Raw genomic sequence first — 60,948 nt, forward strand, 5'->3', positions numbered from 1 at the left:
CTTAATAAAGGGCAGGCATAGGGATTTAGGAATTTGGGATTGAAAAGAAACACAGAAGGCACATCTCAAGCATTAAAGATTGATGCTTTCACACGAATCCATCATTTAACAGTTTCAAGAATTTCAAAAGGGCTTATTCCCGTGTGTGATTATGTGACACTAATCATGGAGTGGGATGCAGGGATTCAGAAAAAAAATAATAATAATAGATATACCTTTGGAAGGAATGAAGGTAATCACAACACTCTGCTTCTTCTTCCCACTGTAATATCAAATTATGGAATCAACAATTATGGAGGTTTTGTTTTCGTATTCAATAGAATGGGAAGAAATTACCTTCACGGAAGAGATGAAAAAAAACTGCTCAAGGGTTATGGGACGACAGATGCAAAAAGATGAAAACGTGGGGAAGGAGTATATAGAACAATTTGATCGGTTTGTTGGAGAGATTTTTGGGTTTGGAGATATTGATGAAGAGAAGAAAACGTGTAGAAAAGATTTGGAGAAGAGATTTATGTTGACTGCGGTAATTTAATAAGAATTAGGAATAAATGGCTATATAAAAATAGCCTAATTGAATAAGGATAAAGAGCTAGAAAAGAATAAAAATAGATAAAAGTGATAGGAACAAAAATATATGAAATTTAGTGCTTGGATTTAATTGTGGTGTTTTATTATTTTAGTACTTTGGTGTTATTCCAAGTACTTAGACGAATGCCCAACTTTTCGATCGACAATTCTCACAATAAACTCGCTGAAAACTTTCACCACTCGATTAACCAACAACGATCAAGCATTCACTAATTCCATTCACAGTCAATCGAAACAAAGAAAGTGTTTTAATCAAGGTCTATCACTTGCTCGTTCTCAAAACAAAACTAATCGAAAAAGGTACTAAAAAGACGGGTGTTACAATAATCCATGCCTATGAAATTAATCGAATCATTTATTTCTCTATGGTTATGGGTAGTAGCAATGGATTTGTCTATAATCCTATTTGATTATGATGGTTTTCCAATAACCCTCAACAATTGAACCAGCCTTTCAAGTAGAAGGCTAAATTTGACCGAGCATGAGTTTTAAGAAATGAAGTTAAAAATGGATGGAAAATGTTGGTGGTAGGTGGGTTTTACTTTTGCATATTAGTTTTATAATGAAATAAAGTTAGTAGAATATGAGGTTTATTACCAAAAGCATTATGAAAACAAATGACATATTTATTAGTGGATGAATGAAAATGGCAAAATGGAACAATTATATAGGAGTATATAGTTACGTTAATTTGGTCTCAAATAAAAAGAAATTGAACTGAGGACATGAGTTGTTGTATGTTATACAGGATTCAAATTTCAATACTTGTCGACGAGGACACAATTATGAGTAAATAAGTCATATAAAATTGATATTGTCTTACAAAAAGTAAATTGAAAAATAAAAATGTAATAAATTCATGGCAAGCCTGATTTAGCTTAAGAGTAGAAATGGATTATATGCAATGAATCATAATTGTCACGCTCAAAGGGACTTGGTACCAGCAGCACTTTTAATGTATGTATTATATGCAAGATCATGATACCACTTTTTAAATATAACAGCCTTTGAGCAAATAAAAGTAGAAATGCACAGATTTGAGCTTCTCATAACCAATCTTCAATTTTAGTTTAGTTTATGTTGAATGTTAGATTTGCGTGAAACTCCCCATTGAGCTATTAATGCATATAGGTTATTGATTTCCATGAAATAAAATATAGTACTCCCTCTTGTTCCCAGTAGATATTTTATATTTGACCAGTTTGAATTTTAAAATATTGTTTCTCTTATAAGTTTTTATCTCTTAAGAGGTGGCCTCTATCTCCACTAAACCTCTTCAATCACTTTTTTTTTCTACATCTCTTCTAGTTTACTAGTTTCATATTAAAACTCGTGACTCCTCTAAAGTCCCATTTCTGTTAGGACGGAGGGAGAATAAAAATGTAAATAAAGAAATACTCCTATAAGATATTTAATGGGGATTGGCAGGAGTACAAGTTAGTCTATTTATCATACAGCAAATATCAAGACTCGGTTCGCAAATTAGTACACAAATTGTATCTTTTTCACATCAAGGTAATAACATGATCGAACATAAACAAAAGCAATACATAAACACAGATAAGCGAAGACTGAAAAATCAGCCCGATCCCGTCCGAATCATACCGACGACAGACAGTGCCATCGCCCCGATCTGGAAAGCGTCTGCATTCTGCTTTGTGAGAGGCGAAACGACGCCGTCACCATCTGTAAAACTGTCCTCGCAGGTGGTGGCGGCGTCCATGACGGAGCTTAGCTGGACGTTGGCGTCGTCGAAGCGCCTCTCGTTGTAGGACCTCATGGCCTGCTTGACGGTGGGGATGGCGTCCGAGTAGAGGTCGAAGCAGTCGCCGAGGCACTTCCTCACGTAGGCGTCCCAGCTCCGCCTCTTCAGTAGCTGCTTGATGAAGCAGCGCGTGTCGGTCACGTTGTATCGCAGGGCGCGGATGGCGATGGTGGCCAGCCCCCGCGTCGACGCGCAGCTGCTGGCCGGGGCTGCCTGCAGGGATGTCGCGCAGAAGCCGTACTTGATGTTGGGGCTGTCGGCGGCCATGGATTCACAGGTGGTGTTGATGAGGAGGCTCGAGGAGGAGGAGAGGTGGATGGTGGTGGATATGTAGAATATGAAGATGATTGAAAAAGAGGGGTTCATCATTTTCATTTTTTTCTTCCTTGTTTAATTATTGTAGAAGGTGTTATATTCGTGAGGAATGGTGTTTATATATGGGGAGTTGGTTGAAATGGGTCGCCTAATATGGCTAGTTTTGTTATTTTTGGGGTTTACTTTTAATTAAGATCTGAGTTATTACGTGTTTAATTAGTAGTGATGATGAAATTTCAAGTTTGTTGAAAAATACATCAATCGTCACAGAATTATGTATTTGAATGCCTTTAATCCGATGAATTATAGTATGTGCAAGTGCGACGCCGTTTTCGTGCGGTTGAGAGTATCTGTCCAAATTTGAATGCATGCTTTATCGTTAAACATCGTATTGCTTCTGATGCTGACTACTCATTCTACCAATATAGTTACAGATTACCATTTCTTTCATTCAGTGGTTTTCATATTACACCATTCCAGTGGTAATACCCAAATTCAAACAAGTTGTACTAAAATCCCATTAATCATGTGGGATAATCGCAATGATCCAACAAAAAATCAGAGACAGAGCTCCACATAATCGTACGAGATCATGATCAGTTACAGAGTTCATGTTTGGTGTAAGTACCATCAAAATCTGATCTTATTCTGATCGTGACACTCAATAATAGGGTGGTATATACTGATCATAACATAAAATAATATATCACACACACAGTCAGGGAATTGTTAGGAATCAATATGTTATTTTAAGGGAATTTGGTGAGTCAAAATGGGCTTGTTCGTGGATGATGAGACAGTTGAGATAAACCTTAAATAGAGTTATAGTAACATTGATGTTCATAGGCTTTGGAGAGATGGATTTCGAGGTTCGGGTTCAGAACACAACGATCTCTCATAGTGTCTCGTCGATACAATGATTCATTGACAAGGGACGGAGGAGTTTATCCTCAAACTCCAAAAGAAAGCAATGTCGATTTTGATAATATTGTTGATCAAAATCAATTTAGAAGATTCCATCAGTTGCTTAAGTTAGAATTGAGAGTTCGAGTTGCCACAACTATGAGAATATCTATGAGGAAATACTGCTATTAATCTTCTTTATTTGTTAAACAAAAACTTGCATCACTCATTAACAAATTTCTTGCTTATACGCATCATCATCATCATTGGTCAAAAATCTACTAAGCCCTATGCTTCTCCATACCTTAAGTTATGGGGACTTGGCTCGACTTACGTCAAGAAATCATGGGAGTTTTATTAATATTGCACACAAAAACTTTTACCCATTTACACATAAATTCACTAAACCCAAATAATAGCGTCATGTTCTTTTGAGAACTAACCTCTAAACTTCACTTGTGCTTTTCCCATTGCTCAAAGACAGTGCTTAGTGCAAGTGAACAACAGTTGATAGTCGCCCGCTTCTCTTTAAATACGTAGGCAAGCTGATTCTGCTTTTTCTTTACGGCGATAGACAAACTATAGGATTTAAATCGGAGTCTAATTGGTATACTCTTTTCGCTCTAATCAACCAAATCCTCCTCACCATCGCTACTGTCTCCAAACATTGCAGCCATTTTCATGGCCAGCTTCGCAGCCATCTCCCTCCTCTGGAAGTCAGGCATCAACCTCAAGCCATTGCGAACGTTACCAATTTCAGCCATTAGAGTTTCCAAATCTTCGATTTCATAAGTCTTCTCATTATCGAGCTCTGACATTGGGTTTGTTTCGAAGGCCATAGATGTCTTTTCATGGTCAAGCTCTTTGCACAACTGAGAGGCTGATGTTGATGGCTGATTCTCTTCTCTGCTGGATTTCGCTTCACTCTCTCTACCTGAAGTATCAAGATCCTTTTCCATAGGCCTCCCACTTCCTGAGGTAGAAACAGGACCATCTGCAGACATCCATCCTACATCATCCCATTGTTCTGCTGAAGCAGGAGATAATATTTCATATTCAGGTTCATAGTCAGATTCTTCTTCTTCGGACAACTCTGCAGAAAGATGGAAAACATTTAGTATAGTCATAGTCACATTCACATAAAAAAAATGATCAGGACTTTAACTTAACAAATAATCATGTCAACCTTCTTGCTCAGGCAATGAAGGCTCGTTTATCCTATCACCAGATTTCAACAACATTCCTGGCCACATATGAGCAGAGAGAGCACCATAAAGTCTATCAATACCCTGTGAATCACCATCGACAGAGAGACCTGTAATGCAATGAAACTATACAATAAAGTACTAGAATCTCCATGCAAACTTTAAACATGATGGGATCAGTAGACAACTTTTCACTTCAAGCACATCACACTTCATATAAGAATAATCTTTTAATAATGTCATCGATAGCCAATAGGTGAAGTAACCACAACATTTTGCTATTAAAAGGGGAAAAAAAAGAGAATTGGATTAAGTTGACCAAAAACCAAGCAAACATGATAACAATATATATCTCGAAATATGGAACATGCTTACAAAAGGCTCTTACATTGGTCAAAATCAGCATTTGATGCACAAGCTTCAACATATTCAATATTGTGTTCGAGACACCACTCTATGCAAGATCTCTTAAATCCCAAGGATGGCTCTTCGTTCCCCAATAAACTACTTCCTTCAGTCTCAGATATACCATAATCAGAGAAGTCCACATTAGAACTGACAGAGGATTCACCAAGCTTCATCAAGCGTCTCTTGTATTCCACGTGCGATGGATGATCAGGAAGAAGATCCACCTTGTTACCAATGCAGAGTAGTATATCAAACTTCTGGATGTCAGTGCGCGAAACCCATTCTTTGAGAGCAACTAGTGTTGGGAGCTACAAATGACAACATGAAGAATTTCTCCATCATATGGCATGATGAGATTTACAAGGACGGAATGATAGCCATGGAAAATGGACAGTCCATTCTAAAGCCACATAAACAAACAAAGGATTGTGCATAACAGAACTCAGCAAATAGAATATAGGCTTACGTCACTGGTGTCAAACACCATAACCAAGGCAACTATCCGGTTCACATCAGGAAAGCTTGCAATGGATAGCTCATTAGAAAGATTAGCCGTCCAAACTGCAACATCTGCTGTATAATACTTTGTGTTGATTGTCCACCTGATAATGAAATCACATTCAGGTTTATACCTAAATACTTTTAAACTATAACACACACACACAGGGGCACATCATAATTGGGAATTGGCCTCTCGAACTTACCCATTGACAGATAACTCAGGTAACGTATCAGAGGCATCGCCAAAATCCACCTTAAGTAGTCCTAAATTCAATAACAACAATTTAGTTTCCTTTTATAATCTGTCAATAATAGCAGAAACTTATAATTATACAACAGAAATACTGCACCAAATTTGCAGGAAAATACTTATAATAAGCAGGAATCTGAATAAGAGCCATCCTTCACTAAGTATTGCATTGTTGGATGAGGAAGCGATCGTAATAAATAATAATCGAACTCTTTTCGACAAACGACGAAATAGAGTGGGAGTAATCCAAACATCATGCTCAAATAATGCCCACAGGTAGTTAGATTCTGTTATAAGCAGATGGAAACACTTCCATCTAGTTTTACCAGCTAAGTATTGAGTTAACAATTACGATATAAAGTTACCTCTTTTAGCTACACGCACTGAGAAATTAATCGATCAGCTGAACTCTTGAATCATTAAACTAATTTTCACAGCAAAACACTAAACCCCCATCATTCAAACTCCCCAATAGCTTCCGAATATCATACAAATAAATCTACGGCAACAAATTAGAATTCTTCAATTCGCATATAAAGAATCGAGACAGAGAAGGTCTTACGTGAGAGTATGGTCCGTTTACCGACGTCGGGGGATCCGACAACAAAGATCGCAGGCCGTTTCTCCAGTGATTCTCGATCCATTAATAATTGTGGTTGTTCTTGATTTTGCCGAAATGGGGTTTTACACTTGATCCATGATTCAATTTCTCTTAATTTATTTTTGTCATTCTATAATTATCGAAAATAGAGTAATTAAGTGTTCAAATCATTTTCAATATTTGCTACTACGTATTTATCACCTAAATTATACTTAGTCATGAAAAAAAAATTAACCTTTTATTTGACGTCACTATAATTATGTTTTTCGAGACTAAGCAATCGAATTGAAATCCTCATTTTTTGAAGTTTAAGCATGCACTGACGTTTAGTAGATTGATAATTTATTGAGTATAAAAAGGAGAGTAAATAAATGGAATGGAATGGAATGATATAATCTATGAATTAACTCGAATTTGTATTTTTTTACAGTCACGCACTCAAATATTTTCAAATTGCGAATGGTTAAAATACATGGCTGCCAAAAATTGACATAAAACCAAGAATGCAATATAGCTGGAAAAAACAAGAGCACGCCTGTATGTTCATATATAGAGGAACAATAGTAATAAGAATATACTAACATAAATTGGGCAGAACTATCAAATTTCATAACAGAAACATGCAAAACTACATCTTCACCATCACTTCCTCAAATAAGCAAAATTTATGACAAATCATGTTTTAGCTTTAGAACACAACAACAAAACACTGCTGAGCTTAAAGGGATTTTGAAGTAAGCAGTATCTACTCGACCACGGCCAGCAAGTCACTTGCTTTGCAGAAACAATGCCGGTCCTCTGTCCCCAAGTCAATCTGATCAAACATATACAGATGTATTAGTAGAGCTTTTGCGGTAAGATAATATAAATATAAATGTATATTAATAACGATCATAGTTTTTTCCTCCTATACAAGACATGGTAAATCCTTGGTTGGGATAAATAAGTATGCAGTTTTTATTTGATATTTCAATGCTACAATGCAGTAACAACACTATCTCATATCCCATATGTTAAAATCTCCATTACTCCACATATATATCTCTTTCAGACATATGCTCATCAATCATCTTGATGCGATTTGATCTAGAAAACAGAAGTTCACATACCTCATACGCATTTATGTCGGAGAAAAGAACCTGTAGGGAAGGAAACAATCAGCTTGGACATCCAATACAATGAATGGAAGATAGATACATTTTGACTAGCAGAATGATAATTGTGTTGTAATCAATTTTCCAAAGTGAATACGAGGAGGGGACATTTATGATGTTCTTGAAACAATAGGTTCAATAATATTCAAAGCTCTTTAGATTCACCTTCTTTCCAGTCTCCACTTCCTTGGCCTCGGTGCCAACAGAGACAACCTAAAAAGGAACAGATGAGGTATTCAAATTAGAAACTCCTCCGCCTTCTCCTCCTCCTAATGCTACTACTACACTGTACAACTTACCTCTCCTACGAGATACCGCTCAAATTTAACTGCAGACTTTGGCAGCAAAACTCCCCCGGCCGATTTCTGCACACGCAATGATCTGTTATTATCTAAAGATGGATAATGATTGCAATCATAAAGATAACAATACAACACATCCAGGCTCGTCTTAAAATTAATGAAGGCATAATGCTTATCATTTGTAAAACTACTAGCACAGCGCAATCCTTAACGAAACAGGGAAATGTATCATCAATATTTAAAAGCACAACCCTCATGTAATCTTACAATCAGCCATTCGAACTGAACACCATAAAAAATGAAGAACATAGATAATTGGATGTTAACTATTAAAATCAGTCTACAAAATCAAATTCACATTTCAAATAACGGTGAAGATATATACGAAATTAGTACCTCGGGTAGAACCTCGAGACGAATTAGAACTCTATCGGATTGTGGCACAACCTACAAACAAACAGAATCGCTCCATTTTCAATATTTGTACACAAAATAAATCAAATTCAGTGTAGTGATAAAAGGGATCAAAAACCTTAGTAGGTTCGTATTTCGTGGAAATCGCATTCAATTTCAAGGACCTCCGTTTTAGACCTACAGAAAATCCCCCAACTACACCGCCAGCCGAAGATTGAATCAGTAAACCGGAAATACTTAGAAATTTGAACATGAAAGAATTATTTACCTGATGGAGTGTGGGAGAGAGAGTGGGAATTCGGTGTGTGAGAAGCGAAGGGTCTTGATAAGGTAACGAAGCAGGACGCCATGGATAAGCAAGTGAGAGGTGTTGTACTTCAGGCTTTGGTGCTAGTGCGGTAGTTCTAACTATATTCTCAGACGGAGGGATATAGCCACGTGTGGGACGGCTGTTGGTTGATGCCACAGCATTCTAGATGCTTCTATACCCGACCCGGATGCTCGTGGCGTGCTCGAGTGTTGAAAATAATGGAAACCCAATCCAATTCGGAAATTCAAACATCTGCATCTGAAAATTCAAAAAAATAAAACACTCCTCATATACTAGTATTTTTTATTAAAAAAAAAAAAAATTTAAGAAATGAATACGAACCAACCGAATTCCTAAAAGAAAAACAAATCCGATTCAATCTAAAAAGCCAAAACATTGAACTAAGTTAATTTAGTTTGCTTTGGTTCGATCAGTGAAACTATTTCTGCTAACCTCCTACGTTTGAGAATAACGTACTACCGTTTTATATCTTGATTGATCCATTAGTACGTGGAATTAGAATTGAATCGGTATTCAATATCTTTGTTTGGTATACTAAAATAATTGGTAAGTATAAAATTGAATTTAAAAATTATGCGCACCATTCAAATACTCACTAAATACATACACAACACATAGTTATTATGTACATAGTACATACACTACACGTACATTGCGCACACATACATAACATACGCAACACACACACAAAAATATTCTAAGAACGTATTTTGATTTTGGCTTTTTATTCACAAACACTATGCTAATTTCAAATTAGAGTAACGACCAAAATTGGTCCTGAAGATATGACTATTTTACGTTTTTAGTTCTAAACATTATTTTTTGGATTTTTTGGTCCTGCACATATGAAAATTTAATCATTTTGGTCCTCCGTCAACATTTCCGTTAGAAACTAACGGTCAACGGGTTTAAAACCCGATTTTAACAAAAATTAACATTGTAATTCTGATTTTCTCCTTAACTAATCCACTAACTATTTTTAGAAATATTCTTTTAAAATTAGAAAATTAGAATTAAATATTATCACCTTCCGCGATTTCTCGCCGACGACTTCTCCAGTCGGCGCCTAGAGTCGGCGCCATCCGGCATCTCTCACCTCACTCCAGAATCGACGCTCACTTCTCTCCAATTCGAGAATATCTAGTCTCACATAGGCACCAACGCCCCTATCTATTTAAGAGCAGTGACATGTAGGAAAAATAATGGCTCATTCCAGTGAATCACAAAAACAAGCTGAGATTTACAAACATTGGTTACTGCGTAAACCAAATAAGAATAACAGACTTAGCTTAGCCGAAGGGCTATCCGACGACATTCGGCGTTAGACGGAGGGCAGCTCTGTCCCATTCGACCACTGCAGTGTTCGCAACAACAACGGCTAAGCCACGAGGGCTGCGACGGCACCCGCGCGAATTAATAGCGGCGGCGCGACGGAGAGCCGAGAACTCCTCCGTGACTTCTATGATGAGGGAGAGCTCGCAGAGAGAGAGAGAGAGAGAGCTCGACGGAGAGAGCACCGCACGGCCAATGGACAGTCGGTAAGTGAGAAATAGAGAGGAATAGGAAGAGGGCGCCGGAGGAGTTTCAGCGACCCGATTGAAGAAATGAGCGGCGAGAAATCGATGGGGGCAGTAGGGGCGCTGGTGCCTATGTGAGACTAGATATTCTCGAATTGGAGAGAAGTGAGCATTGATTCTGGAGTGAGGTAAGAGATGTCGGACGCTGCCGACTCTAGGCGCCGGCTAGAGAAGTCGTCGGCGAGAAATCGGGGAAGGAGATAATATTTAATTCTAATTTTCTAATTTTAAAAGAATATTTATAATAATAGTTAGTGAATTAATTAAGGAGAAAATCAGAATTAAAATGTTAATTTCGGTTAAAATCGGGTTTAAACCCGTTGACCGTTAGTTTCTAACGAAAATGTTGACGGAGGACCAAAATGATCAAATTTCCATATGTGCAGGACCAAAAAATAATGTTTAGGACCTAAAACGTAAAATGACCATATGTCCAGGACCAATTTTGACATTTACCCTTTTAAATTATTTTGAGAATGTTTTCCAAGTTGACACACGCCCGGTACGTGTGGGCAAGAATGAATTTAGCAAATGTATTCCACAATTGAACTAATGAATTTATGCAAGTAAGCAGTTATGCATTCACTTCTAGGAAATAATTCTTTATCTTGAATAAATAAATTAAGTAAAAAAAAATTATAAGATATAAATTTAAAATGTACTCCCTCCGTCCCGGCTAGGGCTGGGGAAAAATACCGAAAAAATGATATATCGCTCGTATCGTATTGAAAAATATCGAAAAATTATCGAAATTTTGGTATATCGTAATTATCGATACGTATCGTATCATAAGTTTCCGATACGATAACGATATGAATTTCTTTGTATCGCGATATATCGTTTTATATCGAATATATCGAAACATATTGAAATTCAATACATATTGAAGTTTAAAATTATAAATATATATAAATCCATTTAATTAATTCATATATTTAGAATATGAAACCCTAATAAGAACACTATTTATTTTATTGTGTTGAAGTTTTATTACTTTTTGTGTTATTTTTCAGTTTTGAAATTATATTTTTCGATATATAGGTATTCGATACGATAACGATATTTCGATATATCGTATCGATCTTACGATATATCGAAATATCGATACGATAACGATATTGATATTATCCATTTCGAAAGTTCGATATATCGAAACTTTCGATACGATAACGATATGAAATTTCATATCGATATTTTCGATACGAAACACGATACAACGTTTTTTATACGATATATCGTATCGACCCACCCCTAGTCCCGGCTAAGATGACACATTGCTTAGCCGGCACGGGGTTTTAGGAATTATTGGTTAAAGTGTTTAATTGGAGAGAGAAAATGTGGGTGTAAGTATTAAAGTAGAGAGATAAAGAAAGATGAATATTTTCATAGGAGTGAGAAAACGTGGTTGAGTGTATTAATTGGAAAGAGAAAATTTCTAAAAAAGGAAATTGTGTCATCTTAGTTGGGACAAACTGAAAAGGAAAACGTGTCATATTAAGCGGGACGGAGGGAGTAATAGTTATATCTATTAACAAATTTTATTAGGCTATTTATCGAGGATCTATAGTGAATTTTATAGTAGTTTGTGCAACTGCCCAAAACTAATCCCACGACCCAAGCCCATCTCTCACTTTCTCCAAGACCAAGCCCACCCAACAACTATTCCATGTGGTTAAGGTAGGAAAAAGAATAAAAGATGTTTGTCCCTTTCTTTATTTTCCATTGTTCAATGTTCTTTATGGAGGAGTAGTATATTATGTATGCTCTACTAAATGGGCGAAGAATAATAGTACTTCACAATAAAGCCCAACTAATTAGCGGGAAGAGTATAATTTTAATTGTTGTTTTCTAATGCACTCCATTTAATTAGTTTAACTATTAAATAATACTCTCTCTGTCCATATAAATATGCATTTTCCATTATCGTCTGTCCCACAGAAATATGTACATTTTTATTTATGAAAAGTTGTCCCAACTCATTACCTATATAAATCAATTTAGTTAGTAACTTAGAGCATCCACATCCGTGCGCTCTTGAGCAAGAACACGGATGTAGACCGGACCCACCTTTATTCATTTTTAAGATGAGATTGAGAGAGTTGTTTGGGTATAGCGTGATTTTTAGGGTTTATATAGGGGGTATTTATGGATGAAAATGTGAATTTTAGGATAAAAATAATGAAAAAATTAAAAGTAAAATAGATATATTTTATTGGGAATTAGAAAAAAAAATTATTTAAATTTGAATTTTCAGAATTTTCGATTTTTTTTAGAAAAAAGGAAATTCTAACCGCATAGCCGTTGGCCAACCAGAAGCCGCCACGTCGCCTGCTCGCTGGCAAGGACGGTGCTCTTTGGCAAGAGCGCAACGACAATCACGTCGCTCGTCGTGCCAACGGCACGACTCCTGCTCTTTCGCAAGAGCACCGCTGCAAATGCTCTTATACTACTATGGCTCACTGTTACAACTCATCACACACTAATAATAATATTGGTCTCACTATCCACTAATACATAGTACTCCCTCCGTCCCAAGGTATTAGACCAACTTTCCTTTTTGGGATGTCCCAACATATTAGACTCATTTCCCTTTTTAGCAAAAAGCATCTATCTTATTTTATTCTCCACCTACTTTTTTCTCTCTTCTCTCTCCTACTTTTTCCCTCTCTCATACTTTACTCTCTCCACTTTAACTATTTAAATATCCATTCCTTAAATCATGTGCCCAAAAGAAGTGTGTCTAATACTCCGGGACGGAGGGAGTACTACTTTAACTACAATTCTCATAATCTCTTTTGCCATTGCAAATGTCTATATTTTTATGGGACAGAAGAAATATTTATTATTATAATTTAAAATAAAATATGAAATATTTTATAATTTCTCAATTTTTATCCAACCTCATTTAACTTCACTAGTTTTCAATTTTCTATAAAAAAAATTAGTAGCATTATTTTTCCAGTATTCTTATATCTTATATCTAACTTATGAATTTTGGATGTTCCGATTGTGAGATGCAAATATTTGAGGTCTTACTTATAAGAGAAATTACGAGAAATTACGAGTCAATATATTGGGCGCAACATACTTTCTCCGTCCCATAAAAATTAATCCTTTTACTTTTACTAATTAAGAAAATGTCATTTTGAATATCGTTAAAAAATGACATTTGTACACAGATGGGACAATTAAGAAAAATTAAAATTTTATAATTTAATATTTTAATTTCAAAATTCGAATAAATCAGAATGTGATCAAACTTTGTGATTCATATTATAATTAACCCTTTTATTTTTACCAATCCCTGAGAAAAGGTTTTGTGATATGTTGTGAAAAATAGTTTGATGGGCGAATATTGGCTTCAGTTTTTGGCAGCATATGGGGATAAAGAAGCTCTTTTGGTCACAGATTATGGCGGAAGAAAGGCAATGTAATGTTTAAGACAAGTAAACTGATCTAACTAGTTCCACGATTACCATAATTTTTAGACCAGTTTTGGCAAAAGCTCTTGCCAAAAAACATTATGTTTTCTGTTTTCTGCTATAACAACATTCATGTTTTTCTCAAAAAAACAAGAAGAAAGTGAGTGTTGTTGCTGCTTCCTCAAGAATGTACACTGGGGAGGCATATTCTGTACACGTGTCAGAACCATTAGCACCATGAGTTTATTAGTACTACAATTGTACAAAATATGTTAAGTGCGTGTTTGTTAATAAAAATATGTTAGGACTCTTTTAGAAAAAAGGACTTGTTCTCAAAGTAAAGATATGCCATATATTGCTCTTCTTCGAAAAAGAAGTTGGATGTTAATATTAATTTATTGCTACATCTTTACCCTTGCAGTTTAATCTTAATTAGTGATAATTGACGATGACATAATACCAAATATTTACAACTAACCAATCACATGTAAGTAATTTATTGATCATACCGTTGGATATCACACACAATGACCAAACAATTAATGCAGTACTGATTATAATCACCACAAAACTAATCAGTTCAATGTATTAATTACTTGGTAGTATTTACTAATATTTGAAATGCGAATAAATCAGATAATTACTCACCACAAAAGCGGGAGACAAAATAAATAGACGATTGGAACAAAATTCCCTCTTCACATCTTTTTATTTGAAATGGAAAAACACTTCTAATTCACGTCTACCACAAGTGATAAGCATAAGTAGAACTCCTCTGTGTGGGCGAGAGAGAATAAAATACTGTGTTTTTTATTCCAAAAAGATACATTTTGTAGTGTTGTAAATCCTAAATCCTATGCACATATAAACTATATGATCGGTTAAAATAATGAGCTACATAAAAAATAATTGTGCACGAAAATGTCACTACATGAGAGAATGACAGGCTGCATTGCATAACAATATAGATCCATGTTTGTAGGGTAATATTAAATATATTAAGACAAGTTAGGGGCTGGACCACATTTTAGATGACCTAAATAAAACAAAACGAGGATTAATGTCACATGTAACTAGAAGATGGATAATGGAATGTTGAGCTTACAAAACTATTTGCGATAACAACAAATACCCTTCTTGTCCTTTTTTCTCCATTTACCAATGGAGATTGTGTTTGTTTTTTCCCCCAAAACAACACTCTGCTTTTAGGCCATTTTATACTTTTTGCCATTTTTTAATAAATATGAAAACCAAACTTTTCCAGTCTTCCACTTGTTAATTAACAAGATACGCGCTACTTCCCAACTAAAATTAATATTTGGTGTAGTTTAACTTAGTAATCAATCAAAGTCTCAAAGAACTAAGAAGGGTTAAATTCACTTAAATTCTCATTTAATCCAACGATCACAATTAAGACTTGCGTTGGGAATTTATAATTGGAAGACGAAATATTGGAATAAATATATAAAACGAAAAAAAGAATTACTTGGATCCTCCTGATTTTTCCAAAAAACCACATAATCATTTACTGATCTAGAGCGTGGCTAGTTATGTAACAAGAATTACTAAATTACCCCTAATGATCGGAAGTATTTACATTTCATACCCCGGAAAACCACCGAAACAGCTCACTGATCTCCTCTCCGACGCGGTTCGCCTCCAGATCTCCGACGCCGGCAACAGGATCGCTCCGCCTGCTGCTGCCTGAGAAGAATCTCCCCGAGCTTCTGAACGAAACTGACGCCAATCTGTCGACGTAATCCCTCAGCCAATTTCTACCGCTGGATACGTCCGCCGCGAGCGCTTCCCCCGGCGGATCCGGTATCGGAATTCCGACGGACGATTCCTTGTCCGCCGACGTGCAATCGGAAGCTCCTCTGCGATGAGTGACGGATCCTGCCGAGACCTCGTAGCCGTTATCATCCACGATGTAATCGAAGGAGCCGATTGAATACGAGCGCCGATCTCCTTCCGCCGCCTCGGGAGCGCCTCCGCCGCGGCGCCGGCTGATGCTTCCGATCTCAATCCGGAAACTGCCGCTGTTGCCGTTTCCGTCGCGAAAACTGCCGCGGTTCGGATTGGGGAGGATTTTGTCGAGCAATTCGGCGTCGGAAGCGGTTACTGGCGAGCGGCAGAGCGGGCACGTCTGATTGGAGACGATCCAGGCGTCGATGCAGTCGGCGTGGAACGCGTGGCAGCAGATAGGCAGCAGGCGGAGCTGATCGTGCGGCTCGAACTTGGAGAGGCACACGGCGCAGTCGCCACCAGTGAGGTGTCCGGTGACCGAGCGGAAAGTGAAGAGCGGGAGCGATTCGAGCAAGGCGTGGTGCGGCGCGGCGGCGTGGAATTGCGGCTGGCTAGGGTTGCGGTTGGAGGAGTCGCGGCGCAGGACGACGTCGTCGGCGGCGGAGAAGGTGCGATGGATGCGCTTCGAGAGTAGCCGGAGAAGGAGGTAAATTGAGGCGGAGATGATGACGGCGGAGGCGATGATTATTATCACTATCACTATGGAAGACGACGAGACTGCGTCGGACGAGGTGGATGCCGACGACGACGACGGAGATGACGTGTCGGTGTATGGCGGCGGGAGCTGTGGCATTTGCGTGATGAGGGAGATGGCTGTGGGCGGCGGAGGGGCGGACATTTGGGAGAAGAATCAGAATGGGGATTTTAGAGAGAGAAAAAAGGGTTTGTTTGTTGTTTTGAGAGCATTCTAGAGAGAGAAAGGAAGATGGATTGGTAAATGAGGCGGAGGTATTTATTAGATGGGGGTGGTGTCAACTGTCACCGGTAGAGTTAAAAGGAATGCGAAACTTGGTGTTTTTGTTGAGGGAGAGCTGCCACGTGAGACTCGTACGTGTGCCAATTCATATTTTGATTTGTTGAATACAACATAAATTTACTAACTCTACTACTACTTGTAAATTGTAATGGTTGTGTGTAAAGGAGCAAGTACAGAATTAAAGAGGGAGTAGATGGAATGAAATGAAAATTGTGGGCATGCAAAAACAGTAAAGAGATTGCCAGTGGTGGGTTTATTAATAGGCTTGGCCAATCAGTGGGGTCCTCTCCACACATACAGTATTAATTAGAGTAATTAAGATTGAATGGTTCAGTTCGTAGGTTTGGTTTTGATAATGATGTAAGTGGGTTCTTAGAAGAGAAATTAAGTAAAATCATACTCCTATATTATACTTTATATTTGAACGCATATGCTTGGGAATATAAACACATAAATAGAATAAGGCACCGTTTCAAAGTTTTACGGGCGAATTTATTTGGTACATTGCTCTATTCTGTTAATTGTTGGATGAAAATAGTAATTTTAATCTTTTCATTTTTTATTCGATAGTACACATAGTTTGGTTTGTCCCCCAACGGAGAAAGAATATACTCCTTCCGTCCCAGATAATTCGTCCAATTTTTCTATTTCGGTCTGTCCCAAATAATTTGTTTCACTTCACTTTTACCATTTTTGGTAGTGGACCTCATATTCCACTAACTCATTTCTACTCATATTTTATTATAAAGCTAATATATAAAGGTAGGACCCACATTCCACTAACTTTTTCAACCCACTTTTTTACAATTCTTAAAACTCGTGTCCGGTCAAAGTAACCCGAATTATCCGTGGACGGAGAGAGTAATTGCTTAAATTTAGCTAACTTATTCGATTGATAGTTTATGGGTTTATACTTTATACGTACTACAGTTAAGAAATTGTGATTATGACATTAAAGAGAATGTATCGTACTTTAATCATACTCAATGTAAATAATGTGGTCCTATATTTTTAAATAAAATTATAAAACTTCAATAAATTTCTAGCCGTGCCATGACACAGTGTAGTAATTAACATACACGAAATATAAGTTTAACTAATTTAGGGTCTCGTCATTTAATTTGGGTCCATCAAGACTCAGAGTATCCGATGGAAATTGGCTCTTTCTAATCAGTAAATCACATCGTTTTTATTTATTTATTTATTCAGCTAATCCTTTGCACATAATTTTGTCTTTATTTTCTCTATCGACATAGTAAAATTCATTTATTCAAAGTTAGTTAAATCGTAGATGAAGCATAACAGTAGAACCATAGCACAATTCCTATAAATTTTGCCGCCCCTAAATAAAGATAGAAGTTCAGTTAGATCTAGAATTGGGCGAAAAAGTACAATATTTTTTTCCTAACACAAATTGTACCGAATTAACATTAAATGATGCAACGGTTGATAAATTAGATTTCAATGTCGATAGTTTACTCTATGTTGCACCTAGGTCTGTTAAATTAGAGGGGTCAAGTCAAGTGTGGGCACAAGCTTAATCAATAACTTGAAATTACTCTAATGCCCCCAAAGTTTCTTTACTTGTGCATATTCCCTATTTTATGGAGGAGTAGTGATTTAGAGACATAATGTCTCCAAGCCATAATAACATTGTGACTAATTTACCCTAACATTAAAGTATTAAATAGATATATACCTAATTAAGGAAAATTTAACCAAATTAATTATTCTTATCTAAATGCATATATGTTAATTGGAGATAAACTTAATCATGCAACTAGAGTAATGAATTTAAAATTTTTTCAATCAAAACCATTTTTGTCGTGTAAATTTTTAAAACAATTAATTAAAAAATCAGTAATTTAGATTACCAGTATTAATTAACACACTACATAACTAAATTATTATATTTAATTATAAAATAATTTGATTACTTAAATAGCATCATATGCTTTTTCAAATAGATTTTACGTTGTGCTATTCTTTCGTAACTTATTTTTTTCCTTAAATTTTCTGAAACATTTTGTCAATATAGTAACAATGAAATCATTCATTTAATAGTATATGAAAAAATATGTAAAAAATTAAACATTTATCTTATTCAAATTGGTTTATATAATAAAATAATATACTATTTTTTCATTATCTTTTCAATTTTTTTGTTATTTTTCTTTGCTTTAACTAAATTTAATATTTTTTATTTAATTAAGCTAGGGCGTCTAATATTTTAATATAACTATTTAGTTTTAAAATATTAAATAGATGAGTTAAGAAAATACACTTAATTTTTATTCAGATTCAAATCTATCGTTTTAAATGTTAAAAATCAAAGAAATTATTAATTTAATACAAAAATAATTGGATGAATCTACTTTTCTCATTTTAGATTATTTTAATATACCACATGTCAACTACTACTAATTGATTAATAATTAAAAGTAATAAGAATCATAAACTCTGCTAATATTATAAGATAGTGCGGAGTATTATTTGTTTAGAGTTAGGAATTCTAATATTTGCAAAAAAAGAGTGAGGGGATATTAAATATGTAGCTTTAAAATGTTAAATATATAAGTTAAGAACATGCGATTATTTATTGATCACTGTTAAACATAATCTTTCAAAAATTATAAATTAAAGAAATTATAATTTTGTAAAATAAAGAATTAAACTTAAAATCATAAACACTAGACTCAATTAGCATTCGTACACCATGTATCAAATTTAATTTATTGCATGTTATAGTTAAATATTTTAATATATTTAAAATATGAAATAAATGATATAAGAACATGTGATTTTATCGAGGTTCAACTATAATGGTCCAAGATTTAAGAATTTAAAAAAAATCAAAATAAAAAAATAAAAAATTAGAACTAGAGAATTCTTAAAATCAAAACCATATACTCACTTAATTAGTAGTATTAATATATAATATAGTATTATCAAATTTTAATGTGTTGGGTGTTATATTAAAGTGAGCTAAAAAATTTATTATTTTTTAAAGATTATTGTGAATAAAAAGTGATTAAAAGAATAAGTTTATCAATATTGAAGATTATAGTATTATAATTACATTTATTTTTTGTCACATGTTATAGTAACTCTAAGTATTACAGTTCAAAAATATTAGATAACTAATTATTTATATTTTATAGCGCTAATTATTTGTTAAAAATTATTTAAATTCACATTTATAAAGACTAATTCATTAAGAAGTCTGAAATTATTTGTTTGTTGATAAATCTTATTTTATTTGTAGATAAAATGTACACTAAATATATAAAGCTAATAAAATTAATATTTAAAATTTTAAAGAAATATCTTTAAGTAAATGCATTAAAATGGGCATATATAAAAAAAGTTATCAAATCATGTTTTAAACAATTAGATGATTGCAACATGTTATTAAATGCATGCATTATCTATGCATAATCAAAATTTATATCCTTAAATAGGTGTATTTAGTAAACAAATTAATGTAGGGGTAATAAAGTACATATACAAAATATAAATTTAATTAAAAATATGATATAATATATACTTACCATTTTAAGCATTATAGCTTGGAGACATTATGTCTCCAAAACATTTTCCTTTATGGAGTATTGTATTTGGTTCTGTATTTAATTATGCTATACATGAATGTGTGAGTGTAGTTGTTTAAATGCAAAGCTTTATTTATGGCAAGCATTCACTTATGTACTTGATTGATTATTTATCCATAGAGAAGAAGGTAGATATAACTTGGATTGCTTTATAATAAACACAAATCAATGACTTTCATCAAATTTGTTCAACTGTTGTTTCTTTTATGTTTCCTTCTATTTTCTGAGCTATCCCAATTCGGGAAATTATTTAAAGTTTTAAAATCATATATAAAAAAAATAAGACAAGTTTAATTTATCGTAATATCATGAAATGCTCAGTAATTAATATTATAATCCGTATCAATCAATTCAATACAAAATTTTAGGAGTAGTAACTAATAACTTTGAAACGCCATCAAATCAATAACTCGTTAATAAAACAATCATCAATACCAAATATCACAACCATGATACGAGTATTAAATTAGAATGCACGTATAAGTGTACTATATTTTACAGTTTCAACTATATCAATCATATGTAATCAAAGGGTCTCACTTGGAGCTAAAATCCATTCGCCCAAACATATTAGAACAAGCGCGGAATATAATCGTGCTTAATGGTTGGCCAAAGCACGCCGTCGCGTGCTTACTCACTTAGCAGTTAGCTCAACACTTGCGCTATATACCCAAAGCACGCACGGCCTACGCAAACACGCGTGCAAAGGCACACATCTGTGACTTGCCACGTGGTTCACCCGATATCTATATACATAACTTTTTGTACTTTCTATCTATAAATTCAAATAAATTCCCCAACAATCATAAATGACTAATTGTGATTTTTAATTTCTATAAAATGAACTCATTCACGGTAAACGAAATGTTGTCGCTCTTTGTTTTATTGATAAATAAAAAAAATTTGAAGGTCGTATCGTGGTTGACTCAAACTTGAGACTTTTTGGCCTCATACATAATCATTCTACCATATGGCAGCTATAATATGTGTGAGTTGGCCTACGAGTCTAGTGATAAATGTCTAATATCTCGGATTAAATTTTACGCAGGTTTTATATTTCTATCTATTTGTCATAGGGTAGCTATTAGTCTCCAATCCGTTACCGCATCTTGAATTTTGTTTCGCATTTGAGGTAAATACGTCTAATACAATAATATGATTGCATGACAGTTTAATTCTAGTAGAAAATATATTCAAAGTGTATTGCCATTTGCCTAAACTGCCACAAAAATTCAACTCAATACATGAACCGACCTCATTATATATCAACGATAATCAACTCTGCTTTTTATTATCAGAGATCACTTCCAATTCCGGATACAATATTGTAGTACTTGAATAAAATATGATCTTCACTATTTAGATGTCTAAGAAAAAAACATAAGAAATAAACGTGACATAGAGGCGGACTCCAAAATTATATTAAGTGGGGAACCGGAATTTAATAAATTTGGTAGGAATTGACAGAGCGCGGCATTTAATTAGATAGATAAATAATTGTGAATCGTATAAATGAGTGCACGCCCTGCTCAAGGTAATTAACTCACATTACTATATCATAGTCCCATTCCCTTTGCTATATAGATAATATTTCACACTCTCTTTCACATTGCCTATTCAATTATGTATAAATAATTGTACTCATAATATGTAGATGGTATAATATTTATAACATAGTTCATGATAACCTATTCATTATGACTCAGGTTCATTCACATATAACCCACAAAAAACCACATAAACTTTCAACGTTTGTTTCAAAAAAAGATTTGTGCCAACTCTTTTGTTTGTTTCGTGTATGGCATACTCTAACTAGAGGTAATCATGATATATTAAATCATAAATATTAGTTGAAAATTGACATTTCTTACAAACTTAAAACTTGATCGCTAATACCATGAAGTTACACTCTGTATAAAATTTCTATGAGTTCAATTTTTCCTTAAATTAAATTTTGCGTGGAACGTCAGATTATACAATTGAATAAAGTGGTCGACGTATACATATAATCAATGACACCGCTTCTAGTTGGTATAAACGACGTTGGCTTGGTCATTACTTGACTTTTAAAATATATCCCAATTTTTGCTGAAATTCCAAATCATGAAAAATTCACTGCCATTGCATAAGTTAGAATTTTTATGATCAAATTTTAAATTTGTGGTGATACCAAAGTTCGGCCACAATATGTAATTTTATGAACTAATAGCCATAGTATTTATGTCAAGATCTATGCACTCCATAATTTTTACTGTGGTGTAGTTTCAACTTAGAAGTTAGAACCTTGAACCACGGTATAGTAAAAAAAATGAAAGCATATACGTACGTATCAGGAGTATTTTATAGTATTTGAAAAGTATATATGTATCTTGTATAACAGTGTCTCGTGTAAATGTGTAATGATTATAATAAAACAATTATATTAGCATATTTCACTAATGTACAGATTGGGAAACATAGATCAGTGGTGTAGTATATTTTTATATAGTAATGTTGTCACCAAAATCCACAAACCTAAGCACGCTGGCTGGCTATGTAATGATATTGCTTATGTGACAAACGTAAGCATGCTATGAGACCTGCACAAACGCAACACTTTTTTTTCAATGAAATTTCAAATAATACTATGCTATTTTAATTTTTGCATTCTTAAATAGGCAGACATTGAGCAGCCTCAGCTTTAAACTAAGTCTATATTGAATATAGTGCATTGAATATGAGTCAAACAACAAGCATCTAATTTTTATTGTATTTTTAGACTCATGTGGGATAGTATTCTAGTTTCATTTAAATCTATATGAGGGAAAATAAGTCTTGAATATTTTCTGGCAACATGTGGACCCCTTCATGAGACAATCATTTTAGCACATAAGTTTATTTAGTTATTATATTTCCATGACTGCAAATTTTCAGAGAATTAATAGCTCCATAAATGAAATTTAGTAGCTGAGCTCAAGACGACGGAGACTAGACATAATAAACTATATGAGCAGTATATAGAAATTGTTATATGGATAGTATATTGATATTATCATGAAATTCTATTAAGTACTAGTAGTATCTTTTAGTACACCATCTATGCCAAACTCTTATTTCTATTCTCATCTTCTTATTGCCCTCAGCTAGTTATGAATCGTATATCAGATAATGCTTGGATTGTTTTTTTTACTTATGATTTATATGTCTGTGAAATATGTTAGAAATAATGGGATGAAAATTCCCACGCCGTGTACAGGCGGTACTCTAACTATTACAATCAAAAGGAAAATAACAACTATAACTGGAATGGAAATTACAACTGAAATAAAACAAACCAACAATAAGTCGAGTCGAGGGAAGCCCTCTTTCCGCAAGACAAATTACGCTCCGGTTAGTGCTCACGGAATGACGTATTGCCCCCAAAGATAAAACGACTTCCTCCTAGCGTGTAGTAGCACCTCAAACCCGCTAGGCACCAGCGAACTTGATAGAGTTCCGAGAATCGAGCTATGCAATGCTCCTATGATGCACACTATGATATAGAGCTTGGGAGTAGATGTAATGGTTTTTTGTTTGTCTTTTTTCCATCTACAAATCCATGCCTTATATAGGCTAGAGATGGAGACATGAAAGGTCATGACATTAAGACACTACATAAAGAAATTGGTGGTTACACAAGGTGAAAGGCTAAAGGACTTAGCCATATGAAAGGCCAAAAGACTTGGAGGCTTTTCAAATATTACACGTTTTCAACAATCCCCCACATTGGTTAGAGCACTGACAGCTCAAACCAACACAAGACGTATTTGCATGCATGCAGACTCTTTGCTCAATTCTTGAGAAACAATATTGCGTTTGGAATAGTAGCTTGGGGCTTTGAACTTTCCATAGTCAACACTATCGGGCATACCGGCGGCCTGGTGGACGTGATGCCTTGAACCATTCCTCCTTGGTGTATACCGAGACAATAATATTGACACAATACTATTTACAAACTCATCAGTTCTCACGTTTGTGTCTTTTTACAGGCCATGGAACACCACTTTGGATTCATAAGTGATTCACATGTTGAAGCGGCCCACACTTCTTCACTTACATAGGTGATTCTTTTCCAGGTATCCTGTAATACCCACCTCCTCGAGGTTTCTAAGAATCATTAAAAAGTCATAGCTTAGCCTCTAAAGAATGGGTGAAGATTAGAAATCTTCCGAGTGTTACAACTAGAATCATCTAGCTTCGTTTTCCCATTGAACCAAGCCCATGGGATCTCCAATCGTATGGTTGGGTTACTACTATAATCATCTTTTAAGATGTGGTTTTCAGTCCCATTCCTTTTAGCAATTTATGCATTTGATCACGGTTTAAACTTTTCGTTAACGGATCCGCTAAGTTATCCGGTGACCTTACATAGTCAACTGCGATAACACCACTTGTGATCAATTGCCTTACGGTATTATGTCGCCGACGAATATGTCGAGACTTACCATTGTACAAGCCACTATGTGCTCTTCCTACAGCTGCTTAGCTATCACAGTGTATCACTATTGTCGGCACTAGCTTCTTCCATCATGGAATATCTTTTGGGAAGTTTCTAAGCCACTCGGCTTCTTCCCTGCTTTATCTAAAGCGATAAACTCAGATTCCATGGTGGATCTAGCTATACATGTCTGTTACGTTGACTTCCACGAAACAACTCTACCGCGCCACAGTGAACACATACCCACTCGTTGAAAACGAGTCTTTTGAATCATTGATCCAATTTGCATCACAGTACCCTTCAAGTACTTGGGGATAGTTTGTGTACAGCAGCTCAAAGTTAAGAGTATACTTCAAGTATCTCAAAACCCTACGCAGAGCTTTCCAATGTTCCTTGTTTGGGTTGCTCGTAAATCGGCTCAGCTTATTCACCGTACACACTAGATCTGGTCGGGTGCAGTTTGTGATAAACATCAAACTCCCTATGGTCCTTGCATATTCTTCTTGAGCTACAGGCTCACCCGTGTGCTTACTCAAATGCACATTGGGTTCCAATAAAGTCTTAGCTGGCTCACAGTCAAAGGAGTGAAACTTTTTAAGCACTTTCTCAATGTAATGAGATTGTGTCAGTGCAATTCCCTCATGATCCCTTTTAATCTTGATTCCGAGAATCACATCAGCTAGACCCATGTCTTAGTAGGCCGGTTATGAGCGTCGTTCACTTTAAGGTAACACGGTCAGATCTATGCAATGATTTGCAAAAGAAAAAGAAGAATTTCACAACCTAGATAGGCTTTGGCTACCTATCGTGAAAGGTTGCAATGTCAGTCCGCATATTTCTAAGCCTTACTGAAATAAGATGATATTGGTGTGGTATAGCACTGAACGGATCTAACAGCAAGACGTGTCTTTATGCTATCTACTGAAAGACTAGGTCTTGATAAAATACTATTTCTTAATCTACATATGTTAGCATTGAGCATACGATATTGATTATGCACTACTTTGACTTATCAAATGGTGCGAGTTTTTCGCAACCCAATAATCCTGATACATTGGGTAGTGGTGATTTATATCTAGCGGTTTGATAAGGCTAATTTCATGCATTGGTTAAGTGTGGAAAAGCACTGTATTTTAATGGGTCTAACACAGTTTTTAAGCCAGGTGTGTGACAGAATCGCTAGATCCAAGAGAAGCCGGAGGAAATGGACTAGACGAAGGAAATGAAGGAAAGTGAGCAGAAAAGGAGAAGAATGGCTAGAAGAAGGGAGTCAATAGCTGAGGACAACAAAGACTATCTATACCTAGCTGGGCCCCACTTCAACGCCTATAAATAAGGAGCATGCAGCACACGCCAAACATACAACTTTTGCTCTTAGCTCACACACACACACACACACTTGGAAATGGGAGTTCTAGGGTAGTTTAGGGTTCTGAGGGTCTCATCTTCAAAGAAAGTCCGTCGTAACACCGTCCGCGTGAAGGGCGAAGATACAATCTATTTACTTTCGGTTCTTTGCACTTTATTTCGTTCGAACTTCACTTTTGGAAGTCGATTTGGTTGTTGCTGTTACTAATTATCTATGCATTCCTTTAGTTTCTGTTATATTGGTGTTATCTCGTGTTGATCTACGCTGATTTAGTTTTGTCTGAAGTGTTATTGCGGTAGTTACATGTTAAACTCTGTTTTGGGTATTTCTGTGCTTGATCTGGGAATTTGGCTGTGGATCTTTGTTGTTGATTGTTGATCGGAGGTTATTTGTTGAATCTGGAAGCTATGGATTTACTTTTGGCCGGAGCTGTGTCGGATGCTTGGATCCGGAGTGGATTTAGCATCCGAGGTTGGATCTGAACAGGGGAATCGAGTTTTGCATGAATTTTTGAGTTTTTTTCTATTTCCTTTCTGTTTTACTTCGTCTAGTAGCCGTAGATCTGCTTAGTTCGTAATTGTTTTTTCGTTAAATTGCTTAAATCCAGTCTGCTCGATTTCCGATTACGCTCATACCTGTTTCTTCTGAGTTTTTATGCAAATTGGTTGGAGAAGATGATGTCGCTGTTAGTTAGTACCTTAGTTAGTTGTTTTTCCAGCTTTTCATCCGTACTCTGCTTTTTCAGTCATGGTCCCCACCGTCAGTTTATTTTCCAAGTCTAGGTAATTTAGAATAGTTTCTTAGATCTAGCGATTGTCTTGGTTCCAGTTTACATACATGATTTCTGTTTTGCCTAGATCTAGCTATTAGCGTAGCAGTTTTAAATCTCAAGTTAGTCTAATTTCCTCAACCCAAGAAAATGCGTGGCAGCAGCCAACCCAAAAATAGTCCCGAATCCTCAAGCGTGGTTTATTACGCATCCATCTCTGGGGATCGATCCCTACTTCCCTGTGCTAAATTTTAGTATACGTGGTTGAGGGTTTTTGAAGAGGTATTCTGTGTGTCCGACGACCGAGATCTTCCAACGATCCGTGAGTTCCTAGACCTTGTGATCTAGTGGATTCACTGGACCTAGGGGGCTTGTTATTTCTTACTGTGCACACAGTCTAAACACGATCGTAATATTACTTATAATTTCGGATTTGGATGGGGAGAGTTCAATATTACTTCTGTAGTGGCTGCTCGTAATATTCCAATATAAGCTTGTATTAAATTTTAGGATTTACTTTCTTTGAGTATGAATTATTTGTGTTCTAGCATGCAATTATCTGTTTAACATGTGAATTTATTAATCGCATAATCGGTCAAATAGATCCGTATCTGATTTATTTGTTTTGTACAAGTCTTCCGCTGTGCTAGGGGCTCCAAACCCCAGCAGATCTAGGCAGAGATAACAGAACATGCATAATGATGACCGAATGCGCTTGAAATTACTACTGGACGGGGTAAACGGCTTCCTAAACTAACCTAGACACAGGAAAGAACAGCATGTGGGGACCATTTCCTAAACGGCATAGTACGACAGAAAAAGCTACAGATTAACCAACTAAAGGACTAACTAACAGTGACATCATCTTCTCTAACTTTTATCACGAAATAACAGATGAAAAAAACACAAAGCAAAGCAAGGATCGAAACAGGGCAAACACAATTAAACCGGTTAACACAGTTAACTACTGAAACTAAAGCAGATCTACGATTACTAGACGAGGTAAATAAGTAAACAGAATTTAAATGTCACAACCATGCAAGCATGAACATATCTACACGCTAGATGCTTCATCCACTCCGGATCCAAGCCATCCACAACAATCCAACACAATTTCCATCTCCGATCTTCATAGATTCAACCAGATTCAACCGATCAACTACAAATCTCCATGCAATTCAAACTCCACCTCAGATCAATCAACAATATCCACCAAAAACAAACAGATAATGCAACAATTACATAACCAAAACCAAAGTAGCAAATTTCATAGCAAAATACGCAATATCCAACGAAAAAGTAATAAAACACGACCGAGCTTCGAACAACGAAGACTCGGAAAATCCAAAGCATAAACAAAAGCAAATAAAGGATTGTATCTTTGCCTCCCTTGGAGATGGTGTTACACAACGACGGATTTGAAACGTGAACCCCTAAGATGATTCCCCTGAAAGTGTGTGTGAAGAGAAACGGAAAAGCTAAACTAAGAGCCGATGATGCAAAAGGAGGCCCCCCTTCATGTTCAATGTGTGCTCTTATTTATAAGGGGCGGAGCTTCTAGACTCTTCCTAGTATTTTCCATTTTGCCCTCCTTGTGGATGCTCCTTCGTCTAGTAAACTCTTCCCTTTTTCTGCTCATTTTTCACGCCAGCGTCTTCCTCTAGGTAATCCTTTCGTTCTTCCTGGGGCTGACATTTTCTCTACACACCTGGCTTTATAAAACTTTGTTAGACCCATGAAATCACAAAATTTATCCCATAACACATGCATGAAATTAGCCTTATCAAACTGCTCACACTTAAACCATACTTGTCCTCAAGTATAAAGACATGAAAAAAGAATAAGGTGAATTTCAATGCATGGTTATTCCATGACTGACTCCTAAAGGCTCCTAGACCTAGACACCCTACTGACATACAAAAGAAAAGAAAAGAAAAACAAACACTTAAGAAAATAAAACACATAGGCATGAACTAGTTCAAACTTTTAAGCAGTCGTCCCCTCAAGTTAAAGGTCAATCAAATAGTCTACACACTCCAAATCCTCCCCTTCCATTCATCTACCTAGTCGGTTTGTCAGCTCGTCCAGATAGCCTACAACTTACTAACTGTTGGATTCGCTCGATCACTCATTCCTCACCAGGGATGTTAGGATCGATCACTCTTAGTTATTTCCTGCCACTGATTCCTCGGGTTATGAGAATTTCTCCTTCTATCCTCCTTTCCTATTTTTTTCCTTTCTTTTTCCTTGGACTTCGTCCAACTTATACCTCCTCATTTTTCCCCAATTTCGTCCAGCTTATACCTCCTCATTTTCCTAGACTTCGTCCAGCTTATACCTCCAGAATATTTTTTCTTCTCTTTTTATTTCCCTCCTTTGGACTTCGTCCAACTTATAACTCCAGATGTTTGATAATTTTTTATATTTTTTATATTTCTCCTTTCTAAATTCTTTTCCCTAAGCATCAGGTGGCAACCCCTTTTTAACATATTCGCACTCAATGTAAGGCTTATAACTAACTTAGGTAGTGGGGTTTCACAGCTCAGCTAAGGCACGTTCTATCGTTCTTGTTTCTTCCAAACCGATTTCAGCTTTCAAAAGAAAGAGGGCTCAAAGTTGTAGTGCATCATATTCTCAATTACTCTCACTAAGGTAATCTTGCCTTATTATTATCACCAGTTCATGCTAAATACATAAATCCTAAAAAAAAAACTAACTCCTAGACCTGCTGACTCTTACACATGCTGAGCACAAACTGCACTAACTCTCCTACCCCCTCCCACTTCACTCCAACTTGTCTCCAAGCTATCCTAGTGAAGAGGGGAAATAAGGGAGTTGGTGCGCACAATCAAAATAAAACACAGAAAACAACATACTCAAAAATATAAACAAACTTCTCACACTTAGACCGAGCAACGGGCTAAGTGGGAGAAGACTGATAAGGCTAATTTCATGCATTGGTTAAGGGACAAATTCTGCGATTTCCCGGGTCTAACAAAACCTTTTGAGCCAGGTATGTAGAGAAAATTGTCAACCCCAGGAAGAAGACAGAGATCACCTGGTGGAGGAAGTCGGCAAGGGAAATAAGCTGAACAAGGAAGAGCGCTAGACAAAAGAGCATCGAATCGAAGGGCAAAATGTGCATTACAAGAACAGTCTAGAAGCTCTATCCATTATAAAAAGGAGCACGCAATCAACATGAATCATCACCTTTCAGTTCCTAGCTTAGTTTTCCATTTTTTTTTCTACACACTTACTTGGGGGAAAATCTTAGGTGGTTCTCATTTCATCGAAAGTTTGGGTGCAACACCGTCTCTGCGGAGGCGAAGAAACAATTATCTTTTATTTTTCTGTCTACTTTTGGTACTCACCGAGCCCTCGCTGTTCGAGGCTCGGCCTTGTGTTGTTGCTATCGTTGGATATTTCGTATTTTGCTATGGATATCATTGCTTTTGTTTCGTTTATCGTATCGTGTTGTTTTTGAGTTTGATTTGCTGATTATTGTTGGTTGATCTGAGTTTGGAGTTGGTTTCTAAGAAATATGTTGTCGATCGGTTGAATCTACGTAGACTTGTGAGGATCGGAGATGGAAATGATGTTTGGTTGTTGTGGATGGCTTGGATTCGGAGTGGATTAAGCGCCCCGTGGTTGGATCTGCTGGTTTTTGTTTCATTCAGTTGTTTAAGTTCTGCATTCTCGTTTTACCTCGTCTAGTAGCCGTAGATCTGCTTTAGTTTTAACCGTTCTTCATTTCTATCCGTTTAATTCCGTCTACTTTGCTTTGATCTTCGTTCTTGCTCTGTTTTAACTGGTTGTTTCATGATAAATGTTGGAGAAGATGATGTCGCTGTTAGTTAGTCCTTTAGTTAGTTATTTTGCAGTTTTTCAATCGTACTCTACCTTTTCAGAAAATGGTCCCCACATTTAGTTTCTTTCCCAGGTCTGGGTTAATTCAGGAAACTGTTCGTTCGATCTAGCAATTGTCTCGCTCTATTTTGTTTAACATGCATGCTTTTATGTCTCTGCCTAGATCTAGCTGTTAGAGTAGAATATTTTAATTACCAAGTCTAGGAATTAAAGCTCAACCCTAAAAATTGCGTGGCAGCAGCCAAAAAGAAAATAGTTCCCGAGTCTTTGAACATGTTTACTTGCGCATTCATCTCTGTGGATTCGATCCCTACTTCCACATACTAGTTTTCTTAATTAAAGCGGGTTGAGGGTTTTGAAGGGGGAGTTAAGGCAGTGATTGTGTGCCCAACGACAGGTAGCTCAAGGTTCTCTAAGTTCCTAGACCCAGTGTCTAGCGGATTTCCTGGACCGAGGGTTTTCTTAATTAATTTTAGAACACTCTTTTGCTAACCATTATTGGCTCTTAATCTCCAGACTCTTCAAAGACAAAGATTCAAAACAGGAAAATAACATGCTGATAATACAGATAAACTTCTCACACTTAGACCAAGAATTGGGCTAAGTGGGAAAAAATTTTAAAAGATAAACAACATGCTTTCTTAAATAAAAACTTCTCACACTTAGACCAAGGATTGGTGAAAAGTCTGGTAAGTTGCGTACAGTGTGTTCAAAAGGAAATAACAGGTTCCCTGGGTCCAGCAAATCCACTAGATCACGCAGTCTAGGAACTCGTTGGTCGCAGGAAATCCCGGTCGTCGGACACACAGAGCACTTTTTTTCAAAAACCCTCAACCACTTTACTAAACCTAGTATAGGGAAGTAGAGATCGATCCCACAGAGAAGGATGCGTAATACTCATGTTCAAGGATTTGGGTGTGTTTTTGGTGTTGGCTGCTGCCACGTATTTTTTTGGGTTGAGGAAAACAAATTAAACTCGACTTGGGAATCTTTAAAACTCCTAAGCTAACAGCTAGACCTAGGCAAAATTATAAGAGAACGTTGCAAGGGAAATTAACTACTCAACACTTGATCTAAGAAAACTACTTCACTTACTAGACCTAGGAAACAAACTGACTGTGGGGACCATGACTGAAAAAACAGAGTTCGTACGAAAAGCTGGCAGAATAACTAACTCTAGTACTAACTAACAGCGACATCGTCTTCTACAACCTAATTGCGTAAAACTCATAAGAAATTCAACATGAACGAAATCAAAACAGAGCAAACTAATTTTAAATCAAATTAATGCATAACCAACGAAGAACTGAACAGATCTGCAGACACTAGACGAAGCAAAACAGAAAACAAGAAGAAATCATCAAATTCATCTAACAACTTTCTTTTCTCACTTCGAATCCAACCTCAGATGCTAAATCCACTCCGGATCCAAGCGTCCAACACGAACTCCAACCAACAGAAACACTTCACCACTTCAGATTCGAACAAAAACCTCCAAACAGTCAATAAACACAGATCTATCACTAAACTCCCATATCAAACACCACAATATCAAAATAAAACAGAGATTGACATAATACTTGTAAAAATAAACTTCCAACAGAGAGATCTACGTGAATCGACTTGAAATTCAACAACTAAACGCAAATCAACAAAAGCGTAAAGACAATAAGTATCATCAACAACCAGGTCGACTCCCAAAAGTGAAGTTCGACAGCAAAATGAGCAAAACAACTGAAATTCAGAGAAATTGTATCTTCGTCCACACTCGGACGGTATTGCCAACCGCGAAACTTCTAAAGAAAGTAACCCTTCGTACCCGATTACCCCAGATCTCCCATTCCCAAGTGTGTGTAATGTGTGTGAGCTAAGAAGAGAGTGAAAAAAAGTGTTTTTTTTCTGTGCGTTGCATGCTCTTCTATATATAGGCGTTGGAGTGGGGCCCAGCGAGGTATTGATAAGACTTTGTTGCCCTCAGCTATTGACTCCTCTGTCACGCCTTCTTTTCTTTTAAATCCTGCTCACTTCGTTCCTTTCCTTCGCTAGACCATCTCCTTCAGCACTTCCTCGATCTAGCGATTATTCTTCACACACCTGGCTTAGGAAACGTGTTAGACCCAACAAATTATAACATTTTTTCACATATAACCGATGCATGAAATTAGCCTTATCAATTGGGCTAAGTGGGAGAACACACATAACAACAACTACACATGCTCAGCGCAGATAAAACACAAACATATGAAAGAAAAAACAAAATAAAACGACTAAAAATAAAATTTACTTGGTCAATGGGGGAATTTCAATTCTGAGTCTGGCCCCCTTGGGAGCCAGACCTGGGTGGTACGTTGGGGCGGTTCACTTTTAACTTCTTCTTTGCCGGTGATGCCGGCGCTTCCTCCTCAGATATCACAGGGGTTTTCGACAGGGGCTTCTTTGCAGACATAGACGCAAGGGACGGTGATGGAAGTGTGGCTACCAATGGCTTAAACTGGGGCGGGAGCTGCTGGTGTGATGAGCTTCCCTGACCTGGCTGCCTGACCGCAGTGCCGGGTCTGGGAAAGCGTTTCCCCAAGCCATTCTGCCATTTTCTTCATTAGTTTGACCGCGTCAGTCATCCTCTCGGTCTGAGCCGATGATCAGTTAGCCAAGACATCCATGCTTTCCTTAATGGCCCGCAACTCTCCTCTGGCCCCGCCCAATTCTTCTCTCATCGCAGCGACCTCCTTCCTTAGCTCCTCCACATCAGCATTCGCCACCTCCTCTTCCGGCTCCTTTTTCATCTTGTCCACATTTGCCCCCACATTGTAGAAGCACAACTCCTGTCCCTCTATGTATAGGAGCCCCTTGTTGAAAAAATACTCCACGCTAAACAGCTCTGGGGCTCGCACATCGTCACGCTGCGCTCCGCCTTCCCAATTTTCATCACAAAGTTGCATTCTATGTAGGCGCCCAGGAGATGGCAAGTATACATGTGGCAGGAGGGATTGACTGTCATCTGGTGGCAAGCTTGGGCCAACCAATAGCCGAGGTAGACTTTGATGCGCTTTGACATACACCATGTAAAATAGAGCTCAGTGGTGGTGAGGCTGGAGCTGGAAGTGCCCATCAGGTTGTAGCCAATGAATTCCTGTGCAAACCGGAGGAGGTGATCAGTAATATAGATTCCTTTCGAAACACTTATCTTGAAGGTTCCACTCCTAGCGTGTGTGATAGACTCCCATGCTGTTTGCGGTGTGAATCCCTGCGTGTTCCTTGGTGGGCCATACGCTCTGTCATTCCAAATGACAGTCCCATTCTGAGGGACCACTCTCTGACACTCATTGTGTGCTCAATGTTAAAGAGGCGGAAAGAGATTGAGTGTGCGTCTAGATCGGTGGTTTGCTTGAAGCGAAAAGTGGAGAAGAACTCTCGTGCTGCATCTACTGGCACCTCCTGCTCGTTGTGTTTTAGTAGCCACTCGAAACTGATATCCCTGATGTGGTCGAGGAACTCCTCCTCCGACTCAATCTGCTTTAAAGACTCTGGGTCATATCGCTTCCCAGACTTGGCCAGCTTTCCTACTGCACTCCGGTTCTTATGTGTCTGTGCCCGCCTGGAGTCATTAAATTTAGCCATGGCCTTCAGTAATTTCTTTGTAACCCAGATCTCTTCCCGCTCGAAGTTTGGCACGTCTTCTTCTTCAGACTCTTCCTCTGACTCGCTCTCAGCATTACCAGGTCCAGAATATTTGGCCAGTGTACGAGGAGATTCCCTGACGGAGAAGGCCCTCTGTAACTTCCTGGCCTGAGGAGTGGCTACCTTCTTGCCCTTCCTTCTGCGTTCCATAGCCACTCAACGCTCCTCGGTAGCGTCTACCTCTCCTTCAGACCCATGTGTATCTCTGAAAGCTACTAGATATGTGTGTTCACGGTGCGCACAGAAGGAAATAAACAGGTTCTCTTAGTCCAGCAAATCCACTAGATCACGCGGTCTAGGAACTCGTTGGTCGCAGGAAATCCTGGTCGTCGGACACACAGAGCACTTCTTTCGAAAACCCTCAACCACTTTACTAAACCTAGTATAGGGAAGTAGGGATCGATCCCACAGAGAAGAATGCGTAATAATCATGTTCAAGGATTTGGACTTGTTTTTGGTGTTGGCTGCTGCCACGCATTTTTCTTGGGTTGAGGAAAACAAATTAAACTTGACTTGGGGATTTTTAAAACTTCTACAATAATAGCTAGACTTAGACGAAATAACAAGAGAACGTTGCAAAGAAAATTAACTGCTCAATTAACAGATCTAAGAAAACTACTCTAATTACCTAGACCTAGGAAACAAACTAACTGTGGGGACCATGACTGAAAAAGCAGAGTACGGACGAAAAGCTGGCAGAATAACTAACACGGGTACTAACTAACAGCGACATCCTCTTCTTCAACCAAATTGCGTAAAAACTTATAAGAAAAACAACATGAACGAAATCAGAGCAGAGCAAACTAAATCTAAATCAAATTGATGCATAATAACGAAGAACTAAACGGATCTATGATGCTAGACGAAGTAAAACAGGAAACAAGCAGAAAACTCAAATCCATCTAACAACTTCCCTTTCTCACTTCGAATCCAACCTCAGACGCTAAATCCACTCCAGATCCAAGCGTCCGACGCAAACTCCTCCCAACAGAAACACTTTATCACTTCAGATTTAAACAATAAGCTTCAATCAGTCAATAAACCACAGATCTATCACCAAATTCCCAAATCGAGTACCACAACATCAAAATAAAACAGAGATCGACATAAAACTTGTTAAAATAAACTCTCAGCAGCAAGATCTACGTAAATCAACTCGAAATATCACAACTAAACGCAACCAACAGAAGCGAAAAGATAACAAGTAACATTAACAGCCAAATCGACTCCCGAAAGTGAAGTTCGACCGCAAAAGTGCAAAACAACTGAAATTAAAAGAGATTGTATCTTCGTCCACACGCGGACGGTGTTGCAACTGAGACCTTCTAAAGAAATGAACCCTTCGTAACCCCGAACTACCCCAGATCTCCCATTCCCAAGTGTGTGTTATGTGTGTGAGTTAAAAGAGAGTGAAAAAAGTGATATCTTGTGTGTTGCATGCTCTTTTATATATAGGCGTTGGAGTGGGGCCCAGCGAGGTATAGATAGACTTTGTTGCCCTCAGCTACTGACTCCTTCCGTCACGCCTTCTTTTCCTTTGAATTCTGCTCACTTCACTCCATTCCTTTGCTAGACCATTTCCTTCAGCATTTCCTCGATCTAGCGATTTTTTTCACACACCTGGCTTAGGAAACGTGTTAGACCCAGCAAATTATAATATTTTTCACCATATAACCGATACATGAAATTAGCCTTATCAAACTGCTCACACTTAAACCATACTTGTCCTCAAGTATAAAGACAAGAAAAGAAAAAGAATAAGGTGAATTTAAAGCAAGGTTATCTCCTGACCGACTCCTATACCTAGACACAATTAAAAACTCAAAAAGTTTAAGAAAAACATACAAACACATAAACACATATACATGAGCTCGCTTCAACTTTTAGGCATCCGTCCCCACAAGATTAAGGTCAATTCAATAGGTTGCACTCCTCCAAATAGTCCCTTTCCCTTCCTTTACCTAGCCAATCTGTCAGCTTGTCAAGATAGCCTTTTACTTACCCGATTGTTGGATTCACTCGATCACTCATTCCTCACCAGGGATGTTAGGATCGATTCTCTCTTAAGTTAATGCTACACCACTGAAGCGTCGGGTTATGAGAGTTCCTCCTTTCCTGGGTCAGGCTATTATCATTCCTGCCTTCTAGACAACTTCCCTCTGGACTTCGTCCAGCTTATTCCTCCCTTTTTTTTCTTTTATATATATTTTTTTCTCTCTCTTTTTTTTTTCTTGGACTTCATCCAGCTTATTCCTCCATTTCTCCTCTCTTCCGGACTTCGTCCAGCTTATAACACCTTACCCTGGACTTCGTCCAGCTTATATCTTCATAACCCAATTTCCCATTTTTTTTTCCTTCACAGCTCTTCTCCCTAAGCATTCAGTGGTGGCCCTTAATCATGTGTTAGCTCGAAGTTATTTAAGGCTTATAACTCACTATTATAGTAGGGCTTCACAACTAAGTAAGTAAGTGCATCCTCCATCGTTCTCACTTCACTCAGATTGACTTGGCTTATTTAAGGAAAAAGCTTCTAAGTTGAAATGCCTCCTATCGTCAATTACTTTCACTAAGGGAATCATGCCGTATTATATTCACTGGCTCATGCGACACAACTTAGACTTACAGACTCTTAACATGCAGACAAAGTAATGCATTGACTCCTCTCCCCCTCCCATTTCACTCAAGCTTGTCCCCAAGCCATCGTCGTGAAGGGGGGAAACAGAGAGATCAATGCAAAACAACAAACAGGTTACAAAACAGAACTTCTCACACTTAGACCAAGCTTTGGGCTAAGTGGGAGAAAAACACAATAAAACAGAAAACACAAACTTCTCACACTTAGACCAAGCATTGGGCTAAGTGTGAGAAAAACACAAGAAAACAGAAAATACAAACTTCTCACACTTAGACCACGCAGTGGGTTAAGTGGGAGAAGACACAAACAATTATAAAACACACATAGGTAACAGAAATAAAAAAAAACTAAAAGAATGAAAATTAAAAGTTACTTGGTCATGGGGTGGTGATTCACTTCTGGGGCTGGCTCCCTCGAGAGGCAGACTGGGGTGGGATTCCGGGTCGGGTCATTCTTACTTTCTTCTTGGCTGGCTGCTCCAGCTCTTCCTCCTCCTGTGCTGCTTGTTCGAGTACTGGCTTCCTCACTATAGACTTTAATTTAGACGGGGCTGGAACTTGTTTGGGAACGGCCGGGGAGATCAACTGCTTGAGCGATTGCTGCGATTGCCTGACAGAGGGACTGCTCTGAATGGGATGCTTGACTTCACTGCTGGACTTAGGAGTTGCCTTCCACTGGGTCAAGGGGAGCGTCTGCTGCATCCACTTCAACATTTTCATTGAAAGCTCCACCGCTTCCGTCATTCGCTCATTTTGTTTGGTGCACTTCACCGCCAAAACTGCAATGTTGCCCCTCAGGGTCTTCACTTCCTCCCGATTCCCATTCAACTCCTTCCTGATCCCACCAAGTTCCTTTATCATTTCCCTCCTCATTGACTGCATTTCCTTCTTCACATCCTGGACTTCCTTGCGTAGCTCTTCAACCTCTTCACTTGGCATGGCTTCCTTGGCTTCCTCCGGCTCTGCTTTCACCTTATCTCCCAACGAGTAGAAGAGAGTCTTGGTGCCGTGAGTCTGCAGCAACCCCTTGTTGAAAAAATAATCAACACTAAACACTTCTGGGGGTTCGCATATGACTACCAATGGAGCGGCCTTGGCAATTTTCATTTCTATGTTTCGCTGGAGGTAGGTGCCGATGAGGTGACAGGTGTACATATGACGCGCAGGGTTGCTCGTCATTTGGTGGCATGCCTGCGCCAGCCAATATCCTAGGTGCACCTTTAGACCTTTCGCCATACACCATGTGAAGTAGAGGTCGGTAGTTGTGAGAGCTGAATTAGCGGTACCCATCAAGTTGTAACTGACAAACGTCTGAGCAAAGCGGAGAATTCGGTCTTCAATGTGGGAGGCCTTGGAGTAGCTGGACTTAAACGTCCCCGCCTTGGGGTGCGTGATAAGTTTCCATGCCGTTTGCACCTTGAAACCGGGCGTGTTCTTCGGCACTCCAACCATCCTATCATTCCATGCCCCCTCTTCATCCTCGGCTTGGGTAAACAACCCCATCCGTAGAGACCATTCCCGAATGTTCATTTCATACTCTTCATTAAAAAGCCTGAACGTTATAGAATCTGCGTCGAGATCAGTGGTGTTCTTCAAACGAAAGGTGGAGAAAAACTCCCTTGCTAGATCCACGGGCACCCTCTCCTGGCTGTGCTGTAATAACAACTCAAATCCTATCGATTGGATACAAGCGCGGAATTCCTTATCACATGCAATCACTTTAAGCTCCCTCGAGCTGTACTGCTTCCCCGACTTGGCCATCTTCCCAGTGCTACATCTTTCCTTGTACACTGCGATCCTCTTTTGGTCGTCGAACTGCCTCATCTCTTCTAACAACTCTTTAGTCAGCCAGACATCCGGACGTCCTGGAATAGGCTCCTCTTCAGCTTCTACAGAGTCATAGATGGGTTCAGGGATGGGCTCATCTTGTTCCTCGACACAGGGTTCCTCGGTTAAAGGGGAAAGGGTCTCCTCGACCTTCTTGACGGAGGGAGCTTTCCTAGACCGGGTAGATGAGGTCGCCGCCGCCTTTCCTTTCCTCGCCCTTTCCTTGGCCAAGCGGCGCTCCTCTGCCTCTGCATCATCAGGAACTAAGTCATCGACTTCATCGAGGAGGCTCCTCCTGGTGCGCCTCCTTTCTGCCCTCTCATCAATCTTAGGTTCATCTTCATCCTGGTCGCCCCCAGGTCCACAATCAATTTCAGCCCTCCCTCGGGCTCCGTTACTCCAGTCGTGAGTAGATCTACTTCTTCCAATAGCTTTTCCGGGGTTTCCCCCTCGCCATCCAACATCGGGGTTGCCCCCTCAATATAAATGGGGTTCTCCCCCCTGACATCTCCTGGGGTTGTCCCCTCTTCCACGAACTCAGGGGTCGCACCCCTGAAATCAATTGGGGTCTCATCCCCAGTTTCCAGAGGGGTTTCCCCCTCAGCAACATTCTCTAAAACAGGGGTTTCCCCCTCAATCACACTATCCACAATAGGGGTTACCCCCTCCACAACTTCATCTAAAACAAGGGTTTCCCCCTCACAAACTTCCCTACTTTCAAGATTAGGATTCACAGTTTCTTGCCTTTCTGTCTCCACCATGGTTTCGTCTTTCGTCGGTCCGTCACCCTCCGGCCGTTCGTGTACTGCCTCCTCTTCCTCCGCCTTTTGTGGAGCGGTTTCACAGTCTCCTCCTCGGGTTTTTTTAGGAATTTCTCCCTCAGACACGATTGGGGTTTCCCCCTTAGATTTCCCAGGGATTTCTCCCTCAGTACATATGGTCGGGGTTGCCCCCTCAGATTCAAACGAGGTTCCCCCCTCAATATACCGACTCAGGGTTTTCCCCTCCACATACTTCAACACAGGAGTTCCCCCCTCAACAGACATTAAAATAGGGTTCTCCCCCTCATCAGACTGTAATACAGATGTGTTACCTTCCCTCGCGATTTCATTCACAGAGTAGTCCACTGCCATCCTACCAATCTCGTCCGCAAAACCGCTGACGCTCTCCTCCTTAGGTCCGCCACCACCCTTTCCATGTTCTCCGATGTCTGGGCTCGGCCCAGTCTCTGCATGTGCCCGATCTAGGGTTTGGAATCCCTTTGAGTGTGAAATAGGCGGCTGCGCTGTCGATTCGTCAGGAATCATCTGCGGTTGTTGGCGGAACGCCGAAAAGCGGGAAAAGAGTTTTCTGGCCTCCTCTTTACTGCCAAATTTCTCCTCCAACTCCTTCAAAAACGCCTCTTCCTCAGGGTTTCCGACGGTAGGGGGTTCTGGAACGGAAGTCGGGTGCCACTTCGAGCGTATATTGAGGACTGGAAAAGTCATCAGAACCGGCGGCTACTTGGACGAATCGCCGGACGGTGGTTTTGGTGGCGGGCTTTTCCTTCCTCGCAGTAGAATCTTGTCTTTTCCATGGTTTCTTCCTGCACAACACTCGCAAAAACTAGGATAAAATTCGGGTTATGGTTTGAGAGAAATTGGGGAAAATTAGAGAGAGAGAATTGTGAGAGTAGAGAGAGAAAAGTCGGTTGAATATTTGATGTGAAAGGGAAGAGTAAAGGCGATGGGATTTTCAAGGTGGTGATACACTCAGATTTTGCACTGTTTTAAGGCCATTATTTGGTCCGTTTTTATGTCAAAGTCACTCCACACGTCCATTATTTGCATTATTTTTGTCTATTTTGGTATTTGCATAATTGAGCCGGAAAAGGGAGCCAAAACGCCATGTTTGGGAATATGGAGTCAGACGACGACCGGAGACCGCCGCGGATGTGTGCGGCGACCGCCGGCGCCGTCGGGCAGATCAATGCAGCGGTCCGCCTCGGAAAAATGTGCTTGGAAGAGAAGTCTCATCCGGCGACCGCCGGAAGATGTGTGGCGGTCCGCCGCCGAGGGAACAGACTCTCTGGACTCCAACGCGGCGACCGCCGGCCAAGGTGTGGCGGCCCGCCGGAGAAAGGCAGCGAATCCGAGAAGCCCTAGATTTGCGCCCAGTTTTACCATATTTTGGAGATTTTTTCCTTCTACAATAAGGCATGGCTTTTCCCTATAAATAAGGCCTCAAGCTTCATCAAAAGGAGAGAACTTCTAATTGCAAAATACTTTATAGAGATCAAGGCTTAGAGTACTTCACTGGTGCAAGGAGTTGGAGCAGGATTTCAAGAACATCAAGAACGACAAGGATTCAACCCACGAGTTTTATTTGCTTTAGTTTTATGTTCAAATTGTCTTCCCTACAATCTATGTTTTTAGCTTATTCAATTATGTGTAACTAAACTCATAGGATTCTAGGGATGTGTTAGTAACGACTTTGGTTATAGAAGTTCCGTTTTCTATTTAATATCCGTTTTGTTTTTACTTTGTTTCTTCCCTAAGTTAATCTTGATGCTTCATAATTGAGTGACACAATCGTGTATGATTTAATATAACTTGCTTCATAACTGTGACAGAGTTCTAGCGAGTTAGGTCCACTTAGTAGACACTACAGTTAGCTTCCTTTAAAATGGCAATGTTAATTGAGACTGAGGACTTTTCAAGGGTCTTAGGAGCTTTTTGGAGTTACGTGTTAGGATTGACAACCCTAATCTTGTAATCAACGTTTGTTTCGCATGAGCATAATCTAGGTGACTCGTTCTATCAAAATAATAACTGTGCTAGGGTATTGTAATTGGAATTTTGTATTACCATAACTGTGAATACACATCCCTGGGATTCCCTTATATCTATTGTCTTTCTCTTGATTTATTTGCTTTTAGTTGATCTATGCTCTTATTTGCTTATAGTTTTTCAAAAGTTTTCAAAACCCAAATGTTTTTCCAAATAGTAATTGAGTCTCAGTAGAGGATAGACACTTTGTGTTCGTCTTCCCCGTGTTTGATATCCGGTACTGACCTTTAGCTATACTATATATACTCTGTATACTTACAGGTTTATTTAGTGCTAATAAAAAGTGCATCAGGTGGGCAGGCGAACGGTTGCATGGTGATGTAAGAAACCGTACGCCTCCCAGAAAAGCGGATTTTAAAATTCGAATAGTAACCACCTTCCCTCCAAATTTTCACTGTGAAAATTCTTCCTCCCCCTAGCAACTCACAATGCCATAAAAAGAAAGGTGAGATACCAAATTCTCTGGTCTAGGGGTATAAGTGACAAAAAAATTTCCCTGAAGAGTTTGGTGTTTCGAAAATATTTTTGGAAACTTAAATTTGTTCTTTATTTGGATTTTTCTTATATTAGAAAGCGCTTAAACTATTTACAGTTGCAAACGAGTATTCTCAAGACTCCCTAGGTCAGTGTACAGATAAACTTTTATTCTCCATTTTACCTGACCTAGGAGTTCATTGAGAATAGTCATTTGCCTGGCCAATTAGGAAATAATAGCAGTTGCATGCATTGGCGTTTCTTCCACCACATGCAGATCCGCATTATCCCTATATACCTTCACCATGTGTCCATTGACTAGGAAAGGAACAAAATTTGGGGCGCTTCCTTGGATCTCCACTGCTCCATTTGCTCGAAGGCCAACGATCATGTATGGTCCTATCCACTTTGATTTCAACTTCCCAGGCATTAGCTTGAGCCGAGATTGAAAAAGAAGTATTTTCTGCCCTACTTGTAGTTCCTTGACCCGAAGGTTCTATCATGCCAGAGCTTTGTTCTTTCCTTATACCACATTGCTGAGTCAAATGCCTCTAGCCTTAGCTCCTCCAGTTCTTGTAGTTGCAGCTTCCGTTCTTCTTCACAGGCCGGCGCCCTCATATTCATCTCTTTTATGGCCCAGTATGCCTTGTGTTCCACTTCCACGGGCAGATGACACATTTTCCCGAACACCAACCTATAAGGTGACATCCCGATTGGTGTTTTGTAAGTGTTCCTGTATGCCCATATAGCATCATCAAGGCGCTTACTCCAATCTTTCCTCGTAGTATTCACCGTTTTTTCCAGAATGCTTTTGATTTCCCTATTCAAGACTTCAACTTGACCATTCGACTAAGGGTGATATGGTGTAGACAACCTATGATGCACACCGTATTTCCTCATCAACGCCTCTATGGTGTGGTTGCAGAAATGTGTTCCCTGGTCAGAGATAATAGCTCTGGGCACCCCATACCTGTTAAAAATGTTTGCCTTCAGAAATTTAGCTACTTCCTTCGATTCACAGGTGGGTGTAGCCTTTGCCTCTATCCATTTGGATACATAGTCCACTCCAACCAAGATGTAAGTGTTACCATGAGAAGATGAGAACGGTCCCATAAAATCCATTCCCTAGACGTCAAAAATTTCACAAACTATTATTGGCACTTGAGGCATCTCATCTCTCATTGAAATACCTCCTGTCTGTTGACATCTTTTGAAAATTTGACAGAATTTGAAAGAATCCTTGTTCAGGGTTGGCCAATAGAATCCGCTATCCAAGACCTTTCTGGCAGTTTTCCTGGGTCCAAAATGACCTCCACACGCCATGGCGTGACAATGGTTGTGCACATCCCTCTGTTCCCACTCTGGAATGCATTGTCGAATTACTTGGTCTGAGCACATCTTCCATAGATAAGGATCGTCCCAAAAATAATATCTAGTCTCACTCCTTAGCTTCATCTTCTGGGCCTGGGAAATTTCATGGAACCTGACATTTCTCCTGTGACTAAGTAATTAGCCAGGTCATCGAACCATGACTCCATATTCAACGGATGCTTCCCTTTATCTGATGTTCCTGGACCTATTACCGCCAGCACTGCTTCCCAGTTGATAGGTCTAGCAGATTTCCATAGATAATAAAGATGTTCCTCGGGGAAGGCATCAGATATAGCTTCGTCTGTGCCCCCTTGAAATATTCGACTTAAATGATCTGCAACTTTGTTCTCCGTCCCCTTTTTATCCTTTACCTCCTAGTCGAATTCTTGCAATAGTAGCACCCACCTAATCAACCTTGGTTTAGACTCTCTCTTGGCCAAGAGATACTTAATGGCTGCGTGATCAGTGTAGACTATCACCTTCGACCCTAGTAAGTACGGTTGAAATTTCTCAAATGAGTATACCACGGCCAACATCTCCTTCTCTGTGGTATCATAGTTCTTCTGAGCCTTGTTGAGGGTCTTCGAGGCATAGAAAATGACATAACTTTTCCCGTCGATCTTCTGACCCAGGACCGCTCCTACCGCAAAATCACTTGCATCGCACATTACCTCAAAAGGGTGATTCCAATCTGGTGCTCTAATTATTGGTGCAGAGACGAGTTTATCCTTCAGCATTTGAAATGCCTTCTTGCAATCTTCATTAAAAATGAACTCCACGTCATTGTGCAAGAGATGAGTGAGCGGTTGTGCAATCCTCGCGAAATCTCTGATGAATCTTCTATAGAATCCTGCATGCCCCAAGAATCCTCTAACCTTCTTCTGATTTGTGGGGTAGGGTTGCTTCGAGATCACATCCACTTTGGCCTTATCCACTTGAATACCTCTCTCAGAGACCACGTGACCTAGGACTATTCCTTCTGGCACGATGAAATGGCATTTCTCAAAATTTAGGACCAGATTCTTCTCCTGACATCTTCTCAGTACCAGATCTAAATTGGCCAAGAACGAATCAAAAGAATTTCCATACACCGTGAAATCATCCATAAAAATTTCAATACACACTTCCAGCAAATATGAGAAGATGCTCATCATACAACGCTGGAATGTGCCCGGTGCATTGCATAAACCAAACGGCATTCTTCTGTATGCATAAGTGCCGAACGGACAGGTAAAGGTTGTCTTCTCCTGGTCTTCAGGATCCACCTATTTCTGGAAGTATCCACTGTATCCGTCTAGGTAGCAAAAGTATTGCTTTCCAGCCAATATTTCCAACATCTGGTCAATGAAGGGTAAAGGAAAATGGTCCTTCCTGTTGGCTTCATTAAGCTTCCGGTAGTCAATGCACATCCTCCATCCAGTCACCAATCGAGTAGGTACCAACTCATTCTTATCGTTCTCAATCACATGTATTCCTGACTTTTTTGGTACCATGTGAACTGGGCTGACCCATTCACTATCTGGAATGGAGTAAATAATACCCAGAGACAGCAACTTCAGGACCTCCTTCAGTCCTCCCTCATATTTGGGTTCAGTTTACGTTGCGGGTCTCTATGAGCCTTTGCCCCTTCCTCCAGTCTGATGTGATGCATACAAAGGTCAAGGCTGATTCCCACCAGGTTTGAGAGAGTCCATCCTATGGCCTTCTTGTTTCTCCGAATTACTTCCAGTAGATCAATCTCCTGCTCTGCTGTCAAGTTGCTGTTGATTATCACTGGAAATGTTTCATCTTCCCCAAGGTATGCATACTTTAGGCTCTCGGGCAATTTCTTCAACTCCTTCTTTGGTGTGATGGCTTCCTGGGGCAGGGGATTTTTCTGCAGGCTCCTGGTTGCCATTTCCCCCAAGTCAGTTCCCTCGTCTGGGCTGCTCACTTGAATAGACTCCGTCGACTCGAATGACAGTGGTTGGTGGCAGAATGCCATGATCACTTCATTGATCTGCTCATCTGTCAGGTTTCGAGTCAATAGGGTTTCACACCACCCTGCTACCTCCTTGTCAACAGACTGACTCAAATCCGAATTGTTGAACTGTTCCTGCATTAATTCGGTCTCAAGGTATTCCTGGACCAGGGGGTTAATAACATCAACAACATGCAAATTTTCCACATCCAATGGTTTCTTCATGGCTTCATCAATGCTAAAGGTGTATTTCTCCCCATGGTAGTCTAGGCATATAGTCCCGTCAAACACATCAATTATAGTCTTAGCGGTGCGTAGGAATGGTCTTCCTAAAAGCACTCCGCTAGACTCAGCAGATTCGTTCTCACTCACTTTTATTACATGGAAATCAGCTGGGTACAGGAAATCATGCACTTTTACTATCACATTCTCCAGCACACCTTCGGGTTAAATGCATGTTCTATCGGCTAACTGAATTACTACTTTCGTATCAACTAGAATTACCCCTATCAACTTCTTATATATCGAAAGCGGTAAATCATTTATTGTAACGACCCGCCCCTCTAGGGTATAATAAATGCGGCGATCGTTAACTAGGCGGACTTAATTGCAACAAGGTCATAGGCTAGGGTTTCATTTAAATGAATTTTCCCAAAGTAATTAATGAACAATCTAATTAATAAGAGTAACGGCTTAATAATGAAGTCAAAAAGAAAAGGGCTTTCTCAATTAATATTCAAAACGACAAGGTCTCCAAAGTATCATGTCTCAACAATTCAACAAAATGAAATAGTTCAAACTTCAAAGGAACGATAGAAAGTTTTATGTTTTCAGCGGAAGCAACCAAGAGAAGGGTGAAGCTATGTATGAAGACACAACTACACACGGTGATTCAATATGATCATATTATTCAATTACCCTGCTCAACACCATCAACCGCTCGTCACTGCTCAACCTGCACATAGGGAAAACACATGCAGGGCTGAGTACTATAAACATACTCAGTGGACTTATGCCGAAAACAGTTTTTATCAAAATAGTAATTATCATGCCATTTTCAAGTGTCCATTGGGTTTTTATCTTTAGAAAGGCCCGATGCACCACAATATATATGTCCTTTATCAAAATCACGGTCGCGCAACCATTTTTCACATCGACGTTTACCATATCCCCATTCTACATGACAAGGAATGCGGCCGCAATCCAGGTCACTAGACCAGTGATAAGTCGTATTCTAAGCCTTGGTTACTGATCAGTATGTCGCGAAATGCATGTATTATCTGTAAAATAGTTGCTTAAGTGTGCAGGATTAATGGATCCAAGTCAGTAGGAGACGATTTAGGTGACGCAAGTCAAAAGAGCGCTAAGAGGGGTGCGATACTGACTAGGATGCATGCCAGAGAGAAGGCTCGAGATGGAGAAGAAGGATAGCTGGGATGATCATTAACAAGGGCAGAAAGGTCAAATTTGTGAAGGAAGTCTACCCTAAAAGCAAGGGCAAGCCTCCCTATAAAAGAAGCCACTTGGAGAGAGACAAACAGTTCGCCAGTTCGGTTCTCATACACACTTAGTAGAATTCTCTCTAGAAGACCAGTCCTTCAGCATTATCCAATCTCTTGTTCCTCGCCAAAACTATGGTCACTTGACGTCCAATAGTCTGCCGGAGAAATCATCGTTCCACAGTTCCAGCCAGTTTGTCGCAGTAGTATAGCAGTATCACCGCCCGGAGTGGCAAACAATCGTTATTTGCTTTTTAGTTTAATCTTTACCTGCTTTCTTCGTTGGATCTGTTGCAAATATTTATCTTGGTTGCCTTTTGAAGTACTTAGTGAAGATCCAAACGTTTAAGTTATGAAATTTCTATTCCGAATGTCTCTTTGGTTTGAGTTTGCTTCATTCTGCCTAGGAAAGTTAGATTTAGTTATCGCTTTTACCTTTTAAGTGCGTGCATGTATTTTCTTTCGAGTAAGTGAGATCTGTGGTTGTTGATCGAATTTCATAGTTGGGTTTCAGTCTGAGTTTTCGCACATGAGTCTTTCGTTCTACATTGTAATCACCGCCTTGCATGTCAGTCAGTAGAGGTAAACTGCAGTTCCGCCGTCCATCTTAAGTTTGAGCATTTTAAATCTATGGATCTTGAGTTTGAAGTCATGAATCTGAGTTTAGTTATGGTGTTTGTGTTCATATGAATTCTGTTAATGCTTGGTGAAGAAGAAAACGTCAAAATCGACTTTAGTTTTGGACCACTTTACTTTTAAGTTACTTTTGCTTTTGTTCCCTACTTTTTAGTTGTACCTTCCAGACCTGTCAGAAAGCCAACCAGTCACCAGATATACCTTGTTGCCTAAATTTCCTCTTTTAGTAACTGTCTACTTTTCATATGATAGGGTTTGGTGCCCCTTGCACAGCGAAAGACTTTGTACAAAACAAATAAATCAGATAGGATCTATTTGACCGATTATGCGATTAATCAATTCACATGTTAAACAGATAATTGCATGCTAGAACGCAAATAATTCATGCTTAGAAAATATAAATCCTAAACATGATTTCTACGGTTTAGAGTTACCGATTTGATTCTCCAAAGAATCGACGATTGCTCGCGCCTTCTCCACGTGATGATCTTCAATACTAGACCACGGATCTTCTCTCTGGTTCCCGAACTGTATTCCAATATCAGGGTGGGCTGATCTTACTAGAATACTAGGACTTAAATAAAGAAGACAGAAGAAATCCTTTTTGGAAAAGGAGTGGAATTCGAAAATTCCTACAGCTGGGAAGCTGAAATTTTCGAAAAATACGAAATAATGAAATTGTGATTCTTCTGTCTCCTTTATTCTCCTATTTATATTAAGTTCTTTATGGGCCCAGACAGGGATCTATGGAAGGTTTTGGATATGGGCTCGCCCAATTAGCTTTTTACTAATTAAATTGAACCCCAATTTAATATAAGCTTATATTGGAATATTACGAGCAGCCACTACAGAAGTAATATTGCACTCCCCATCCAAATCCGAAATTACAAGTAATCCGAGTTTTCATTATTTATATTATTTATTTCCCACGCTTAAGATATAAATGTCCATTAATTAATTAATGTCTGCTATGGACTTAATTAATTAACATCTTATTAATTCCAAGAGTGGATTTAACAAGAAACACTTATTTATTATTCATAGAGTAATAAAACTCCAACTGGCCAGTTTTCCGAATAATAAAACCTTGTTCGAGCTCCTCTTGAGGACATTATCAAACGAGACTCACCTCGTGCGCGATTCAACATAATAGCAATCCTAGCACCGCTAGATATTAATCACCACTACCCAATATATCAGGATTATTGGGTTGCGAAAAACCCGCACCATTTGATAAGTCAAAGTAGTGCATAATCAATACCGTATGCTCAATGCTAACGTATGTAGATTAAGAAATAGTTATTTATCCAGACCTAGTCTTTCAGTAGATAGCATAAAGACACATCTTGCTGTTAGATCCATTCAGTGCTATACCACACCAACGTCATCTTATTTCAGAAAGGCTTAGAAATAATCGGACTCACATTGCAACCTTTCACGATAGGTAGTTGATGCACTTTTTATTTGCACTATAAATACCTGCAAGTATACAGAGTAGGTATAGTATAGCAAAAGGTTAGTACCGGGTATCGAACACGGGGAAGATGTACACAAAGTGTCTATCTTCTACTAGAACTCAATTACTATCTGGAGAAACAAGAATTTTTTGTAACTTTTTGAAAACAGTAAATATTAAAAACAGTAAACAACTAAAAGAAAGCAAATCACGGAGAGAAAAGTATAGAGATAAGGAGAATTCCAGGGATGTGCTTTCGCTTTATGGTTATACAAATTCCAAACTACAATACCCTAGCACAGTTAATACTTTGAAAGGACGAGTCACCTAGCTTATGCTCATGCGATACAAACGTTGATTACTAACATTAGGGTTGTCAATCCTAACACGTAACTCCAAAAAGCTCCTAAGACCCTTGAAAAGTCCTCACTCTCAATTAACAGTGCCGTATTAAAGGAAGCTAACTGTAGTGTCTACTAAGTGGATCTAACTCGCTAGAACTCTGTCACAGTTATGAAGCAAGTTGTATTGAATCATACATAATTGTGTCACTCAATTATGAAGCATCATGATTAACTTAGGGAAGAAACAAAGTAAAAACAAAACGGATATTAAATAGAAAACGGAATTGTATAACCAAAGTTACTACTAACACATCCCTAGAATCCTATGAGTTTAGTTACACATGACTGAATAAACTAAAAACATAGATTGAAGGGAAAGCAATTTGAACATAAAACTAAAGCAAATAAAACCCGTAGGTTGAATCCTTGTCGTTCTTGATGTTCTTGAAATCCTTCTTCAACTCCTTGCACAATTGAAGTACTCTAGCTTTTGATCTCTATGAATGTGTTCTTGTTGTGTGTCGGAAAAAAACTTCTCTTTTTTGATGAAGCTTGAGGTCCTATTTATAGGGGAAGATTATTCCTCATCATAGAAGGAAAAGATCTTCAAAATTTGGTAAATCTTGGAGCAAATCTAGGGCTGGTCGGATTCGCCGCCTTTCTCCGGCGGGCCGCCGCACCTTGGCCGGCGGTCGCCGCGTTGGAGTCCAGAGATTCTGACCCTTCGGTGGCAGACCGCCACATGTCCTCCGGCGGTCGCCGGGCGAGACTCTTCTCCTAGCGTAAATTTCCGAGGCGGGCCGCCATATAGCTCTGACCGCCGGGCGCCGGCGGTCACCGTACAACTTCGCGGCGGTCGCTGGTCGCCGTCTGACTCCAGATTTCCAGACTATGCGTTTTTACTCCCCTTTTCGGCTCAAATATGCACATTTCTCACAAAACACGTCAAAATACCAAAATGTATAGAATATGCAAATAATGGACATGTAGAGTGATTTTGATGACAAAAACGGACCAAATAATGGCCTTAAAACAGTGCAAAATCCGGGCGTATCAACTCCCCCAAACTTACATTTTTGTTTGTCCTCGAACAAAACACTAAAGACACAAGAATAGACGCACGGAATGCACAAAGACTAGACGTCATAATTGCCTCAAAAGATGAAAGAATAGATTAAGCATGGATTAACACAATCAAATCAAGCAAGGCTTAATAGTGCACTTTCATTACTAACTCGTGGAACACCTTGAATTCAAGCACTCACATGTGGCAAACTTCCAAAGATGGGAAGTGTTCTTTCTCTCACTCTCAAAGTGTATAAAGGTAAAGTGTAAATCACTCAAATCATGCATCATGCAAAGTTTACCATAGGCTTGCTCAAAGTCTAATCCCTCCTCTACTCAATGTGATTAAGCATCAAAAGTCCGAAAAGTCTTTCTTTTCGGTTGTAACGTAGGCTCTTTGGTAGGTGAGGAATATTTGGCTAAAAAGTGACTCAAATATAAAAATATCCCAAGTAGAGTTAGGATGACTCCACTTTTCTAAAACTTAAGGCACTTCTAACACTTTATTTTTCTCCTTCAACTTACTTTCAATCCTTCGTTTTTTTTTTTTTTTTTTTTTCACAACCTTTCACACATATTATTATTATTTTTTTTTTTCTTTCTTTGTCTTTCTCTTTCTTTTTTCTTTCTTACACATCCTTTCTCTTTTTTTCTAAGATCAAGCACATATTTGGAATTTTTCTCAATTTCGCAACTTGTACTTTCTTAATATTAAGCACACTACTTTTTATACTTTCCTCCTTATCTCTCCAATTCCTTTACAAAAGAAGATAACAAAAACTATACTAACCCAAGGAATTGTCCCCCCATTTATTTTGGCTTCCAAAGAAAAGGCTTAAAGGCTCAAAATTGGCTCCAAAGGAAAAAATTGAGAGGGTCGAAAATTTTGGATATAAAAGTAGTTAAGAAAAGACGGCCTAACATCCTCCTAAATCAGCTTAAACACTATGTAAACTTAGGCAGACTAAGAGCAAGTTCTAGAAACATATACATGCATACAGATAAATCACACAAGAAAGAATTTAAGGCTCAAATCTCACAAGGTAGAAGCACGATTCAAGGCGAACAAGCAATTCACTAATTATGCACCTTTTCACCCAACCATCATATCAAAACGTTAAGCCACACTTAAACATAGATGGAATATAATATCATTGGCAACTCGGTCTAATGTGTCCCTAAGCATGCGTGTTTCTAAGTTCTTCATGTTATGTTCATGACATGGATTCAAGAAAACATTTTTAGAACACAAAAATCTCCTACGGGTTTTTGGAAAATTAAAGCAAAAACAAACAAAAAAAACAAAAAGAAAACCCTAAACTCACGGTCCACCACTTCATCCCCCCAAACTTATTTACAACAAAGTGTAAAATAAGTTTGTAGAGTCGGTAGGGGCGTGCGGCAGGCGCCGGAATGTCCACCGGTGAGCGTGACATGGAACTCTGCGAGTAGTTTCGGTATCCATGAGGAATGGGGGGAACCACAATCCGCCCTTTGTAAAAAAAAATGTCGTGCACCAACTCATAATGGAGAAAAGTTGGTTTTTTTTTTTTTTTTTTTATTTTGGAGAGAAGTTGGTTGTCCGGCCTCCAACGCCGTCTTTATTTTTAACAAAGCTAGGTTCGCAGACAGAGCTGCTTGCACGGTTGACCATTCTGGCCAAGAAGCGAGGGAAATGGCCGAGAGTTCCAGCACCTCCTCGTCTCGACGGGAGTGCGCGTCGGCCGCTTTATTTAATTTGCCTTCCTTGTAAATGATGGTGAAGTCGTACCCCAATAATTTTGCCGCCCAATTCTATTGTGCCAGAGTAGCCAGAGGATGAGCCAACAGTTGACGCAGACTGCGCTGATCTATATGAACTACAAAATGGCGGCCCAACAAGTAGGGGTGCCAGTGATGGATTGCGAGCACGAGGGCCATGAATTCCTTCTCATAGGCGGATTTTGCCAGCCATCAAGAGGATAAAGTTTTGCTGAAGTAGGCCACCGGCTTACGTTCCAGCATTAATACCGCCCCTAGACACCGGCCCGAGGCGTCGCACTCAATTACAAATTCCTTCGTAAGTCTTGCATCCGGAGGAGAGGAGCTGATGTGAGTGCCGTTTTAAGCGCATTGAAGGCTGCAGTTGCCGCGGTTGGCCAAACCCACGTGGGTTTAGGGTAGGAAGATAGCGGCTTCTTTAAGAGTTCCGTAGGGGGGGCTGCATTTTTTCCATAGTCATGGATGAAACAATGGTAGTACCCTGTTAGCCCGAGAAACCCGCGCACACTTTTCAAAGAAGTCGGGGTCGGCCAGCGGAGGACCACCGAGATCTTGGCAGGGTCCATTTTAACTCTTTCGAAGGACACAATGTGCCCAAGATACTTGACACTATCTCGACCCAGAAGGCACTTCTTTGAGTTGACGACGAGGGCGTGGGAGTGTAGGGTCTCGAACACTCGTCGAAGGTGGCGTATATGATCTGCCCAAGTTGTGATATAGATGAGGATGTCGTCAAAGAATACCAAGACAAACTTTCGGAGTGCTGGCCTGAAAATGTCGTTCATTAGGCTCTGGAATGTTGCCGGTGCGTTGGTGAGGCCGAACGGTAATGGCCAGAATGGGTGCGAAATGCAGTCTTTGGAATGTCATCGGTCGCGACTCTGATTTGGTGGTAGACAGCTTTCCAGTCAATCTTGCTAAACCACTTGGCGCCATGTAGTTCATCCAATAATTCCTGTATCACCGGAATAGAATATTTATCCGGAACGGTCCTTTTGTTTAACTCCCGGTAGTCCACACAAAACATCCAAAAGCCGGCCTTCTTTCGCACGAGGAGGACCGAGCTAGAGAACGGACTAGTGCTCGGCTGAATCACCCCGGAAACCAACATCTCAGCGACGAGCTTCTCCATTTCATCCTTCTGCAAATGATTATATCGGTATGGCCGCACGGAGACCGGGTCAGTACCTGGTAGAAGAGGAATGCGGTGGTCAGTGCGGCGGTGGGGGGCAGGCCCGCGGTGGCGCGTGTGACTGAAGGAAATTCCTCGATTAACTGCAATAGTTGTGACTGGGCTGTCTATGACAGGGGCGAACCGATCCCGAAAGGCTCTGAGTCTGCCTCTTTTTCAACCGAATGGATGACCCAACAGTAGTCCCCTTCGTCGAGGCAGCGGAGGTCCTGGGTGGAGCAGGCTCGACGCATTAGAGTTGGATAGCCCTTGAGCGAAACGGGTCAGCTGTGGACTGAAAAATCCATGGAAGAGTGCTGCCAATTAGCCATGACATTTCCAAGGGACGCGAGCCATGAAACCCCTAGAATTACGTCGATGTTCCTTAGGGGAAAGACGTAACACGAGACCACAAACCTCTCCTTCTCCAGCGTTAGAGGAATGCCCCGACAGATCCCTGTTGCTCGTCGCGTTGACCTGTCACCCAACATCACCGAATAGGGTGTTGTGGCTGTAATTGGCAGCAGGAGCCTCTGGGCGCACTGCTCTTATATGAAACAGTAGTTAGCGCCACTATCCACCGTTACTTTAACCTGTTGTGAGGCGATTGTCCCAAATAGTTTCATTGTATTGGTCGTGTCCAGCCCATTCAAAGATAGTACAGACAGCTACGGCTCCATTTCGCCCTCCAAAACTGCTGACTCCTCGAGCTCTGAATCGTCGGGCGATTCTGCTTCCACGTTGCATATAATGACGTTGAGCGTCTTGGGCGGTCTTCTATGGGTAGGCCCGAATCTTAGGCCACATTTGACGCAGGTACCCGTTGTTATGTGGCGCCTATATTCATCTAGAGACACATTCCGAAAGCGCTTGGAAACTGGCCGTGACGAGCCAGAATAATGAGAGGGGGATTGGGAGTACCTCTTTGAGACGGAGCGAGCTGGCTGGGAAGCATATGTGTGTGCCTGGGTGGACGAGTGGGTAGGTGCTGATCACGGGGGCTGGGCGAAAGCCAACATGTCAATGTCTAGTGCTAATTCGACCGCATCCTCATAAGTAGTGATTTTGGCGGCCTTCATTTGTAGACGGACTTCAGGTTGCAGTGCCGCCATAAAAAATCCCAGGTATTGCTGACACGATTTATCCGGAACCTGCGTGAGTCGCGCCTTGAAAGCAGCCACAAAATCCGTAAGTGAGCTAGAGTGGCGGACTGCGGCGAATGCCTCATATTCGTTCAATAGCTGGTACTAAGGGAGGGCAACGCCAGTCAGAGCTACCATGGTGATTCCTACCCGGTCGTCGGAAGGGGTTTCCGAAATCATAAAATATTGCTCAGCCCGTGCAAGCCACGCTAGGGCGTCCGAGCCATCAAAGGTAGGCATGGTCGATGCCGGAACACCACCTGCAGATGCCGTTTTTGGCTCCCAATTCGCTGAGGTGGCCTCATCCTTAGGTGTGGAAGTATTCTTAAGCTTGAGAGACGCGAAACCTGTGCGCATCTCCTGAAGCATGGCGGTCAGGTCTGATCGCACCTCTGTCACTTGATCATCGGTGCGGCGGAATTGTGCATTCAGTTCCTTTACCGCCGCATCCAACAAGAGCCTGCCCTGTTCCAAATCTTCTGTAGACTTCTCCAAATCCTCCAGTCGCAAGTCCGATCGAGAGTTAACAATTGTTCACTGTACCAATTGATAGGAGTGTAAGGCCACCGGATAGAGGAGAACGAGATATGCTCCCCACTGCAGCTAGTAAAACACTACTCACACAACCACGATTTGCTACTGACAAATAAAGGAAAAGAAGAACTCTCTTTATTGCTGGAAATTAACGGAATAACACTCCTCCGCAAAGGCCTACGACAAAGTCATCCAAATTAATGATCACTCAAAGATAATCTGATATCTCTAGCTTACACGTATTTATAGACTCTAAACTAAGCATTAATTTGAATTACATAAAAATAGGAACTAAACAACTTCCATCCTGATTTGCTGGATCTCCTCTGCCTCACTTGCATCCTGATTTTTCTCTCCTCGCCAAACTACTCCCCTACATCCTCGACTGTATACCTTTCACTTGTTGACCGTATCAGAAATAGAGTTGAATATTTAATTCGGTCCCAACATACACCTCGAATAATTTATCCATTCCAGCGGGACTGTACAGAGTAGAGTGCAGACATTGAAATCTGACTAAGAGCATCCGCAATGGTACATAGGCCAGCAATAGGCTAGCCATTCTCTCCCCTGCCACGTCAGCAACACTAAAAAATCCACCTGCCACATTAGATTTAGGCCAGCCATAGGCCAGCCGCAATAAAAATAATTCAAAATATACTACATTTACGGAATTAAAATTACGATTAAAATACGGAATTAAATTTACGAGACATATACGGGAAAATTCATTAATTTTATTTTTAAAAAAAAGTACATTAACTAAAAATCATAAAAATAACATAATAAAAAAAATTCGGGCTTCCACACACGAGCCACCTTGAATCTGTTATAGTTCGACAGAGATAATACATTACTACCTATCCACTTGCAATATTAATCCATAATTTATATAGATTTTTTTACTATTACTAATTCGAGTCCTTTTTAACATATTTTTTTGTTTTCGTAAATGAGAGAATTTCAAAAAAGAACGAGTGAAGTTTGAACGACGAAATATAATTATGTGGCTCACCTACACAATGAAAATTTTGGACTTCATATAAGTGTGTTAGTAGTTAATTGGTGGCCCTGTATACATGTAAAAGGGAGAAAATCGTACATAATTAATGATATAAAATGGAAATATATATGTCTTTGAATTACTTGTGTTATTCAAAAGGTTGTTTCCTTGCATCATAACTTGCTCAAAAAAATTAAACTACTAATAGTAACTAATATTTTCAAAATTTGGCATTTCTTACATATTTAAAACTTATCGTTAATACCATGAACTTACACCTCGTAGAAATTTTTTACGAGTTCGAACTTTTCTTAAATTAAACTTGATGTGGCACATCAGATCATTCACTTGAATAAAGTGATCAACTTAAACAATGACATATATCGCTTCTAGTAGATATAAATGACTTTGGCTTGAACATTACTTGAGTAGTATAATATGTATCCCAAGTTTTGTGTTGATTTATTGGACTCCTTGCTTTGGACTTCTATTATTATTTGGCTGGGCTGCTCTTATGCTGAGCTCATAAGAATAATTGTTGGGCCAAATTAAGTCTGGCCCGTTTCCTTGCTAGAGCTGTTGGATGCGCGCCATGTGGCAACTCCACGCGGATCCTGCACCACAACCGTTAGATGTGAAGTGTGTTTGTTAAGTGAGAGAAGACCTTAGGGTTTCTCTCATACGATTCTATTCTCTCTCTCTTGCTCTCAGAAACCTCCTTCTCTCTCTCTTCTCTCTGAGATTCCGGCGAATCTAGCCGGAGTTCTCCTTTGAGCTTTCTGTTCCACCGATGATTCTCAGTTCCTAAGAGTTCTACCGGTGTAGATTAAGTGTTAGGAAACTTCTTCGGTTTCCTTCTCTAATCTAGGGTTTGGTCTTTTGTCTGTGACCAATCCCGAAGTGATTGGAGTGTTTTGTGAAGGTTCTTGTGTTCGCGGTAAAGTTCTGAGTTGTGTGTGCTTGTCCGCGTGTGAGAAGGCCGTGGTTGGAGGATAATCCGATGGTCTGTCCTTCGGAGCGTTGGAAGGGAGCTGGGAGAATTGATGACAGCAGGAAATCTCGTCCGGTCAGGCAGTGAAGTTGGTGATGCTCTACCGCAGAGAGGGCATCATCGAATTCGAACTGATCCGTTGATATATCACTTGCCATCGAACGGAGTACCCAACAGGCATCCCCTGCCTCCAAAGTCCGAATATCTTGCGCGGAGCACGCCCGATGGGTCAGAGAGGGGTCGCCCCTGATCGCTACCTGTCGCCCTTGCACTAAGAATTTCATAGATAAATCAGTCCAGTTGGCGGCCACGTCCCCCAAGGAAGCCAGCCAAGAAACGCCCAAAATGACGTCGATGTTCCGTAGAGGAAACACATAACATGAAAGAGTAAAAATTTCAGAGTCCACTTGCAGATCTATGTCCCTGCAAATCCCAGCTGCCCTGATTCGAGAGCCATCGCCCAAAGTTACCGAGTAGGGAATGGTCGGCAATATTGGTAATTTGAGGATTACAGTGAGCTGATCTGAAATAAAGCAATGACTAGCTCCGCTATCTACCATTAGCAACACCTTATGCTTGCCGATTTTTCCAAATAATTTCATTGTCTGGAAGGAATCCAACCCGTTCGAGGACAACTCTGACAACTCCAATTCCTGATCAGAATCCACCGTCTTCGGCTCTACTGCCGAGGCATCGGTCAAACCCTCGTCCACGTCATCAGAAACCAACACGTTGAGAGTTTTCGGTGGGCAACGGTGGGTAGGACCGAATTTTAAACCACACTTAAAGCACGTTCCAGCTGTAATATGCCTTCGGTATTCCTCCGTTGTCATATTTCTGAACCTGCGCGAGGGGTTTCGTGATGGTCCCATGGCTGATTGGGACGGAAAAGAGTGGGAGTATCCTTTCGACACAGCTCGTCCCAGAGCTGGCGTCGCTGCAGCTGGCTGGTTTACGTTCAGCAACTGTCCCGAGGATGGTGGCAGATTTCCTGGAACTTGGTCGATGTCAAGGGCTAACTGGACCGCATCCAAATAGTTTGTAACCTTGGCCGCCTTCATTTGCAAGCGAACCTCAGGGCGAAGGCCAGCCAAGAAGAAGCCCAAGTATTGATGGTATGCCATGTCTGGTACCAAGGCAAGGCGGGACTCAAAAACCGCTACATAGTCAGCCAGGGAACCGGTGTGGCAGACCGCTGCGAACGCCTCATATTCATCCAGGGCGCCGTTGTTCCCGAAGCGCTTCATAAGCTCCTGTAAAATCGATCCCAAGAGAGTGTGGGAATGTGTTTGATTAGTAACTGGTACCATGGAAGTGCTGGCCCGGTCAAAGCCACCATGGCTACCTTCACTCTGTTTTCCAATGGTGTATTCGAGACCAAGAAGTACTGCACGGCCCTTGCTAGCCATCCCACCGCCTCGGTTCCGTCGAACGAGGGCATGGCTAGCATCGCGGTGGTCCCCGTTGCCGCAGTGCCCGACTCCAGATTATCCGAAGATGCCTCTTCAGCTGACCCAATCATGGCATTCGTCTTTCTCATCTCTGCGATGAACAACTTGAGTTGAGAAGCCACCGCTGAAATCCGCTCGTTTGTCTTCAGAAACTGGGCATTCAATTCGCCCACAGTTTTCTCCAAGTCCCCGGCAGCCTTCTCTAATCCGTCTAGTCGTGACTCCGTGCTCCGAGTGGCAACCATCGTCACCGCACCAATTTGATAGAGTAAAGGCCGACGGAAGTGAGGAGCACAAGAGGTGCTCTGGAAATTACTTAGGATGGATTACTCGATTGCTGGAAATTGAGAACACAATGATATGGTAAATAAGAGGAAAATGACTCGGCTTTATTTGATCGAAATAAACGAACAAGAGAATGGAAAATAAATCCTCACCAGGAGGCCTGCGCTAGAATGCCCAAAAGATCGAGTTTCCAAGATGATTTCTCGTGTCTGGAGATCTCAATATTTATAGGCTTACAATAACTATTAATGCTAAAAAAGTGCAACAACTAAATCTAGGAAATAACAAATAACAGCTGCCGAGATTTTCATGCTTGACTCCTTCCTCTACTCAACTTCCCTGCTTTCGCGGTTGTACACCTTCCAACGCGTATCAATTGCCTCCGACGTCGAAGAAGCCTTGTCCTCAAGGAGGAAGAGAGGAAATTGGCCGCGCACATCCGCCACGTCCATCCAAGTAGCCTCTTCAATCCCTGGCCCAGCCACTGGACCTCCTTGACAGAGGGAGCATTCCTTGACCGAGTAGATGAGGTCGCCGCCGCCTTCCCTTTTCTCGCCCTTTCCTTGGCCAGGCGGCGTTCCTCTTCCTCCGCAGCATCAGGAACTAAGTCATCGACTTCATCGAGGAGAATCCTCCTGGTGCGTCTCCTTTCTGCCCTCTCGTCTATCTTGGGTTCATCTTCATCCTGGTCACCCACCAGGTCCACAATCAATTTCAGCCCTCCCTCGGGCTCCGGTACTCCAGTCGCAAGTAGATCTGCTTCTTCTAACAACTTTTCCGGGGTTTCCCCTTCACGTTCCACTATCGGGGTCGCTCCCTCAATATAAATGGGGTTCTCCCCCCAGACACCACTTGGGGTCGCCCCCTCTTCCACGAATTCAGGGGTCGCACCCCTGAAATCAATTGGGGTCTCATCCCCAGTTTCCAAAGGGGTTTCCCCCTCAGCAACATCCTTCACAATAGGGGTTTCCCCCTCAATCGTACTGTCCACAATAGGGGTTTCCCCCTCCAAAACTTCATCTAAAACAGGGGTTTCCCCCTCACCAACTTCCTTCCCTTCAAAATTAGGGTTCTCGTCACCTTGATTCTCTGTCTCCACCATCGTCCCGCCGTTTGTTGGTCTATCCTCCTCCGGTCGTTCGTGCACCGCCTCCTCTTTCTCCGCCTCCTGTGAAGCGGTTTCTGCGTGTTGAGATTCAGAATCTTGCGGCCTTTCTTCACGAAGATTCTCCGGTTGTGCAGCCGAGTCTGCCGGAATCGTCAGTGGTGGTACAACCGGCGCGGACGTCATCAGGCTAGCGGCGAACAGGGCATATACTTCTTTTGCTTTCTCGACGCTCCCCAATTTCTGCATCAATTCCGCCAACAGAGTTGGGTTGAATCCATTACTGCAGATCTGAAATTGACAAAAAAAAAATCTGGTCGAATTTGGGTTAGGGTTTGTTTTCTAGAGAGAGAATGAAAGTAGAGAGAAGGGAGAGTAAATTCAATTTTTTCGTCGATTTGGGATTATTGGAGAGAGAGAAGCGACGGTTGCTTTTCTGATAAAGGATGGTGCAATTGCAGGCATAAGGTAAGCAACCGTACAACTTCCATAATTATCGGCAGATTTGAAATTCAAATTTTCTCCCTCCCTCCTTGACCTCTTTTTTCAAGCTTTCCTTGACTTCTTCCTTCAGATTCTCCTCTAGATGATTCCCTTGATCATGATCCTATACTTAAAAAAAAATTGAAGGTTCCAGACTCTCAGGTCAAGGTTAGAGTATAAAGTATCGGTTTCCTTCGGAGTCTGGTGCTTCAAAAATATTTTTGGATTTTCTTAGTTTGAAAAATAATTAAACTATTTACACACTTCTTTAGAGTATTCCCGAGATTCCCTGGTTCAGTTTGTATTTTCAAAATTGTTAACCTACTACTTGACCCAGGAATTCATCGAGAATACCTCCTCGTCCGTCTAGGCAATAGTTGGGAGTGCATGTAGTGGAACTTCGTCCACCACACACAACTCGGAATTATCCCTATAGACTTTCACTCTATGACCATTGACAAGGAAAGGGATAGAGTTAGGAGCACTTCCCTGGATCTCCACTGCTCCGTTTGCGCGGATGCCGATGATGGTATATGGGCCGATCCATTTAGACTTCAATTTTCCTGGCATTAGCTTGAGCCGGGACTGGAAAAGGAGCACCTTCTGTCCCACATGAAGTTCAGTGACCCGGAGATTCTTATCATGCTATAACTTCGT

General features: G+C 39.9%; 3 protein-coding genes, 1 long non-coding RNA gene and 4 pseudogenes across 4 annotated transcripts in view; all 8 read right to left on the bottom strand.

Moving 5' to 3' along the window:
- Positions 1-297, bottom strand: part of LOC148929355 (uncharacterized) — a 2,065-nt gene extending 1,768 nt beyond the window's left edge. The window contains exon 1 of the long non-coding RNA XR_016128679.1: positions 216-297. This is a non-coding gene — a long non-coding RNA (uncharacterized LOC148929355). The remainder of the gene's footprint in view (positions 1-215) is intronic.
- Positions 298-2,036: 1,739 nt separating this feature from the next.
- Positions 2,037-3,601, bottom strand: LOC148929356 (putative invertase inhibitor pseudogene; annotated as a pseudogene).
- Positions 3,602-3,909: 308 nt separating this feature from the next.
- On the bottom strand, positions 3,910-6,686 carry LOC125196367 (uncharacterized). The gene is made up of 6 exons (XM_048094860.2): positions 6,501-6,686; positions 5,892-5,952; positions 5,654-5,789; positions 5,168-5,495; positions 4,761-4,889; positions 3,910-4,667 (listed from the first exon to the last, which is right to left on the bottom strand). The coding sequence occupies exons 1-6, from the start codon at positions 6,580-6,582 to the stop codon at positions 4,198-4,200; spliced, it is 1,206 nt and encodes a 401-aa protein (XP_047950817.1). The 5' UTR covers positions 6,583-6,686; the 3' UTR covers positions 3,910-4,197.
- A 368-nt stretch (positions 6,687-7,054) lies between these two features.
- Positions 7,055-8,836, bottom strand: LOC125196373 (10 kDa chaperonin 1, chloroplastic). The gene is made up of 7 exons (XM_048094864.2): positions 8,678-8,836; positions 8,528-8,604; positions 8,392-8,442; positions 7,993-8,058; positions 7,859-7,906; positions 7,649-7,678; positions 7,055-7,353 (listed from the first exon to the last, which is right to left on the bottom strand). The coding sequence occupies exons 1-7, from the start codon at positions 8,757-8,759 to the stop codon at positions 7,285-7,287; spliced, it is 423 nt and encodes a 140-aa protein (XP_047950821.2). The 5' UTR covers positions 8,760-8,836; the 3' UTR covers positions 7,055-7,284.
- A 6,264-nt stretch (positions 8,837-15,100) lies between these two features.
- Positions 15,101-16,696, bottom strand: LOC125196368 (E3 ubiquitin-protein ligase ATL4 pseudogene; annotated as a pseudogene).
- Positions 16,697-42,883: 26,187 nt separating this feature from the next.
- On the bottom strand, positions 42,884-45,506 carry LOC148929357 (uncharacterized). Its single transcript, XM_089056818.1, has 6 exons — positions 45,214-45,506; positions 45,005-45,165; positions 44,077-44,381; positions 43,518-43,779; positions 43,313-43,395; positions 42,884-43,159 (listed from the first exon to the last, which is right to left on the bottom strand). Exons 1-6 carry the CDS (start codon positions 45,504-45,506, stop codon positions 42,884-42,886), a joined length of 1,380 nt encoding a protein of 459 aa, XP_088912944.1.
- Positions 45,507-52,735: 7,229 nt separating this feature from the next.
- LOC148929358 (uncharacterized) lies at positions 52,736-54,808 on the bottom strand (annotated as a pseudogene).
- A 2,032-nt stretch (positions 54,809-56,840) lies between these two features.
- On the bottom strand, positions 56,841-58,663 carry LOC148929359 (uncharacterized; annotated as a pseudogene).
- Positions 58,664-60,948: the final 2,285 nt, after the last annotated feature.

The sequence above is a fragment of the Salvia hispanica genome, chromosome 4 (genome assembly GCF_029641045.1).
Source record: "Salvia hispanica isolate PSC_SH4W2 chromosome 4, Shi_PSC_v1, whole genome shotgun sequence".
Lineage (NCBI taxonomy): Eukaryota > Viridiplantae > Streptophyta > Magnoliopsida > Lamiales > Lamiaceae > Salvia > Salvia hispanica.

Bases quoted from the DNA above. Each gene is read 5' to 3' on its own strand.
- LOC125196373 (XM_048094864.2), bottom strand. From the start codon at position 8,759: ATGGCGTCCTGCTTCGTTACCTTATCAAGACCCTTCGCTTCTCACACA. The intron at 7,907-7,992 runs GTAAGTTGTACA...GTTCCTTTTTAG, and splicing joins AGCGGTATCTCGTAGGAGAG to GTTGTCTCTGTTGGCACCGA. The intron at 7,679-7,858 runs GTGAATCTAAAG...CCTTCCCTACAG, and splicing joins AAGTGGAGACTGGAAAGAAG to GTTCTTTTCTCCGACATAAA.
- LOC125196367 (XM_048094860.2), bottom strand. From the start codon at position 6,582: ATGGATCGAGAATCACTGGAGAAACGGCCTGCGATCTTTGTTGTCGGA. The intron at 5,953-6,500 runs GTAAGACCTTCT...TATTGAATTTAG, and splicing joins TAAACGGACCATACTCTCAC to GACTACTTAAGGTGGATTTT. The intron at 5,496-5,653 runs GTAAGCCTATAT...TGTCATTTGTAG, and splicing joins TGGTGTTTGACACCAGTGAC to CTCCCAACACTAGTTGCTCT.
- LOC148929357 (XM_089056818.1), bottom strand. From the start codon at position 45,506: ATGCAGGAACAGTTCAACAATTCGGATTTGAGTCAGTCTGTTGACAAG. The intron at 44,382-45,004 runs GTAAACTGAACC...TCGTGCCAGAAG, and splicing joins GGCTCATAGAGACCCGCAAC to GAATAGTCCTAGGTCACGTG. The intron at 43,160-43,312 runs GTCTTGGATAGC...TTTGACGTCTAG, and splicing joins CCAGGAAAACTGCCAGAAAG to GGAATGGATTTTATGGGACC.